Here is a 72,089-nt window from a genome sequence, read left to right as displayed (position 1 = left end):
TTTGGCTGTGGATACTTTCACGGCATCTTTAGATAATTCGCAAAATTCTGTCAGTTTGTTCAGAACCTCCTTCTGTGCGTTTGCAGAATTGGAGTTGTCAAAAGCATGCTCAAATGCCAGTGTTGTTCTCTTTTCAGTAGACACTAAAATTGAACATGAAATACTAAATTAGGAAATTATTTATATATCGTTTGAACGTTAATGTGATAAACAAAATTGTTATTAATTTGCGTAATATCTCTTATGGTCTTATCTTGATCGGGAACGTAAACACAACAGCCAAATTCATCTATTGTCAACTTTGCCATTAAGTAGTGAACAACAGGTCATATAAGCTCTAGTATTAAAATTTCTTTACAAGGAAACAAATGACGTGTGGACTTCGTCTATATTTGGAAGAGTTTTGTAGATAAAAAGTTCTAAATAGTATTTATTTGATTCGCGATGCATATATCAATTTTATTATACTGAATGTTCTGTTATTACTGTCGATTAATTTTAAAATTCAAAGTAATAAACTATGACAATTGTACATAAACATCCGTATTTAATAAAGCGCACACTTGATCAAACATCTCCGTGAAGGGTAATAGAGTATTTGCCATAGAATAGAGTCGTATTTAATAAAGCGCACACTTGATCAAGCGTCTCCATGAAGGGTAATAGAGTAAATTGACACCCTCGTATTAGCCAATCAAAATCTGGCATTTTGACATGAAGTATAATAATAGTTTCTGTTGATTCAATTTCACCTTTTGTAGATCTGCTTTGACTCTCTGTAATATATTTCAATGTCTGTTTCGTTTCTGTAACAGCTCCACTGGATTCTCTGGAGAATGGTCGGAGAACATGTTGTTCCTCACAACTGCTGCTCTGAAGGATACCAGTTTTACTGATTCCCTGTTGACATTCGTGAGTGCTTTTAACCAATGGCATTGACTGGATTTCCTACAACAATAATACAAAAATAATGAAAACCGTTTTAGTTAAACATAGTCATTGGTTTTTAATCTACTCTATTTGTTTAACATGATACAATATTGTTTTGAAAGTGAATCCAACTATAGAATATGTATAATTTGCGATACCCTTAATTTAAAAAAAATGGCATATAGAATAATAACTTACAGACGGTACTCTATATGGTGTTCCTTGCATGGCTGTTTTGTAACCATGACGATCTACACATCCTAATGTGTCTTTTGTTTTCTTGATTGTCATTGTGTACCACCCATTGGAAGCCAGAGAGTAATTTACATCACAACTTCCGGTTACATCCATCTGAAAAGTATTTCATTTTTTTTTTTATTTCATCACATACGGTAAATGTTAAAAATTGAAATAGTTAGTATAATAATAGATTTTATGATAACTTTCTTTTTTAATGTTAAGAATAACGACTTGGCCCCACTTACGGGAGGAGGTGACTTATTTGTTATAATCGAAAAATAGAAAAAAAAAAAAATAGAGCAAAACGAATAGCTACACAAAAACACGAATAGAGTTATTTTAAAACTGAATGATCAGTTTTCCATAGATTATTGTGCTACACAATTTTACCTCTTTGGTTTTCTGTTCTTGACTGAAATCATCCATAGAGTTCTGGAAAGCAGAGATGATTGCTCGTTTGATATTAAGAGCCCATGTTTGTTCGTCGTTAGAAGGACATAGTTCATCAACACGGCCATCTTGGAAGGAGAACATCAATGGGTTCTGTTCAAGACTTTTCTTGAATTCGCCTGTGACGTCAGCATTGCGTCTTGTGTTTGGTGATTTAGGGTCTGATTCAGTAAGTACTACATCAGAAACCTGAAAATGGAAAGATCATTTGGATTCTGAATACGAAAATGTATCGATATGAATTCAATCTATCGAGACTTATTATATTAATGACACAATGTTTACTTATAGTTTTAACAACAACAAAATTAATGACGATTAGTAATTGAATCTAAATTAACTTGTTTTCTTCTTTATTACCTTAAGCACAAGATCGCATTTTGACTGAACCTCGATGTGAACTTTTGCAGCCATGTCGATTTCCGCTTTATCTTCGGAAGCCCCTTGTATTGTCGTTGACACCTTTGATGTGTAGTCATAGTCGTATGTCTTTCCGGTTTCGTATCCAAACTTTTTCGATTCTGCAAAAATAAAAAAATGACCATGATAAATCCTCCTTTTCAAAAAAGACAATATATGCTGTTACACAGTGAACTTATATCAACGGAAGTTTACAATTTTTAAAATACAAGGATAAATATAGACTGTCCCTTTTCGAAGTAATAGGGAAAACCTTTTATTAATAGATCGTTTAAATTATTTCGGTTTTATGGAAAAGGTATTATTGTCATGACTGTAAAAAATACAACTGTTATAAAGAAATAAAAAAGTAAATAAAGAAATGCATCTTATCAAAAATGCATGTGTATTTCTATTTGTGGGCTTTAAAGCTCCATAATCTTAAGAATATATTGATGTTTATATTATAAAATAACGCTAGATTAGGCATTCCCGTCAAAATGTTACAAAACAGGGAAAGGATGCAAAACAAAGAAACTCAAACTAGGATGATCTGAGACGGATTATCCTTGGTAGAACAAAGGAGCTGGGATGAATATGAATCACGTGACTTACCTGTACATTGTCTTGAACATGTAGCAGTCTGTGATTTAGGTAGTTTAGCTGAAAACGAATATCATAGTTAATAATAAAAATAGGAAGATGTGGTATAACTGGCAATGAAATATCTTTCAACCAGACACGAGTATTTCATAGTACGAACTTGAATAATTATTAAGCCCAAAATAACAAATGCAAAACAATTCAAGCAAGAAAACGAACGATCTTATATAGTTTTACGAACAAAACAATAAACGAAAAAACAAGTATAATATGAAGTAAAAATGCGATAAACAGAATTGGTTTTTTTCACGATTTTTACAAAATTCATAATCAGTTTCTCATTATCATTCAATATTACAAAATACACATGTGTGTTTGGATAATAAATTATTCGTTTTTATTGTTACTTATTTGAATCAAAATTAGAAATATATAATTAGCCTATAACAAACCTGCTTGATTAAGTACCACAAGGGCACATAATATAAGTAACTTTAGCCCCATTATGGAGCTTGTGTAATGTCTCGTTTCTAATTGAGGTGTTCCAATTGGACTGTGTCTTTTATACTAAATATGTGATAACAAGTTGCTGACACAGATAGGGGTGCAGGGTAAATTCCTCGATAGTAGATCTATAATTAATAATTATCTGTACTTTGTTAGGTTCATCAAAAGTTATCAATTAAATCTGTCACTATCAGTGGTCAAATGTAACTAAAAGGTCAATTTAATATTTCACAATCATTTCAGATTTATTTAACATTTTATTTGTCGTGTACTTTCTGGAAAACTAAATAAAAGTCCGCGGTGGTGCACTTAAAACTAATTTATAACTATTGCATTTTGGTTGGGTTTTTGTTTAGAATCGTCCAGTGGCGGATCCAGAGAGGGGTCCGGAGGTTAGACCCCCTCTTTTTTGACGATCAATGCTTTTAATTGGGACATATGGTTGGAACCCACTCTTTATTCTGGGTTGGGACCCCACTTTTGAAAATGGCTGTATCCGCCCTTGAATATACTATTTATATTCATGAATATATGTAGAAGATATATAAAGACTTTTTAAAATCATTTAGTGCGTCCGATTTTTTTTGATCGGATTTATCTTCATCGGGTACGCCCAAACCTAAACAATTGAAAGCCAGAGATATGTTAAAACGTCAGAACTTTTATGATAAAAAAAAAAGATTCTTACAAACTAGTCCAATTTATATTAACTAAGGTCAAATTTGGCCGAGGGGGTTAGAACCATATTTTTCTTAATAATTTCCATGGGGGCATTCATTACGATTAAAACAAATGAAAACCGTTTATTTTTTTTATTTTGATAGTCTATTAAAACTATATTTTGAAATAATCGTTCGCTATCAACAAGTTTGGTTTAACTGGTAAAATGCGCCAATAATTATCACTGAAGAATCATTGGCTTGAACAGCAAAACAATTTGATGGCCTAAATTAAATGTCCCTTAACACAGTCAATGGAGGAGGCGATAATTCTCTTGTAAAATCGGGTTAATTTAGATTGTTATGACGAAAGGCCAGTGACCTTTTCATTAAACTTCTTTTTGGACAGGTTGTTTGATACCTCTATACTATATTTTTCATCATATCTTAAATATCCAAATAAAAAAAAAACACTGCCCCTCATAATTCTTAAAAAAAATGTAAAAGTTTGTTTTATATCTTCAGCATATTTGATTCTACTTACTACTCGTTTGTTGTTGTTTGTAATTTGGAAGCAACATACTTAAGGATGTTCGCGGCTCAGTTTCATAATAAATAACTTTCCATAAAACTAGTATATATTGATAGGGGATTCATTGAAGAAGCAAAAAAGTAACAAAAAAATAGGGGTCAATGCGCTTGTTTTTGAGATAGTAGCCATTGAAATTTTTGCGGGAAAATGGAATTTTGGGTCCTCAATGCTCCTCAACTTTGTATTTGTTTTGGCTTTTTAACTATTTTGATCTGAGCGTCACTGATGAGTCTTATGTAGACGAAACGCGCGTCTGGCGTATAAAATTATAATCATGGTACTTTTGATAACTATATTCTCTCTTGACTTTTCATAGCTTTATCATTGACCAGTTAAAGTTCTCAAAAACTATCAAAAAATAAATAAAAATTTATAAAACTTTTACAAATTGCTTATTTTATAATTATACATTGGAAAGATTTATAAAAAGAAATATGGGGGTTCATGGGCAAATTATGTTAAGGCATTGAAATGGATAAAACCAGAGGATTTCGAAAATCTGACAAAAACTTCAAAACATGACAAGCAAACATCCTTAAACGAAAGGATCACTCGGGTGTTCATAATGTCAGAACAGATATAATGAAAAACAACAATCAATTGTACAAGGCCTAAAATGAGGTGTAATTTCGTATTAAAGGAGGTGTTAAATAGATGCTTGGAAAATCAGTGTTTTTGTGTGAAATTTGTTGTCCGTCAGGAGAGTGACATTTTCATTAAAACGAAACACATTTTCCAAATGCTTCCTACTTTTTTTTATAGTAATGCAACTTTTAAAGACAGGAAAAACTTTTGTTTGTTATTATTGCCAGAACCAATTATAATAAAAGATCATGTATTTTGTTGTAAAATTTCTCTTTAGTAAAAATGTTGCAGACAGACATAAATGTCCGAAAACATTTCATCATGTAAACATTCAATTTGTATTACTTTTCTCCGGATTTTTCATTGTTTTTTTTCCCTAAAGCAACATTACCACTTCGATTTGTAACAAAATATTGTTTGGGGAAACATGTCATACTTCAGTAGTTTTAAAAGATCTTTATTATTTTGAACCTTTGTTTTTGTGCTTATAAACGATATTTAACTTTTAGGTACGGAAATATTGTTCGTTTTCAACTACCAATGGGTCGTTTAAGGCAGCAACCATTTGATTTTCTGGGGGGGGCTATGGGTTTTTTTTCTGGACAATTTTTTTTTCGCCTGCGGCGAAAAACAATCTATTTTTTTCACAAGACGAAAACATTTTTTTTCTTTCAATTTTAGCATTACATATAGTGGCAGCTGAGGTTGAAACAAACAATTTTTTTTTCTCAGAATCAAAAACAAATTATTTATTTCTCCAAAAACTGGAAACAAACTTTATTTTCCAAAAAAACCCATAGCCCCCCCCCCCCCCCCCCCCCCCCCAGAAAATCAAATGGTTGCTGCCTAAATGCTTGTGAATATTATTCTTACAGTTGTCAGTCCTTCCGTAGCATTTTTTCAGAACGTTGAACACTTGAGGTAATACTAAGGTTTTAACTCCACACCGGACAATATTGACCAACGACAGACTATTTGTAATGTGTTCACTTACAATTTTTGGCTTTTCACTCTTTTGTTTTCGAGCGCACCTGACGAAGAATATTCAAGAAAAAACGTAACTCGAGCGTACCCGATAAAGAGAATTCCAGAGAACACTAGTATTGAGCGTACCTGATAAAGAGTATTACAGAAAACATGTGTCTCAAAAGTATCTAACAAAGGGTATTCCAACACTTGTATTGAGAGCACCTGGCAAAGAGTATCATAAAGACGCATGTCTCGAGCGTACCCGATGAAGGGTACTAGTATTCCAGAAAACACGTATATCGAGCATACAGTACTAGAATTCCAGAAAACACGTGTATAAAGCATACTTGACGAAGGGTACTAGTATTCCAGAAAACACGTGATTCGAGTGCACTTGACGAAGGGTACTAATATTCCAGAAAACACGTGATTTGAGAGTACCTAATTGACGAAGGCCTGACTAGTATTCCAGAAAACACGTGACTCGAGAGTAATTGACGAAGGGTACTAGTATCCAAGAAAACACGTGACTCAAGAGTACTTGACGAAGGGTACTAGTATTCCAGAAAACACGTGTCTCGAGAGTACTTGGTACTAGCATTTCAGAAAACACGTGTCTTGAGAGTACTTGGTACTAGTATTTTAGAAAACACGTGACTCGAGAGTACTTGGTACTAGTATTTCAGAAAACACGTGTCTCGAAAGTACTTGGTACTAAAACACGTGTCTCGAGAGTACTTGGTACTAGTATTTCAGAAAACACGTGTCTCGGGAGAACTTGGTAGTATTTCAGAAAACACGTGTCTCGAAAGTACTTGGTACTAAAACACGTGTCTCGAGAGTACTTGGTACTAGTATTTCAGAAAACACGTGTCTCGAGAGTACTTGGTACTAGTATTTCAGAAAACACGTGTCTCGAGAGTACTTGGTACTAGTATTTCAGAAAACACGTGTCTCGAGAGTACTTGGTACTAGTATTTCAGAAAACACGTGTCTCGGGAGAACTTGGTACTAGTATTTCAGAAAACACGTGTCTCGAAAGTACTTGGTACTAAAACACGTGTCTCGAGAGTACTTGGTACTAGTATTTCAGAAAACACGTGTCTCGAGAGTACTTGGTACTAGTATTTCAGAAAACACGTGTCTCGAGAGTACTTGGTACTAGTATTTCAGAAAACACGTGTCTCGATAGTACTTGGTACTAGTATTTCAGAAAACACGTGTCTCGAAAGTACTTGACGAAAGGGATTCCAGAGAACACATATATCGAGCGTACTTGACGAAAAATATTTCTGAAAACACGTGCAAGTAATGAATTGTATATTAAAACATTTAAATAAATGTATTAGCGCTTTTATGAATTGGAGTAGAAAAATATTTGCATACTAGATTAGTTATTTATGAACTATAAAATAAAATTGACAAGGGAAATGGGGAATTTGCCAGAGACAACAACCCGACCATAGAGCAGACAAAAGACTATTTGACTACTAGTATTTTTTTCATTTCCTGGATGACTATAAGATACATTGTTTATAGTTATCTTTGGAATTTTTTTTATAAAATACTATTAGTACTTTACGCATTTGTAAATATGACATTTCTATTTAAAAATCATCGTTCTGATATGATCTTAGAAAACTTTTCAGTTTAACAATTTGTATGTGTCAAATGGGTCATGGGAGCACCTGATTTTGGTGGGGTTCGTCACGTGTTGCATAGTCTTCATTTTTCTATGTTGTGTCTTCTGTACTATTATTTGTCTTTTTATTTTAAGCCCTGGCGTTTTCAGATTATTTTCAATTTATGAGTTTGAATGTTCCTCTTGTAATTTTCGCCCCTCTTTTGAAACAACAAAGGTAGTTGAAATGTCAGCAACCTCTGTTATATGAACAGAGAAAAATATTTCATAACTAATGACATGCATATAATTATCAAACTACATTGATAGGACCATTGTATAATCGGCCGAAATTGTTGACCATTGTGATAAACAACTGCGTAGGAAAGTGGACCTTTATCTTGTTGTTGGTCAACAACTGTTTACAACTATAAAGGTTATCTGCAATTGGTTCTCTAGTGTCACATTTCTGGTACAAACACAATTTTAGAGAATAAATGTATGCATAGCAGGTTAATGAAAGGACGTGTGGGGTAAAGTTCAATGAGATAGCTAACCCTTTTAAAGTTATGTATTTATTTGGATGATACATTTTTATTAAGTGAGAGTATGTAATTTCTTTATGGAAATGTTGTTGAATGATTATATGTATGTATATTGTATAATCAAGAATTAGACACAGTATGTTTATTCCGTCTTCGATGTTTTAATTGTGTGGCGATGTCACTTTTTCGTATGCCTGTTTAAGTCTTTGGGGTTGACTTTTGATTGTTATTTTTAAAATGTACTTACTATCATGATGTTTATGCTTGATCTTAAAATTGATAAGTCGGTGGTAATGGCAGATCTCTTTTTTTTTGTGTTTAAAAATTCGGATGTTATGTCTGATTGATTGTGATTCGTCTGTTAATAAATTTGTGCTGATGTTTAAGTGACGAATGTCTTTACCGGTGGTGTCTGTTGGACTGTTAAGTGTTGATGTCCGATTACAGTGTTAAAGGAAGATTTGTAATTTTGGAAATTATGATTTTCAGCTATTGATAAATTCGTTTGTTAAAGAATTTTGTGTTGATCGACGGTTCCCTGTACCGGTGGTGTCTGTTAAAGATTTAAGTGCTGATTCTGAGCACATTGATCTTGCATTAATGGCCGATATGTGGTTTTTATATATTTTCATGTCAGATGTCAGATTACAATTCAAGTCAAAACTTTATTGCCATAAAACTACATATTTATAGTATTTGACACAACATAAAAAAATGAAAATATAAAATAACAACAAGATTATTAATGTACACAATAAAAGTAATTATTTTAAGAGTCCCCAGTCCTCAGTCCAATAGACTGTTTTAAAAAGGATCCTAGCTTATTTACCTGAATGTTTGAAATTGGGTTAAGTATATATGTTATTTTATCCATGTCATTTAAATTTACAAAGTGGGTATTCTCATTTATCAAAAAATCTAAATAAAAATTTGCTATTATTATGGTTTTTATTACGATATAAAAAGAAATGAATTTCATCTTCAATTTGTTTACAGTTTTTGCATAATCTTGCTTCTCTTGGTATTTTAAGGTATCTTCCCTTTTCTACTAATAAATTATGGTCACTTAAGCTAAATTTTGTTATCAGTTTTCTGAATTCAAGTTTTGAGCAAGTTAAATATTTTTCTTCTGTATTATTTGTTTTACATGTTTATAGATAGTGAGTTTGCTGGTATCCTTTATATCTGATAGTTTATCATTTACTAGTTTTTCATAAAAATGCTTCAATTTTAATTTTGTTTGTTCTCTTATATTTTTAGTCATTTGTGAGGAATATGTTTTGAAAGTGTACAAATCCATACCAGTTACTTCTAATAAAATTGAGAATGGAAATGGGGAATGTGCCAAAGAGACAACAACACGACCATAGGAGCAGACAACGGCAGAAGGTCACCAACAGGTCTTCAATGCAACGAGAAATTCCCGCACCCGGAGGCGTCCTTCAGCTGGCCCCTAAACAAATATATACTAGTTCAGTGATAATGAACACCACACTAAACTCCAAATTGTACACAAGAATATAAAAGTTAAAATAATGCAAGACTAACAAAGGCCAGAGGCTCCCTACTTGGAACAGGCGCAAAAATGCTGCGGGGTTTAACATGTTTGTCAGATCTTTATGTTTTACATATATTAACCAAGAATAAATAACAAATCATTCGTCTGTTTTATTAGGGAATATTAAGGGGTTGGTGTCAGTCTGTTTAGACTTTTTGTTTTGATATCGAAATGTAAGCTGTAAGCTGTTCAGGAATGTTTGTCTATGGGTGTCTGTTCAGGAATGTTTGTCTATGGTTGTCTGTTCAGGAATGTGTGTCTATGGTTGTCTGTTCAGGAATGTAAGTCTATGGTTGTCTGTTCAGGAATGTTTGTATATGGTTGTCTGCTCAGGAATGTTTGTCTATCGTGGTTTTCTGTTTAGGAATGTTTGTCTATGGTTGTCTGTTCAGGAATGTTTTTCTATGGTTGTCTGTTCAGGAATGTTTGTCTATGGTTGTCTGTTCAGGAATATTTGTCTATGGTTGTCTGTTCAGGAATGTTTGTCTATGGTTGTCTGTTCAGGAATGTTTGTCTGTGGTTGTCTGCTCAGGAATGTTTGTCTATCATGGTTGTCTGTTCAGGAATGTTTGTCTATGATTGTCTGTTCAGGAATGTTTGTCTATGGTTGTCTGTTCAGGAATGTTTGTCTATGGTTGTCTGTTCAGGAATATTTGTCTATGGTTGTCTGTTCAGGAATGTTTGTCTATGGTTGTCTGTTCAGAAATGTTTGTCTATGGTTGTCTGTTCGGGAATGTTTGTCTATGGTTGTCTGTTCAGGAATGTTTGTCTATGGTTGTCTGTTCAGGAATAGTTGTCTATGGTTGTCTGTTCAGAAATATTTGTCTATGGTTGTCTGTTCAGGAATGTTTGTCTATGGTTGTCTGTTCATGGATGTTTGTCTATGGTTGTCTGTTTATGGTTGTCTGTTCAGGAATGTTTGTCTATGGTTGTCTGTTCAGGAATTTTTGTCTATGGTTGTCTGTTCGGGAATGTTTGTCTATGGTTGTCTGTTCAGGAATGTTTGTCTATGGTTGTCTGTTCAGGAATGTTTGTCTATGGTTGTCTGTTCAATAATGTTTGTCTATGGTTGTCTGTTCAGGAATGTTTGTCTATGGTTGTCTGTTCAGGAATGTTTGTCTATAATGGTTGTCTGTTAAAGAATCAAATATGGATTTTAGCTGTCTGATTATAAATTTTGTGTTAAAAGTACTTAAGTATAATTTTTGGTGATAATGTCAGAGTTGGTTAACCGTTATGGAATATTGGTTTTATAGATGATTTCGGATATGTTGTGAAACGTCGCACGAAAATGGTGTCACCTAATGTTACACACTTGAAGACGTTAGACAAAATAAAAACGTTAGAATGCATGTTTTTCAGATGGCTTTCTAAAATAAATTAACGGATTTTATGAGCGAAATTTATGAACTTTCCATTCATGTTTTCTTAGATATAATACTAAGCTTTTTATAAACAAATTAAAAATAAAAGAATATAAATTGAATTGAAACTATTTGTTTAATAAACATTTTAATTACAAAAGCAATCGATTTTTTAATACACTACGCACTGCTAATGCACTCGTGTATACACTGCAGAATGTCGAGGCGAATGGATTACGGTATATCTAGCATGACAGTGTCGTTAAGTTTTGCACAAATATATATAAAGGAATCAGCGGGGACAATAGCTGTTTTCTTTTTTATGATGTTGTATTGTAGCGGACCGGCCTGTCGATCATTATAAATTTCGGAAAACACTTCAGTTCCGCTAGGAAATATTGCTCCCTCCCAGGAATCGATATAGAGCTTTTACATAAAAATTTGATCTTTTCTCAACAAGCAACAAAAATTACCGTATTCTGCAGTCTGCGAAAACCGCAATCATGACAATTTGACGTAACCTTTGTATATCAGGTTTGTTGCATAACGTTAAAATCGTACGTGGGGACATTGTATCGGACATTGTAGTTTTTTTCAATATCTCGCATTTTAGATTAAATTTATGAGAATTTATTATCAAAATAGAGATAACTTTTTGTACTTTTTTCCCTTATATTTTGTTTTATGTAGCGAATAGCAATGTATCAAATAAATATCATGAAAAAACAGAAAAAACTTACCATACGTCAATGGGGTTTGAAGGGGACAAAATGTCGGACATTGTTATTCGACACGAATAGAAAGAATTCGTTATTAAAATCCCTGATTATTACATGAGGCGAAAGTGTGAGATTTGTACAAAATACTAGTATAAACATTATTTACTTACGACATGGTGATTGCTCTGGTATTCCATTTATTGGAGACAATTTATAAAAATGACGGCGATTTTTCGTGCATGGGACACATAATTTATATTATCTTAATCCTTTTTTCTCGAAATTCCGTCTTTTCGAAGAAAAAACCGACATTACATCATCGACCTATTATGATGTGATTGTTCTAGGCAGACTTTTATATCGTTTGGTGGAGTTTTTTATATGCTTTTTAAAATATACCGAAAACCCCAAAACTTTTAAAGTGTAACGCGGGACAAGGAAATAATATTAAAAAATGAAGGTTTAATTGATTTTCACTTAATGAAAAAAGTCTGTTACATATACAAAATTGCAATATTCTGAATCTAAAATTTAAAAGCTTTAAAATGATATATAACACTTTAGAATATCACTTTTAATGTTTAATAATGAATGACTTGAATGTGTCCTTTCCGCGATTTCACTAAAATAACACCAGTATCGTGCGACGTTTCTGTACAAGCCCGTTCCCATTTCACGAATGTGAGCTACCGAATTATACTATTTACCTAAGTAACTGATATCCCCTAGTTTTTGGTTAGGTTCGTGTTACTTAGTCTTTAGTTTTCTATGATGTGTCTTGTGTACTATAATTTGTCTGTTCGTCTTTTTCTTTTATAGCCATGGCGTTGTCAGTTTGTTTTTTATCTTTAAGATTGAATGTTCCTCTTGTATCTTTCGCCTCTCTTTTATGGATCGTCGGTTATAAAATTTGATGTTGGTGGAAGATCAGTGATACTTCTGTATAGAAATAGTGATTATGTCATATTTCTCGATTGGTTTATCTGTAAGGAAATCTGGTGTATATATCTCATATCTGCAACTATTTGTACAGATGTGATATCATATATTAGTTAATCTGGATCAGAAAGATTTTTTGGTGGGGAAAGTTTGTGTTTATATCAGATTTCGATGTTATCACCTATTTATTCATAAGATTTTTATTGTGGAGTCATTATTTACTAGATAATGTTTGCTGTGATTTCAATGGTTATAGATTAACCTTATTTAAATCGTTCAAAGAGTTTGATGAGTGAACAGGAGTGCTCATTTTCTTAAATAACGCTCATATTTTTCCTTTCTTCAATTTTCTATCTTCGCCCACATTCTCATTGTTTACCCCCTGTATCTCATATCCCGCACTTGTTTTCTCATATAACCAACGTCCCGTCCCTACTTTTGTATCCCTCACATAACTGTTTTCGTCAGGTAGGAAATTCTGACGCGATAGCCAGTTTAGTGCTAGTCCAACTGGGATACTAATATGTTATTATCTTCTTCAAAACAATTTCAAAAAGAAGGAAGAGTATTTGTATGCCATACTGTATATATAATGCAAGATATGTTTGATCGTATCCATCATCCCTTGAAGTTAAGAGTTCGCAACTATCCGTCAGTCTATTTATCTGCAGTACTGGGAAAGATTTTTTGTATATATGTACTAGTAAATCGTTATCGTCCTAAACATGTATGGGACTTTTTTGGCACTGGGTTTGAGCAAATATGCAACACGTACTACTGTCATCTGCACGTATGAAATAATCGCTTAGCTTACACAAGATATGGTTCTATTAACAAAAGAGATTCGATCTTAATTGATAAGATAATTTGATTATAGTGAGAAATTATTAATTTGTTATTTAAATACATAATTTAAAAAATATAATGTATCAGGGGGAAAAGCTTGCCACCAGAGTATATAAAAGAAGTGAACAAACTGACAACTAATTAAGGAAAAGTGACTAAAGAAGATTGGACAAATAACAGGTCGAAAATATATTCATTGTTTCTCACATTCAGCACACACATGTCGAGAAATAATAATACAAAGGTGTTGTCAACAGACACTTGGGACATCAAAGGATTGCAAAAACAGGTGATAGGAAAGAAAACTGATAAAGTTTAACTAAACAAATGTCAGTTATTTTATATTTCTAACTATAACAAGATCTTCATTTGCACCTGTTTTATTAATTGACAAGTCCATGCAATCCTACTTTCCTGGTGCACGTTAAGTTCTCCTGTGATTATATTCAAACATTTTGAAAGCCAAATGTATTGCTTTCGCTTCTTTTGAACCACTTTAAATTAGTTATATTAAGTGATTGGTGTTTTTTTCGACAGTGGCAAATATTTCATACATACATTCTATCAACACAAGGTTTCAGATTTAACAGGTCCATTCCGACAGACGTGGTAGATTATTTATACCTCCTGTATCCTGTCCAGTCAAGTGGACGCCCTATAGGCTCTTAGTGGCCTCGATGTGAAAAAGCACACAAAAATTTAACACGAAGCGAGAAGGCATAAAAGTTCCCACATTTCTAAGAATACTAGTAAGTCAATTATATATGGAATCCATCTTATTCATGTTATTATTGCTGTTGTCCGACATCCATTGTACGTGACACCAGAGTTGCCTGTGGAATCGAAATCATTTTTTTGTCTTCTTTTGGTAAGCAATAAAACCCAAACCAACATCGGACTTCCGATTGGTTGTGTAGGGTGTAAATATACACAACCACGTCACATCAGACTTGGGACTAAAACCCGATCTTCGTGTAGAAACAGTGCCACATTTAATGCCCGTAAAGATCCCTTGCATAATTTTTAGGGGTCCGTAGGTGGTCGTTATACATAGCCAAACTTCTAACTCTATCCAATTTATCTTATTTTTCTGTGGTACTCCAAATTTGCCGCCCCTAATCTCAATCGACCCCCTATTGCAATGAACTTGTACTCGTATTGTACATGCATTAATTTTTTTGCCACTGAACTTAAAACAAAACAATCAACCAAGCCATATCCCATCAATTTGTAGAGTATAGAATTAAGACATATAAGATTGCCAATGAGACAATTGGTCCGAGTACACAGTTATAGTCCTTAATGTGGACAGTGTGTTACTTGCCAATTTTTGTTATACCCCTTCCAAATTTAATTCTCCATGTTTTATGCCTCATATAACAAGTTGGGGGGTGAAATGACACTGTTAAAAAATTTGGGTCATAAATATTTAGGTAAAGTAGTGATTAGGTCCAGCTGAAAAAAGGTAAAAAATTAGCACTTCGGAAGCTGTCAAAAGATTTCAAGATTTCCCTTAACACAAAATTGTCCATATTTTGAGTTAGAGCTGATGAAGTTTTCTATAATTTTGATATAATTTGTGCCAAAAGTAGTACAACACACTGTAAAAATGTTATTGAGAAAGCGCAGGTGGGATTTTTTTTATTTACATTTATTGTCTAAAAGATAAAAGAAATGCACTACGAAATAACTGTGTACTCGGACCAATTATTCCCTTCCCCAGAGCTCAAAGAGTTTGGATATTGTATTTCATTCGGGATCATTACAGTGAATATGGGCCCCTAATTAAACCGATATATATACAACAACGAATCAACCGATGATAGTCCGTCGGAAGGGGACGATAAATGGCTGACCCGTGTAAAGAGAGAGCCATATCTCTTGCACGTTAAAGACACCCTAAGGCTTGTAGATTTCGAAAAAAAAGTAGGATAATGCCGCTACAAGGCAGCACTCGCAACGTGGAAAGGGATTAATATAAGTTGCAAAACTTGTTTCCCATTCCACTATAAATAAATATGTTTAAACTAACAACGAATCACAATCTACGCTATTGATGATAAAACTAAGAATTTCAAACATCGTTACACAACGCGTTTATAAGCATGAAAATAAAACTAGACGAAGGCTAGAAAATTGAGCCATTGGAAAATGAAATAAAGTAATTGTACTTAAATATTTATAAAACACGAGTGATGCCACAGGTGAAGTATGAAATACTGACCCTTCTGTAGCACCTTTAGAAGATGAACATCGATTGTTGTTTTTGTTTGTTCTTTATTTGGGGGCGGAGTTTTTGGGGTCTTGTTGCTCAGTCTATTGTTATTTATGTTGTGTTTAATATACTATTAATAATATTGAGAATGGAAATGGGAAATGTGTCAAAGAGACAACAATTCGACCATAGAGCATACAACAGCCGAATGGCCAACATTGTGTCGTCAAAGCAGCGAGAATCTCCAGCACCCGGAGGAGTTCTTCAGCTCGCCTATTAACAAATATTTTTCTATTTTAGTGATAATGGACGCCAAACTAGACTTCGAACTTAAAATAAAAATTATACAAGGCTGACAAAGGCCAGAGGCTCCTGACTTGGGTGTTGTTTGTTTGTTTGTCTTTGTTGAGCTATTTCCTTCTTCTTTTTTTTCGCAATGGCTATGTTATTTTTATTTTGGCCTATGACTATGAATGTCCTTTTGTATCTTTTGTTTAGACCAATGACTATGGATGTCCCTTTGTTTCTTTTGTTTTGACCATTGCCTATGAATGTCCTTTTGTATTTTTTTTTTACCAATGACTATGAATGTCCCTTTGTTTCTTTTGTTTTGACCATTGCCTATGAATGTCCTTTTGTTTTTTTGTTTTGACCTATGACTATGAATGTCCTTTTGTATCTTTTGTTTCGACCAATGACTATGAATGTCCTTTTGTATCTTTTGTTTTGACTAATGACTATGAATGTCCTTTTGTGTCTTTTGTTTTGACTAATGACTATGAATGTCCTTTTGTATTTTTTTGTTTTGACTAATGACTATGAATGTCCTTTAGTATCTTTTGTTTCGACCAATGACTATGAATGTCCCTTTGTATCTTTTGTTTTGACCAATGCCTATGAATGTCCCGATGTTTCTTTTGTTTCGACAAATGACTATGAATGTCCCTTTGTTTCTTTCGCCTCGTTTTTGAGTTGACAAAACATTTAAAATAACGTGGTTATTTATTATAAAACGTTGCAATGAAATGTGACATAACTTTTTCAGAATCAGGTGAAAATAAAACAAATCTTTTTTGCAGGTTTTTACGAGTGATTTCGCATGATGATTCATTAAAATATCTTCAATTGAAATTACATGTAAAATATATAAATTTTATATGAACAACACAAGCACATAGAAATGATGATTGTCTATATGTACACATTTTTGTTTTCAAATCACAGTTCAAAATTTCGGACTGAACATTGACCGATGGCCCGACATTATCATATTATCATAGCTTGCTTCATTAGGGCTGTAATATATTTTAGAAAATCCGACCATGTGTCTTCAACATCCGGTGTCCATTGATCACCCAAAATAGGTTCCAAGGCATGAAGTAACTGCGGAATAATCAGCTAAAAACAGAAAACAAAACCTGTTTAATTAAATATGTACATATCATTGGTTAATGTGTTATTTGGTTTTAAACGGTGCTATCAGCGCTATTGCTATTTCGTTTCGGTCAGTTTTTACTGGTGAAGTCAATAGAGATTTGGATCGAACGCACCTGTAATTGTTGCCAGGCTAGTGATACAGAGCTTCAATATGCATGTGACTGGTGATTAAAAGTCATGCGACACCTTGTGATATAAAAACACTGTTGATAATATGCAATGTACATGCATCTCCGTTACGAACTTCAACAAAACTGAAATTAAGTATTTAAAATATTTTTCTAGCATTTCATTCTCTCGTAAGGTTTGATCTTTCATAACAATATAAAAGTTTTCAAAAATCTCATTTTGCAACAAGATCCTTCCACTTTCGTGATTCAATTGTTTGTGTGTACTGTACACTTGATTAAGTGTAAGATTAATGTGTTTACCGTATTGATGCCAAAGAATGCTACATTTCTTTTGCAATAACCAAACGAGATTTTCACCAAATAAGTACATGAGCGTAAACAATGCGAAGGATACCATACATGGCACATGATGTGCATACCCTTATGTATAGCACCTGGTATCTTTGTAGTTTTGGTGTGGTTTGTATTGGTCAGTCTATGCTATTCTACACATGTATACTTATTGCAAAATATGGACTGATGTTTGTTGGGTGTTTTTTTGTCGCATTTTTCTAATGTTATTGTCGTGGTCTTTTTCTCTCCAAATTTTGAGTGTCCGGCCTTCGGGTTCTCGAGCTCCTGCGTCTGTTTAAACTAGTTTCAAATCTGTTGTTATTGAAAAGTCATATAATCAATCTGAGACGTTTTTAAGTCAACTTTTGATTTTGTTATGAATATCTCCAACAGTTTAAGATTTTGCCGTTTAATACATTACGCATTCAAAATTGCGCATACTTAAAATTGAAAAACTTACATCAAAATATTGAATTTTAGTATCAAAGATTATATGTTTCTGTCCAAGATCTGACATTAGAGTTTCGAGTTTTTCTGGTTTATCTAGTCTGGCTATACATTTCTCAATCGTTCCCATCACTCTAAGGCCATGCTCACGTAATTTAATATTAGTTCTAAGTTCGTCTGAAGATAATCCTCGAAAAGGCACAAATAAATCCTGTACGTCTGGAAACTTGTCAAATAATCTACAAAAATAAGGACAATTACTTATTAACTATTGGTTGCTTAACGTCCAGTTGCAAATATTTCACACATATTCATGAAGAGACAAATATCTATTTTAAACGTTTAATAAAATAATGTTTACTTGTCATGATTTTTCATCCATGAAGTGATAATAGTTGAACCATTCCGTGATTTGACGACTTTTTAGTTTTCGGCTTTAAATTAGTGGTCTAGTATTCCTGGAAATATAACATCTCCGGGTAATTTTTTTAAAAAGTTGATATTTGCAGTATTTCCTCTGATTTCCCTAATTTGGATAAGCTTTTTATACTGTTTGAAGTTTCCAAAATTGCGAATACATATAACCAAAGGGAGACAATTCAAATAGTCATAAAGTAAAATGCTAAGGAAATAAACCCCCACCCTTAACGGAACGTAACATAATGTGCTTACTACGTATCGAAACGTATCAATGTGTGGTGGAAACGTGAGTCTACACGTACTAATACGTAGCAAAAGGTGATAAGAACGTAGCACAAACCTAGTAAAACCTAGCTTTCAAAATAACGGGACATTTTTATTCAAAACGTAGCCTGAAACGTAGCAATTTAAAACGGAGTAATGTTATGCTATTGTTTCAGAAAAAGGGAGAAGGTTTGGATCCATTAAAACGTTTAATCCCGCTGCAAATGTTTGCACCTGTCCTAAGTCAGGAATCTGATGTACAGTAGTTGTCGTTTGTTGAAGGCCGTACTTTAACCTGTAATGGTTTACTTTTTAAATTGTTACTTGGATGGAGAGTTGTCTCATTGGTACTCACACCACATCTTCCTATATCTATAAAACGTGACAGTGTGACTGGGGCTTATCCAGTTTCGGCAAGTACACTATTTCTAATTGTTTTAAAATTGCCAGATACTCTTAAGAGAGGGTATATACATCTGAACTCATTAGATCTTCTTGAGTCAAGTTAAAAACGGTGTCGCAGATGATCACGGTATATCTGTTATTTATAATAGAAACAAGCCGTCTTACTTTTAATACCCAATATGAACTATAGCCACCCGATTTTTATGGCAAAATTTATGAGAATTCTACGGATGTACTTGCTTAGAAGAAGTGGTTTTACTATTCCACAGCATTTACATAAATCCTTAATTAATCCTAAAAACAATCTCACAAAAGTATCAATACATCAATAAAATAAATATGCCATTCAGTGAGAAGCCATTTTTAACATCAAATCATTCTAAAACCAAATTGAAACAGCAAACCAAACAACGATGATCAACAATAACAAACAGAAATGTAGAGATGACCATAAAGCATAGATTGAGTGGTGTACTGCAATTTGGAGGTCTCTAAACTATTAATTCCAATGGGGGTTTCAAAACTCCTCTCTTTTACTTCTAAGGACGTCGGACGTGGGTCATTTGGATCATTTCATAGAATTTCGATGATTTCAAACGACATATGGTTAATGTAGGTCCATGTCTGGTTAAAATGTTTACCCGTGGGTTTCGATGATACATCGGATAACCTTGGTTACGGATAACCTGATCTAGTAGAACCGCCGGATATCAACCGTCGACGCATAACTATATAAGGAAACCAAAAACGCAATTTAACCATTCCGCATCTGAAGAAAGTCCATTGAAGAACTAAAACCGTTATATCAGGTTTTCTATTATCATCAGGAAAAAAATTGTAACGGCATATATTTTCCTATATGGTATAGAGATGAAGTTTACGTAGTCTAAAACGAAAGACATATGTCAAGCTCGAAATTGGCCAGAAGTGTTTGTTTGCTTTTTTTTTAATTTACCATGGACCACAGAAACTAACCAGAAATATTTTGTAAAAAAACACAAAACACTACTTTGGTCATATTTACAGTGATATCGTCCACTACCACATAACAGTCACGTGGTACAGTTAATAAATGACATTGATTACAACATACTCGGTATTTAAGCATTCTATCAAATGTCACAACACATATTCCTATCTTTTTGTTAACTGAATTATTGATCAATGCTATGTCAAGCACTTACAAATACTGGATAAATTGCTATTTCGTCTATTGACTGAGATAAAGTGTAATTAACGTCAAATATAGGCTTGCACAATAGCAAAAGGAAAAGTAATAGGTTTTATCTGATCAGTTTTTACTCGTCTATTCCATTCTAGATAACTCTGCTCTTTCGAGATATTTTATGGTCAATTTTATTATTTTAGATAAAAGTATAAGCTTCAATAGTTACTTAAAGGTCAAGTTGTTTGAACTGACTGAAAGGTAGGGTCAAGGTTATTAAAGCTACTGTGGAATGAGATTTGTCAGAAATATAGGCGACAACTGGACTAGCTCAAAACAGCATAATGTTGCACTGCACGGCAAACAACTACACTGAGTAAATTACAAAATGCACTTTTAATCGAAAAGAACTACTGCAAATTGACTAAACTGTCGGATACTCAATGAGCTTAAAACCTAAATTTAAGCAACCAACAATCAATCAATCAATCAAGCCTAAATTTTCAAATTTATACATCAAAGTTAAACAAAAAAATAATACAGCCGCTTATCATTGAGATCCAAGCAGTTCAAATATTTGCTATTTTAGTGATTTTTATGTATTTGGATATTTGATTAAAAATAATGGAGAAAATTATGTCGAAATTGTATGAAACCATAACACGAAAAGAAACTTTTTAAATCTGGGTTGAAAACCTTTCTTTGACATGAAAAAAATAAATAAATGACACCATAATAAACATGTGATCTTATTTTCAAGTTGATTTGAACTATTCATGGTAAAAGAGGAGCGAAAGATACCAGAGGGACAGTCATGGAAAACTACCCGTCAACCAATAAACGAATAAGCTGATAAAAGTAGACAAACAGATCGACAGACGAACTGACTAGAAAACAAAAAGCCCCTTCTATCGCAGACTAAGTCCATCAAATAAAATTTAGTCGTTTTTTCTTCTTCTTCGTATTTAAAGTTAAACATTTGCAATAGGTTTCTATAGTATAAATACGTTTGTAATAACATGAACAATAAAAAAAATATGTTGTACAAACTCCGAATGAATTCAAACACACAGAATTTTTGCAATTGTTTTTAACAGCGTTTGGTCCCTCCCCAAAATACGGCTAAAGCACACATGTGCACATACACTTTCAATAAGACAGACATAAAACAGTCAGTATAAGTTTTTAACTTATACCAAAAGCTACTTTATCGACTAAATTTTGAACGAAAATCGAAATAGAACCGAATGTATATTTGTATATATCTTTAAACATGATAGACGCGCAGTCTGGATTCTGAGACAGACGGAACAGAAAATGAAATTGATATATACATATCAGATTAAATTTGATATTAACAACCTACACAGCTTAATCACATCTCTTTGTATAGATAATCAATTTTAAAATATATTAAGATATGCAAATGTGCATAAAATTGAATTTTAAAAAGACATATTTTAAACCTAGTTAAATCAGCATTATGTTAAGCAGTAGCGGATCCATAATTTTTCATAAGTGGGGGCCCCATGACTGCCTAGGAAGGGCCCGCTCTGATCATGCTTCAATGATTCCCTATTGAGTAATTAATCATCAAACATTTTCCTAGAAAAGGGGTGGGGCCTGCGGCTCCCCCGAAAATCCGCATCTGCTACGGTATATAATTAACAACTAAACCAATATATATTTATACATTCAATGAATCAATTGACGGAGATTTTTTCATTTACACACGAGATTTCTAGTTTGCTTATTATTAGAGAATCGAGTTCAATGTTCGTTCTTATTTATCATTAGCCGCAAATCGGAAAATCTTGTAGTGACACACTTAATTTATACCGAAGTCATTCAATGACATCACTTTGTCACAATTTTTCTCTCGAATATAACAGCACTATAATTGTATGTGTCATTTTAACACAACATTATAACGATCTGTATACGATGTTGGCAATTTATCTTCAGAAATGCCAAGAATTAATGTCCTTACATCGCACTTTTTATTACCGTATAATCAAAGAGAGGCGAAGGATACCAAAAAGACATTCAAACTCACAAATCGCCAACGCCATGGCCAAAAAGAAAAGACAAACAGACAAAAAAAAAACCTGCACACAAAACAAAACAACATAGAAACCAAAGACTGAGCAACATGAAAAGAAAATTTTCTGATATTTCTACTGTTAATTTTTTCACGCTTAGAAACAAGCCCTTGGTCTGAATTTACTGAGTCCAACTTCCAAAAAGTATGGTTTTTAGAAACGATAAGAAAAAGTCAAACTGTCGTACGATGCCCGTGAAGTTTTTATATTGTTATCGGCTGTTGGCATTTTATTTGCGAACCAGTTGGTGCACGTTAAATGCTGTTTGGCAAACATATAGATAAAGTGTCGAAAGAGGCTCAAGTCTCGTCAAGTCTCGTTTCTTCTCCTGAATCTTACTCAAGGACATAGAGTAAACATAACCCTTCTTTTTTTTTTCTTTTCTTTTTTGGTATTACACGAAATTGTCATTTGCATGTGCTGAATGCTACCATTCGACATGGCTTCGCGGGATGTATAAACTTTGTTGATGAGAAGTGGAACATTAAGGTCAAAAGTTGATATCTTGGAAGGCATTTTATTAATTTTATATCCCTCGTTTGACCGTAATAGTTCAATGTCTTTTCCTTTCATCATTGTAAAACCTACTTTTTGTTCCTCTTAGATTAAATGTAATTTTTTTTCTCGTTTGAAAAGTCATGAAATATTTGCCACTGAACGTTCAGCAAAACCAATTAATCAAGCAATGTTTTTATCGCCATATCTTCTACAATGTTTTAATTTTTTCTCGAGTGCTCTTTCAATCATTATTGTATAAGTTGAGCTTTTGAAATTTTGCCGGAACCCTTACGTTTGAATGACGCCTCCGGGTGCGGGAATTTCTCGCTTCATTGAAGACCTGTTGGTGACCTTCTGCTGTTGTTTTTTTCTATGGCTGGGTTGTTGTCTCTTTGACATATTCCCCATTTCCATTCTCAATTTTATACACCAAAATTGCATTTTTGCATATCTGTTTATTCAGAAAGCTAGCATTTATTTCGATGTCTTTTATTGAAAGAATGTACTGTAATGTCCTTTAAACAAAGACATCAATTACAGACGATCTTAGCGTTGATTTTCTTGACGAAGTGACATACGATTACAGCAGTGACCTATTTTCTTTGATTCAATTATAAACCCAATTCTGGATAGTTGTCCAGGGAGATGACGTCTAATCGCTATAACAAAATACTTAAATTGATTTGTAAGTTTATATTGTTACTGTAATGTAAGCTTAGTTTTGTTTGATGTTTAATTAGAATGTTTACCAAGATTTTGAAATGAGATTGTTTATATTTCAGTCACATAATTATATTGACGTATCATGAATGTAATGGAATTTGGTTTGAGCTTTTTTATATTTTATTCTAAGATAAACTGAAAGTAAAAAAATTATATAAGAGTCTAAGAACGTGAATCGCTGATGGGTGTGTTAAACGACATAGGCTGGCTATAAAGCACTCGCACGGTCGGTCGTAATAAAATTAACGTAATTCATGAAGATAACACGCCTAAAATAGCATTTTTTTCTGATTAATTTGAAGGACTGAGTTATATATATATGTGTGTACAAGATACAAATTATAATTTGTACAGGGTTTTTGTACAAGTTATAAGTTTGTTGACATATACCTGTTTGAACCAGGTGATAAAAGATTATCTTTTAAAATGTATCAGTTTAATATTTTAAATTCAAATGTACATACTTCAACCTTAAATATAGTGCTATTCTATTTGTCCTCATACTGGAATTAAGAAAACCTACATGATTTAAATTCTAAATTTATTTTTCTCCTTATACCAAAATCATATCCTTAAAAGTCTGTTTGTGTTCTTCTTATGTATTTGTATCAATGCTCATCAGAAATAGACTGTAGCAAATAAGTCAAGCAAAATGCGAAACAAAAGACAATGTGCTCGATCATCCATTTCTGTTGAGTGGATCATATTTACAATGTTGAAAGCTGCACTAATGACAATAAAATGTCATTCTTTTCTTTTCTTTCGTTTTTTGCCGTCTTGTTGGGATTCCAATAACTTTGCCCTTTTTGCTTCGCATTTCAGTGCGCGGCTATTAGTTTCATTCGATATATAGATATGAGATGATGTGGTATGAGTGGCAATGAGGGTCTGGGCAATGAGACAACTCCTAACCAAGTCACAATTTGTAAAAAGTAAACCATTATAGGTCAAAGTACGGCCTTCAACATGGAGCATTGGCTCACACCGAGCAGCAAGCTATACACATAAACTAAGATTGTTACTCAAACAACTGGTTGTTTATTGGTTTAGCTTAAATTTTATTTTCTTGAATGAATAATAAAATGGGAACATGTCAGGAAGAGAGAAGATACCATATACGGATGGTCTGGCAGTCTTGTTTTTCGAGACCCCGTGCTTTATGATCACATATTACTGGATAAGTATTGATAGTTATTGATATATTTATTATTATGCATTTCCCTTGCTTTAATCTGTACAACACGTTTAGTTTTATTCACATTATTTATTTTGTTTGGTGTGTTTGGTGTTAATATCATATCATTAGTTATTACATTTAATATACGAAAATGAAAGCTCTGTTCATTGCTGTCTTTTCTCGATGCTTATAGACATGTAGTTATTAGATATTTATTTGCTTATATGTTGATTTGTTAAACTATTACAGTATGCAATTTAGAAAGTATGGGTCTAAATGGAACTTTGAAAGACAGGACAACAAAACAACCAACACACAGATATATAACGTCGGCCCTGTAGGCGATGTGTAGCCCTCGAAATATGGTTGGTTAATTTAAGGCATCAATTTAGGGGTAGCTCTTGCTGATTTTACGTCGAGAGTATTAACTTATAATACATGTGCCTATCAGAAATAATTCAATTCACACCAGGTAGTATAGATATTTAGTCAAAACTGACAGGATCGCGTGCAATTCCAATCCAGGAGATCCGAATATAATCTCCTTCGTCAAATGAATAATTTGTTAGTTTGATTATTAAGAAACTAAGGTTTCAACTACTTCAGGCCAAGTTGACCTTGGGGAGATTTGGTTATTAGTCTTTAGTCATACAGCTCTTTATTCGTTTTGGTTTCTCTGCATCCTTGGCTTTCATGTGTAAGTTGCTTTGAGCGTTCCTGGTCAAGGTTAATCCATCAAAGCGTCTCAAACGAAAGAAAAAGTGTTGGTTCCATTTGTTTTACTAAGTAATATCAAAAACAGGAAATCTTGAAACAGAGTTATTGAATTACAAATTAAATTAGTGGAATGTATCCTAGTCTTTACAAGCAACAACTGTAGATACAACAAAGGAACATCTTCAAATAGACGTATCAAGGTTAAAGAGTTCCAGACTTTAAAAACAAAAGACTGAATGAACAACACAAAGCTCACAAAACAAGATTTGTGCTGTGGGATAATATGTATTATCTGCTCCACTGTTGGCACTTTCAGTCGTATTGCAAATTTTAAACAAAATTCCGGATAGGGTAAAGTATTTCAAATACAGACCTTCTCTGATGACTAAAGAAACCATTAACATTCTTAATAGTTTAATTGATTCAACACTTTTTTTTACATTTGAAGTTTTGATATCAAGATTGCTGCAATATATTTCACTGCTTAAAGGGCACACCAAAACAGTACATTCCTTAAATAAAGGGTTGCCATTTTAATAAATCTTCATATCAAATTTTGGAGGCTATTATTGCAACTGTCCATTTTTCGTACTTACGACAAGGGAAAGGGAATCATGAAAGGAACGAAAACAAGAGTAGTCATACGTATTTCTAAACTTTGGTTTATAAAGAGTAATACTCCATTAAGAGAAATAAGATTAATTTTGAATTCATTCCTTTGTTTCGTGTGTATATCTAATAAATCTAATGTTGGTCACATTAAACTTGCTATGCGACATTCCATACTTAGCTAGTCTTTCTCCACATAATTGTCGTATTTACGAACAAATTACAAAATTGAATGTAAAACATTTAAAATTAACAACCAACTACGAGTAAAAACACACAACAATTTTAAATTTGTAGACATATCCGTACTGAGAGGTAATTCAATTAAATCAAAACTAAATTGGTTTTGCTAAATTTTTCCAATGACTGATTTACTTAAGATAGTTTTCTAAATGATAGTAATTATCGTTTGTCTGTCAAATGAGGTTTTTTTTATTAACTAAGAACATGAGAGACTCGTGTCATATCAGCATGACCATCAGTGGTGTAGTTACATTGAAATTACAGTTTCGTTTTTGTCTTCAATTATTTCCGCTTTGAACTATCAGTCCCTTCGGAACTTCTCTGGTCTCTACATGTGATTAGATAATTACGGAAACTAAGAATCTATAAGATTACAAAGATAATTGACTATTTTATAAACGAAGTCTGACATTAGATAACTAGACATAGGCCGTTTTCACATTGACCTAAATTAGGTGACTCAGTGGCGTAGCTGCCGTTAGGCACTTTAGGCACGTGCCTACACATAATTTTTCACAAATATTTTTTTTTCTTCCAAAAAAATAAAAAAATGATAAACAACGTTATCTGTAGATGAACGCCAGTGAAGTTGACAAAACTCTTTGATTATCGAATGTCATGTGCACACTAGTCTCTCGTTCTTAGTGAATGGAATGTTGGAAAGAAATGAATGTTATTATGTTTTTACCTTATATAGAATCTATAAACTAGAACTTAGTTGGTTCAGATCATTTCACTTCTATCAACAAAAACTTGAATGAACCTCAACTTAGACACATGCATGAGTGTTTTACTTTAATTAGTTGTTAGTTTTCAACTAGCTTTCCATGTTGCCCTCACCCGACTTGCCAATGTTGGTTGTCCGTTTGGCTGTGCAGGATGTATAAATACGCAGTCACGTTAGGTCAAAATGGGGACATTAAATCCGATGCCTAGTTGTAGAGAGAATGCCACTCTTTGGGGAGTTCGTAGTTGGTCTACTCAAAGGCAGAATTTCTGCTCTTTTCAAATAATACCTCATTTTCAAATTTCCAGACCTTCGTTCTGGACGATACCTATTACAGGACCTAGCTCCCTGTTGTATGTATTTATTGTAAAAAAAAATTGTCCAAATTCCAAACCCGGTAGGGATTTTACAGTAGAGGATACTAGTAAAGAAATATGCATTTCTTGAATTTTGTTACGATGGTATGAACAGAACAGAACTGTGTGTATGTGTTTGTGTGGCTAGGGTGTAGGTTTATAAGAATAAAAAAAAAAGATTAATGATTATTTTCCAGCCAAACGGATCGTTTTATTATATAGAAATATTAGTGTTTACGTGGATTCCTATTTTTTTTAATGAAGGATCGTCACAATATTTACTATTAATTAAGTGCACGAATCTGATCATGGGTCACATTATGTTACAGAGTATCTGAAAAATAAAAGTCATTCAATCACCAATATTATGGGCTATGTATTTAGCCCAATATCCAAAGTAATTGTTTCCAAATTTATAGAGCTGTAGAAAATCTGTATCTTACTTTTATTTAATGTGAAAAATATTTTTTATGTTCATAACCAGTGTCCTTATTTGTTCAAAATACCGATACCAGGTCAACTTTAGTAGAATAATTGGTGTGTATACTGTTTACAAGAACAACCTTAACACACTATTATCCACTTTGTATTTTTTTTGGCAAACAGTAATAAATAAAATACATAAAATGTTTGGACACCGTTATGAACAGAAATATTGTTCTCAAATCTATCATTATGTTCCCTGTGTGAATAAACAAACATTTCAATCGCTTTATAGGTTAATTTATTGTATAAAACAATACCAAATTATAGCTTAAGGACTAAACAAAAACTTACATTCTGTTAATAAAACCATGATTATAGACATTTTTAAAACGTTCATAACAATATTTCAAAACTGTGCTTCCGTCGTTATCATGGTTATGAACAAAAACATTTTCCCAAAATTCAAATGAAAGTCGCAAATTGCTAGCAATTTCAACAACTCCTCTTTTAAAGACAACATAAGATTTCTTGGAAAAACAACTAATTTATCATTTATTACTCAAAATCATATAAAAATAATCAAATAATAATCGTTCATAACAACAGACACAAAAATAATGTGTCTTCAAATTATTAACAATGCTGATATCGAAAATTTAATCTTCATGCCAAAAGTTATAAATGTGTAACGTGATAAAATAAAATCAGACAACAAATGTTTTCGAATATGTTTAAAAGAAGCACCAGTAATCCATTTTATTTATTAAAAAACAGATTTACAACATTTGTTCATAACTCCAATACTGTAAGCTAGTGTTAGAGTTATGAACGGCATACTTTACTCTATTTAAAGTTTATTATACATCCTAGATTTACAATTTTGACATTAAAATATTATTTAGACTTAAAGAGGATGTTGTATTTTCGGTTTCAATGTTGAACAAGTTTCATTTCAAGTTTAAATTTTAAAATATGTCTTGTTCAAAACTATGGAAACCATGACCCTTTCCGCCAAGTCGGTATAAAAAACTGAATTTTTCCAAACTGCAAAGACTATAACACTGTTAATTACATTACATTTATTTAATAGTTACTATACTTTTATAAAAAGTTCATTTGACACTGATACTGTTCACAAGAATCTTGAAAATTCATTAAAACTAGCTACTCTTTCTTTTCTTGCGTTCATAACTACGCATTCTATGGACGGACACCAACGTTGTGTAGGTGGTCACATCTCTGTGTGTAGTTACATCAATTTGATAACTATGTCATTACCTTGTGTGTACTGGCATGTTCCATTCCATAGTTTGGGGGAGAACATTGAATGGCTAACAACAGATTTATTACGTATTTTTACGTTCATAACAACTGGACACCTCGAAAACCTGATTGACAATGTGGTCAATGATAGTTGTTCTTTTTAGACTACGTGCTTAATTCAACTGCTTGCTCGATAATATTAGATTAACAATGATTTTTTTAGTTGTAGCTCTAATTAAGAATGTAAACATTAAGATAATTTTGACATTTTCTTCCAACGTTTTATTGGACACCGCTGTTATGAACATGATTAGTTTTTTTGACGATATATTCTGACTGAACTAAATGATAGAATATGACTGTAGTGCAAGAAATGGCAATTTATGTGTCAGTTTTATTCATTTTTATAAAGCACTGTTCATTATTCACAAACATGTTTAATACAGAGCCTTCTAAAAATCTAAGGTGGTGAAATGTAACATTTCCGGTTCGAAATTTAGACATTTTTTTGGAAAAAAATGTTCAAATAAAAAAACATGGAAGAATTATTTCTCCCATCTTTGGTATTATCAGATTCCTTGGTTTCTAATCTTTCAAGTTTGCCATATACAGTTATCCAGGTAACAACATATGGAACAAATAGAAATTGACAGATTTTTAGTCACATGTAGTGATGTACCCATGATCAGATTCGTGCACTTAAGTTTTACGTATATATCAATCAGAATGGAATAGATATGAAAATGCCAAACAGGGTGTACTGCTTCATTAAATGGATACGCTGATCTACGCTGGGCAGTGCATAATGTGAGTTTTTTATCCATATTTCCGATTGTACTGCGTTACCTAATTCACTAGTCAGATTACTCATAATTCTTCGAACTTTTCATCTTGTATATAATAATTATCATGAATAAATAACCAGTAAATTTAATATTTTTTAACATAAAATTATACAGCTAAAATAATTAAAACCGTTTTCCGTCGGGGGGCGAAGCCCCCCTGAACCCCCTACCAGGGCTCTGCCCTGGACCTACTGGGGGCCTTTAGCGGCCCCCAGACCCCCTGCCGATTGGTGCCTACAGTTGGCTGAATACCTAGCTACGCCCCTGGGTGTTGTGTTAGTGTAACTCACACGTAAACTAAACACAATTGCGTTCCCATTGATAAAACTCAATGTTTACATGTAGTTTAAATCATGTTTTATCTACACACAGTCGATAGTCAATGTAGGCCTTGTTTAGGTTAAGTGTACACAAAACTAGGCATTAAGGACATTAGTTGTATCGTGTATATATTTAAGGAGGAAACTATTTTTGAGTAAAATTGATATTTTTGATAATTATTAGTATAGTTCTTTACAGAAATTGTTGTCTTAATTTTACAGATATTTTTTTTGTTAAACTTTAACGTACTTTATTAACCCCTGATCAAGACTCTAAGCAGCATCATTGCCGAACCAATAATTGACTTTCTGGGGGGGGGGGGGGGGCTATTATAGTTGAAAACAAAACATAAAGGCAGGGGAGTGGGGTGGTGGTGGGCCGTGGATTTGTTTTAAAAAAAATGTTTCCAGTTTTTGGCCATGATTTTTTTTTGTTTCTTTCACCCTCAGTAGCCACTTTATACAATGCTAAATTTGATTTCGACATGTCATCAAATTTTTTCGTGAAAAGATCTATAGCCCACGCCCCCTACCCTTCGACCCCCCCCCCCCCGCTCCCCCTCCAAAAGAAATGAAATATGGAATATTTCCATCCCCCCTTTTGAAGTCAAATGATCGTTCTCTTACCGCTAGAAAAAATGTCCGAAAACTTTGAATTCAGTTCTCCTTATTTAACATTTAAATGACATATAGTTTACAAGTGTGAACAAATCTTATGTACAGGTAGCTAAACAAGGTGTATAGATGTGAACAAATGTAATGTAAAACCAGTGTATATTACGGTAAACTAATTGTAAACATGTTTACTGTACACGGCGTTTGGTGTGAACACGGCCTTAGTGACATCAAAGTTATTTTAGTCAACCTGAGTAAACATTTATTGTAACCCTTTAATTGACCAATTCACTGGTATTAAAGAGATAATAGTAACTGCAATTACGATTATCCCAATATGGCGACGGCAGATATAGGTAAAATCTTTACAGTCATTTAACTCAAATGTAGCATGTTTTTGTCACCGTTACGATTCAAATATGATGTAATGGTATAGAAAAACCTTGCAGCTGAGTAACTATTAACAAAAACATGCTACATTTAAGTAAATTGACTGTAAAGATTTTACCTATATCTGCCTTCGCCATATTGGGATAATCGTAATTGCAGTTACGATTATCTCTTTAATACCAGTGCAATTGAAGAACTATAATATTTCGTAAAAAAGTATTCTGCTGACACGTTTATAAAAAAGCCGCCACTATCGCTGTTATAATATTCACAAAAGAAATGTATTGTCAGTCAAGTTATAAACGTGATCTGCTAGAGAATATTAAACAATTGATTTATATAGATACATAAAACCACGTTCAATTCATTTGTAAATTCATACATGTATAACACAAGCAAAAGTCGATTAGATATAAAATGAAAAATTTCAATAAAAAAAAATGGGGAGCATATTTTTGACTATGCATGAACTGTTTTTCAAAATCGTTGATTAAAAAAATGATTAGAAAACTATATGTCTGAATTAAATGAAAATAATGATATGTGGCACGATGACCATGGGACAATTAAGCGTGGGAGATATAATGCCTTGGATGTTTAGCAACTATCGGCCATCGCACGGCTATGAGAAAAACCTATGAGTAAAACCTAAAAACTTATAAACAACTATCAAAAGCTCAAAAGCTTACCCGAAATGTACGAACAAAACAACTGTATTACCGGCTTATGACTAAGGATAGGCGCATAAAGCATGTAAGAAGGTTAAATGTGTGAGTTAGTGCAAAACAATTCCCTTACCTTGGACAGTGGTATAACAGAATAACATAAAAACAAACTGTAAATATTAGATGGAAAGAGTTTGATCTACTAGATAAGAAATAAAAAAAAGTCAAAAAGATACATATTTAATTAAATGATCTTCAAGCACTGAAATCTAGTTCAATGCTGAATACAACTAATTTACAAATCGTGTTTTCTCCGACTAAAATATTAGACAGAACATATTCAACAGATTAAGTGTAAAAGGTTAATTAATAGTATGAGAAAAGCAAACCATTGTGTAATGCTTAAACATTAGTTTTAACAGGATATAGGACCCTTATAAGTGTCCATAACATTTAGTTCAACCACATTAAATAACAGACAACAGTCGATTTGTTAAGCACTGTGTAAATGATAGGACATTTATGCCAGGATATCAGATAAATTTAACATGACCATTATTCGTTTATACGTAATTTCCAATCTGATACTTCTCAAAATATTCAGGGACTCCATTAAAATGATAATCTCAAAAAACAGTTGTCGTCCAGTATATTTACTTGCTAGATGAATTTTGGTTATCTAAAAGAAACACAGTGAAAAGACGACATGTGCCACCTGCGATGCATAACCTTCTTGTACTTCCGGAGCTCGTGCGATAAAATGCTCCTCCTTCCCGTGCACGTGAGATAAGGATGCGCACAACTTCCTTCTTTTGATTAAATATTGGCGATTTCATATGCAGTCGTCAATTTTATATTGTCATATCAAAACTGAAGTTTTTATAGCTGCCTTTCAGTTTCCTTTGCATTTATGAAATCTTTATTTTCATGTCACGTAGGATTTTTCTTATCAGGGTATATCCTCATTTGGCATGACAATATCGGCAAGATTATTATTAATAATTCATCTTTATGGTCTATAAAATGAACATTGATTCCCAGTGTTTTTATTCTTTTTCGTGATAATGTGTATCTGTATAATACTGTCATGGAAATAAAAGTCATATTATCCCTCCAGATCCAGCATCCCATTAGATGTGAAGATTAATATTATTATTCATTCGAACTGATATTTTCAAATACAATGTATTTAATTAACTTTTATTTTTTAAATATTCTTTTGTTGAACTAAATTTTAAAAAGATTGCTTTTTTGTTACAACCATGTGTTTGTTTATCAGTTTTTCATCATTAAACAAATGTGAAATGAATACAAAACTCAAATTTCCTTAGCCTCTGAGATTTTACTGAATCTCTACTATTTGACAAATTAATTGACACTCGTAAGACTTCTAAGAAGGTTTGCCTGAAGGATTTTATACTAAATATCCGTGAAACTCCTCATCAATGTCATCGTGAACTAAGCATGTATAAAGCATTAGTTACCGTATGATCGCAGTTCTATGTTTTCTGTATATTATGTAGGTTGTACTCCTGTAAATATAGACAATGCAATTTCCCGTAGGAAATACTTTTACGACTAAAACTTGTGACACTTTTACTACCAAGTTCTGTAATCCACATCCTAGGATGGAAAGTTCATATGCACTTTTATTTTGTGCAAAGGTCAAAACATATAGGGTTGTGTGGCATAGTTTCAACATGTATATATGCCTTGGACTCTTGAGAGCTAACCTTATTCTAGAATTATCTACTACCCCTCCCATTACTTTGAGTCTTCATGAGAATTCAATATGTCTACTGTACAACAGTATTTATACTGGTAAAGTGTTAGAGTGTGTCTCTATGATATTAAACATAGAGGTCATAATTATCTTGGAACCTTGAGGTAGACTAAACAATTAAGCATTGACTATGAAGGACGAGGGGTTTGTAAATCAGCTGTATTTACATAGAGCATTTTCATGACATTTACGAGTATCTGTGCATGATATCCGATGATGAGGAAACTTATGTTTTGCAACGAAGTTTTTAAAAAAACTTGAGTCTCCCCGTGTTTATTACTTCTCATTGTATTGTAGTGCTAGCCCGTGACAGGAAGGATGCAATGGGATCGTTTAATTCTGAAAAGAATCAATTGAGGATGTTCGCTGGTATTGTTTTTGATTTGTGTCAAATAATCGGAATCCTTTTTCTTTTTTAATAGTTTGTAAAAGAAAAAGTGCCAATTATTAATGTATGAAAAATCTAGAGAGATTCATTTCGCGCCAAATTTTCAATTGCTTATTTTTCAAAAACAGGGATACATGCCTTCCATTTTTTTCTGCTTTTTTATTCAGTTATTTTCGTGCTATTAATTTATAAATAATATTTCAAAAGCTTGAACAAAGAGCAAACGAAATACTATAAGGCAGATGTGGCGTTCCATAGAAAAGGATACTTTTCTTGATTTCTGTGCGATAACTGTAGGTTACAATAAACCATAAGATTTTATGGGGACCAAGCCATTTTATGAAGATAACATGGTATTCAGAATTAGAGTAAAGCTATTCCTAATTGGTTGGTAGGTGCGCCCATTATTTTTCATCATTCTGCATTACACCAAAGGCCACATAATTTATTTGCCTTAGCCCTTACGGAACTGAGGTGTCTTTTTAGCGCTAGAATAAGACACGTATTTTAAGTGCAAATTGTTAGGCATGGGAGATAAGTACAAATCACGCTAAGAAAAGCAACGCGAACCTATATTTTCAAGTTGGACCATAAAGTACTGTCCTAAGAACTTTTCTTTAATTCTAAAAAGGTTTATAAAAAATCAACTTCCTAAAGTCAGTATCTTGAAAAAGGCTACCATTGTTGCCTATGGGGAAATTGATTGTTTATTTCAATCTGCAATCATTTTCGAAGTTTAATGTGTTGCTTGTTTCTCATGACAAAATGGCTGAAGCAACTGCATTGACGTTCAAACATTGTCTCATTTGCACTCAGTACCATATTTTCTTATATGTATATATGCATATAAGTAAATGGTTGACAAGACTGCACAATTATCTATGTCATAACTTGTTCTAATCAGGTACCAATTTTTAGATTAAGATAAAATGGAAAATGGTAATGGGGAATGAGGAATGTGTAAAAGAAACAACAACCCGTATCTTTCAATCGTCTCTCTTTATAATCCGTGAACGGTACGTGTTCGTTACGGACTGGTTTCTTGCTTTTCAATCTATCTTAATATCCTGTCACCATTAGAGATGTCTTGTCAGAGAATATCGTAATTTGCAATGAAATATCAACAAAGAACGTATTAATTATTCATTTAATGGTCGTTATAATGAACATCGATTCAATGTTTCTATTTCATTTTCTAGAAACTATATATCTGATTTATTTTTTTAATAGTGACATTTTACGTTGTTATGTTGTCCCAGTAGAATTCTTACATTCCATCAAATCTACCGCGCTTTCTTTATTAATCCCTTAAACCAATATTTTTAAGTAACTTTTACGCATTTCAAAATATTTTATTATGTTTCATCTGCTCTTGGCCATTGAAACGAAGAAGACAGCTGTGTATATTTGAAGGAATAAAATTTAATTCCGAAGTTCCAAGAAAATTACAGGTTTAATCTAGTTTTCTACTAGATACTCCTTTTTAAGTTCAATTGACATTAGATAAACCATGAGCGAATTTTGTTTTAAATTCATTACAATTTATTTCGAATAACTTTACATAAACCTCAGTAGTTTAGGATCCGTATGGACAAAGCTACTATGAGTTAAGATTCGTTCCGAACGGACTCATTTGTTATCAGCCCTGGAGAGCATTCTTACGGTCCATGTTCATTCTCACTCGTATGTTTGAATTTAGAAATGAAAGCAGTTTCAATCCACAATGATTTTTTTTCTATTAAGATAATTAATAAAATATTAATTGGTTAATAAACATAGTGTTTAATAGTTTAATAGTTTATTAGAGAAAACTCAGCCGCAGAAGACTGCGTAACAGGAGCATATTTATATACACAATATTAATTACAACATAGTTCATCATACAAACATAATACATTTTTAAATTATACATCTTCAAAAATAAGTTTGTGTAATTTGACGTTTTCATCGTTTTGAAATAGTGCCATGCCAGAATTTTCACCAACCTTGCCTGCCAGAGTTTGAACATATGTATCGTGTAATACATTTTGAAAGCCGATTTCAATGTCAAAGTAAAAACTTACGAATAATAGACAGCACACAAAGCCTAAAGTATAAGCATATGAAACAGACATGGAGGTCAAAGGACATGACATTCGGTCTGTGATTCGCAACCATGATCACGGTGGGTATGGTTGTCCTGCGAGAGAACGTACTGTGCTGGTGATTTGGTCCTGACGGGTGCTGGTGGGTCCTGATTCTGTGCTGGTGGGTTTGTTTACATTGTATCAGAACGGCAATAAAACGACTGTTTTGTTGCTTAATTTTTCTCTGATGCGTCATAAGTACCATGCAAAGTATATTACAACAATATTATATTGCAAAAGTCGTGCAAATTCGTTAAACGGAATTGTCCTGACGCGGTGCTGGTGATAAGAAAAACGGTCCTGGTTCTGTGCTCCTATGTCCTGGTTCTGTGCCTTTATGTTTTAGTTAAAAGTGGCATATATTCAAGATCATTGATGCTGTACTGTTATTTACTAATTAACTGTTGCCTGGTTTCTTGAAATTGACATTGTTGTGAATCCGTGTACTGTTATTATGCAAGAAAAAATACCCCTATCTTTTTTTTTTTAAATTAACTCTTATCTTATTTATTGGCCTGTTAATGGAACCCTTCTTGCCCCCTTTTAAGATAAGAAAATGTGTTTACGATTTTCGGGATTACGATCATTTTGCAAGATCACCAAAATACGTTGTAATTTTTACAATACTTATATAAAGTAGATGATGTGGTATGTTTGTTGTCAATGAACAAATTTCCATAAGAAACCAAAGGAAGTATGTGTTAATAACCATACGTCATCGTAATAGCTTCAACAATTACCCATTAAATAAAAATGTAAAAGGTTTTACATACAAATGGAGAGCAAAAATATAGAACAAAGGACTTTCTGATCGTTTGAATCATATGTCTTTAGCAGCTTAAAACACATTTTTTGTGAACAATTGAGTGCTGACTATAAGAATGAAAATAGTATTGCGGGTTTGTTTGTTTGGGTTTTATTTGGGGGATGGGGATAAGTAAGAGCGAGGTTATAGTGAAAGTTTTAAGCTTGGAATAGTTTCCCATAAGATGAAAAAGTTTGTATTTTAAAAGAAAAATGTATCTTATAGCTGTTAAGAATCACTTGCTGTATCTGTAAGATTTTTTCAACATAACTTTTTTGTCTGAATGGTTATCAGTTTTTTTTCTTCAAAAGTTCGATAGAACACTAAAAAAATCACTATTTTATGAAAGGGCAGTTTTCAGGACAGTAACAATCAACGTAAACACGCCTGGAAAGTAAAATGCGTACTCGGCTGTCTGTAATCGACCATTTTTAGACACCCTCCTAAAAACAAACCGGGGTGGGGATTCAGAGATGCAAATTAAGTACTTAGATGATCAATATTTTATCTTTTCGGGTATGGTTTATGACCCCTTCTGTGGCATGTCAATTACGAAATGTGCAAACTGCAAAAGTATCAAAACAGCTGCAGACAATGAATAATAGAGACATAATTTTGTATATATGTCAAGGGGAAACTTCTTGCAAAGCATTATTATTTATTAAATATATAGGAAGATGTGGTGTGAGTGCCAATGAGACAACTCTCCATCCAAATAACAATTTAAAAAGTAAACCATTATAGGTTAAAGTACGGCCTTCAACACGGAGCCTTGGCTCACACCGAACAACAAGCTATAAAGGGCCCCATGCAAAAATTACTAGTGTAACTAGTAGAAAAAGAGAATTTGGTGAAAATAAAATCACTATTTTTGTAGAAAATTCATAGACCTTTGTACACAGATTTTTGTTATGTTCAGCATGGGATCAACGCAAGGGTACATTATCCTTAAAAGTCTATTTAGAAGTATTTGAAACTAACGTTTGCTTTGTTAATTGTGCATTTCAAAATTCCCCAAGGGTTACTGGGAAATAGAAATATAGTCACTTAGTCTTCTCCCGACCGGCAGTAAAACTCTTGCCGAAGTGGGGCGTCCGTTTGGCTGTGCGGGATTTATCAAGTTCGCAGTCGCGTCCGGTCAGAATGGGGACGTTAAATCCGATGTCTCGTGTAAAGAGAGTGCCACACTCTGTGCACGTTAAGAACCCTTGCACCAACTCTTTGAGAGAGCCGTGGTGTAGTGGTAGTGCATCGGACTACTAACACAAAGGTTCCTGGTTCGATTCCCGTGCGGGATGAAAATTTCATGAACTCGATTTTCGGCTCTCCCTTGACACCATTTGCGAGTATGGTCTTAAAGAAAGGATGATAGTCCGTCGGAAGTGGACGATAAATTGCTGACCTGTGTTAAGAGAGAGGGCCATATCTCTTGCACGTTAAAGACACCCTTGTAGATTTCGAAAAAGAGTAGGCTAATGCCGCTACAAGGCAGTGCTCGCACTCGCAAAGTGGAAAGGGATTAATATAAGTTGCAAAACTTGTTTCCCAATCCACTATAAATAAATATGTTTAAACTAAAATAAAACTCTTTGAGGGGTCCGTAGGTGGCCTGCTGCAAGGCAAACTTTCTGTTCCTATCCAATACATAAAATTGAGAATGGAAATAGGGAATGTGTCAAAGAGACAACAACCCGACCAAATAAAAAACAACAGCAGAAGGTCACCAACAGGTCTTCAATGTAGCGAGAAATTCCCGCACCCGGAGGCGTCCTTCAGCTGGCCCCTAAACAAATATATACTAGTCCAGTGATAATGAACGCCATACTAATTTCCAAATTGTACACAAGAAACTAAAATTAAAATAATACAAGACTAACAAAGGCCAGAGGCTCCTGACTTGGGACAGGCGCAAAATTGCGGCGGGGTTAAACATGTTTGTGAGATCTCAACCCTCCCCCATACCTCTAACCAATGTAGAAAAGTAAACGCATAACAATACGCACATTAAAATTCAGTTCAAGAGAAGTCCGAGTCTGATGTCAGAAGATGTAACCAAAGAAAATAAACAAAATGAAAATAATACATAAATAACAACAGACTACTAGCAGTTAAATGACATGCCAGCTCCAGACTTCAATTAAACTGACTGAAAACATCCTCATTTTCCAGTGGCAGTCCAAAATTCCACGACCATTGGCCTCTTGTATGACAAGACCTACCTATTGTATTTATTGTGAACTTGTTCTTGTCCTGAATATGCATGAAATATTTGCCACTGGACGTTAAGCAACCAACAATCAATCAATCAATAGCTTCATACTACCAATTGAGTTTAAAACAAGTATATAAGTTTAAAAAAGAAATTCTCAGATTTAACACCTACATTTAACTTTAAAAGGTCATAACAGTTTAAAACAATACAAATCTACACACACACACAAACTAGCTTAATTTCAAATTGTTATCAACCTGAAATGTTATCAGATCATATATAAGCTCACCTTTGTCGAGGGGTCGTGTGAGGTTCATGTATTGTCTTGGCGTCCGCAATTACAAAAAGATCTTTTCTGAAATTACTTGACCAAATGTTACCGAATGATTTTTCAAGAGTGAATCTAGGAAAAACAATATTCATCAACAAACATGACCACCGTCCGTTAAAATGTATTCGAGTTTTTAGTTACAGCCGATTCCATTAAGTATGTAGGCAAACATAATATCTTTGGTTAGCTTGCTTGTTAGCTAAACCGTACCCTCCTTTCGAAGTAATCTGGTCGTACAGACAGAAAGATGTGTCATTTGTCGGACTAGTGTATACTCTTAAAGTAGGGTAGTTTACATTACCTAACAAAGACTTTTCTGTTTATCAAGCAATATAACCAAAGATATTCCCTTTGAAATCGGCTTTAATACCAAAAGTTCAAGCAATTAGGGCAAAACTTTCCGAGTAAAAAAAATCAAAATGTCTATCTACCTTGCACATTTCAGAACATTCAGATCAGATAACGAAACTGGGTCCAGCAACATTTATAAGCAATTTAAGATTTTGACCCTCACAGTGACCATTCACTTTCCATTCATGATCATTAAATTGAACTGTAAAACATTTATTGGTACCTTCTTGATTCCTTTATAAGTCTTATGTAAACATAATTATGACAATAACTGTTGTGAGCACAAGATTCACTGCACACTTTTAAAGTTCTGGTTCATCAAACATTAAAATGTGAACTTAAGTTTTGAGACTTTTTTAATCGACACGATTGAGATTTTTGTATATGAGAACATGGTTTATCTATTAGTTGAAAATGCGGCTTTGAACTAGCTTTCAGTACCTGCGAGCATTCGTCGTTCAATAATGTGTGTCTTTGTGTTATTATTTAATGTGATACATTTGTGTGTTGGTACACCACTGTAACCGGCAATGAAGGAGGAAATGAGGAGGCTTGGTTAGGTGGAAGTGGGACGGGGTATGCGGAGCGCTGACAAACATGTCTATGCGGCATGGGCTTTGATCATTGTTGAAGCATCAATGTGAGGGGCATTTAATATCTTAATAAAACTATTCTTATTTTAGATACTACAGTATATATTGTTCTCTGATATTGGACGAAAAATGTTGCCCTTTTATGTAATTATGTTATACAAGTTACGATCATTTGAAAACACATATCAAACAGCTAAATGGATGCACAAGAGCTAAAATAGGAGTCATAGATCCTATTGACAACAATTATCTGCCTAATTTTATTGATTTTGTAACATTTGTTTCAAATATGACCAACCTCTTATCCAAAATCACCAGCACCGTATCAGACCCACCAGCACAATGACAGGACCCACCAGCACAGTATCAGGACATGAGTAAATTGAGAAAATGCTAAATTTTAATAAATTGCAATGTTTTTTTACTAAATACTTTTGTCGTGTGGATTGCGGTATAGAAAGCGGACTCTATGAGCATTTTTGTTTTATTTTTTCAGTTCGAGATTTTCTGAAAATGAGCATTTTTGTGTTACGCTTACTGAAACAGTTTAGAGCGTCAACTTTTCAATGGTTTATATATGAACCCATAAGAAACAAAATTGAAAAATCTCAACTGTTTTCTTCCATTTTTTATGAGTGAAAACCTCAAAAATCATCATTTTCGTCTTTGTTTACATTTTTTCATTGATCACCAGCACCCGTCAGGACCGAATCACCAGCACAGTACGTTCTCTCGCAGGACAACCATACCCACCGTGATGATAGCTCTGATAAAAAAAAAATGCAAAACTAAAAAAAGGACTCCAATTGTACGAATTACTGTCAGTGTTAACTCTGCCTTAAATCAGACACTGAACTCTCATTAGACAATATACGTATAGTGTCTTGAAATATGAAATTTATTTGTATGAGGCTTAGAAACGGGAAAATGCGAGGTTCTACCGAGCATTTTCCCGTTTCGTGCCGAATACAAATAAATTTCATATTTCAAGACACTATACGTATATTGTTTTTATACTGAAATCGAAAAAAAAAATGAAAAATGAAAAAAACATGTTACAAAAATTGTAAAAAAAAGTGTTTGGAATTTCCCTCTTGAGGTACCATTTTAGGGTATTTCCCTATGAGCGTAGTCAAGGTGGTAAGACATTGGCGTATAAAGGAATTAGAAAGGGAAATGAACTTAATTAATAACATTTGATAAACATGATATATAAATAACCAATTTGAAGACATAAAAGTTTAAATTGAAAAAAGTTTGACCATTGTTACTTTACGTTGTTATGGTCGTGACGTGATGTTGTTGATGAAATACAATAAGGAGGCGGGGCTTATAGGTCAGTTGGGGTCATTGACGTATAAAGCTAACGTTTATACGTATAGCTTTATCTGTACAGTAAACTACCTGATTGCAGTATAAATTGTATTTTTGGACTTGTAGTATCTTTTTTTACACCTGTTCTGTGTAACTAAATTCTCAAAAAATATTCTGTTGTGTAAATGTTGCCTGTTATCTCACAACGGTATTTTTAAATGGATAGGAGTAAAACGCAGTTTTTGGCTTATAACTCAAAAACCAAAGCATTTAGAGCAAATCTGACTCGGGTTAATTTGTTCATCAGGTCTAGACCTATCTGCCCTGAAATTTTCAGATGAATCAGAGAACCCGTTGTTGGGTTGCTGTCCCTGAATTTGTAATTTTAAGAAAATTTTGCTGTTTTTGGTTATTATCTTGAATATTATTATAGAGAGAGTTAAACTGTAAACAGCAAAAATGTTCAGCAAAGTAAGATTTACAAATAAGTCAACATGACCAAAATGATCAATTGACCCCCAAGGAGTTATTGTCCTTTATAGTCAATTTTTAACAATTTTCATAAAATTTGTAAATTTTAATGTCTTGGTCTTGCACCTAAATTCTCCTAATGTATATATGCTTGAAATATGACACAACACTGTATTATAAGTTCCAATTCTGCATATGCTACATGAAAATCTACAACACAAATATTGTAAACAGTTCTTTTCAAAATTTTCAGAACACAGATAAATTACCCATATATATTGTTGCGATATTTTAACGTAGGTACTTGCAGTTTAAAAGATACCATTAGAAATAAAGATAAAAAAAATAAAAGATACCATTAGCAAATACTATAGGATAAGCGCAAACAGGACATAGTAAAGCACCTATATGGCATACTTGAAGCTTTTAAACAAGACATTCTCAAACTGCACATTTCGTCTGGTAATTAAAGTGTTTAATCACAAATAATACTGTTGAATCTGTAAAATTTAACAATTACTGTCATGATACCGTCTCAGTAATTCGTGTCGCAATAGTCTGCTTGTCAAAAATATTGTAGTTATCTAAAAGTATAAGGATGAAGTTGATTTTAATCGCTTTTCTTTTGTCCATGTTTTTTTTTTAATTTTTGTGTATTGATTTTAGTGTACAAATAGCGATAGGATACAGAGAATAACATGTGCATACGCCAAGAATATATAAATTCTTTCCCGAACTAATCCATATATGTTATCAGGTGTAAATATGTTGACTGTATACTGTAAAATGAATTTTTTTCGCGAGCGATTTATTTTTGCGACTATCGCAAAAAGAAAAAGCAACAAGTACAAACATCTTTGCAAGTATGTCAAATTGCAATATTCTCTAACATAAATACACGAACAAAGTAAGAAAATCGCGAAAATGAAACTTCGCAAAATTGGTATAAATGGACAATTACGCGAAAAAGTTACCACGAAAAAAAGTTAGAGAACAATAATCAGAAGTGCATTGATCAAGTTTTGATATCTAATTTGTCAATGAGATCTTTCCAAAATTGACAACCACAAAGAGTGCACAGCCAAAGGTAAAATAGCATTTTAGGGTTTATAATTTTAATATTTGTCGCTTTTACGGGGCAATCATTGTTTTAGTACATCTACAATGTATCTGATAGAAGAAGGACCTTTCGAAGCCTTAAAAATGCCTGTTAAAGAGGCACATACCTCGCATATAGTCAAAACACTAATGCCAAAGAATCAATCGTATCAGTGTACAACAAAGGTAGTCCTTTGCTATATGTTGTTATTGTTGTTGTTGTTTTTGTTGTTGTTGTGCATTTACTAATATTGTGTCATGGACGTATACCACATATTCTTTGTTTTTGTTGTTGTTGTGCATTTACTAATACTGTGTCATGGTTGTTTACCACATATTCTTTGTTTTTCTATTAAAAAACTTTTATCAAATATTATCCATGAACTTTTCTCTGAAAAAACTTTATACATTAAAGTATATAATTATTTGTTTCAGATGGACAAGTGCTTATGCGCTGAAAAGGGTCGTTTATGGATATATTCATATGGCACTAGATAAAGTACAAATCAAGGCAAGTTTGCACGTCGCCCGAGCGACTTCCAATCTGACCTTTGCCTTTTTTAAAACACAATTATGGCAGTGACGTAGTTTTGATTTGATGAAATCTCGTGTTAAGATCGTGTCTCAAACGGTTATATAAAAAGTTGCATGTAATTTCAGCAGTTTTATTTTACACTGGGACTCTTTATTTTCTTTCAAATTTCAATTTTCCTTTTTGCGGTTAGTTCCATAAACAGTTTAACAAACAGTTTTCATTTTTATATATCTTATTATGAGAAATACCCAAGTGATAAATTTAGGCCATTACGCAGCAAAAAAGGCAAGATTTCAGTAAACGATATTTGTTTCGGCTTGAAATCTGGTGTTTACTCTTGGATCAGTGATTGCAAAAGGATAGCACAAATACAAACAAAACTAGTCTGAGAGTTTAATGGATGTTATGCAGTTGTGCTAATATTGGATTGGTTTTTTATCAGTACCCATCATTTTGACTTATCGTGGTGACTCAGCACTTTTATCAAGACAGTATTAATCTCGGTGCACGAATAAATGTTATTATTGTTGATACAAATCAAATATAAATAACAAAAGCTTTTAAAAATGTGCAATATTATCGAAATATTATCGATTTTCCTTGCTATCTTCAATTATATATGTTGTTTATAATTACTTAGGAAATAGATGGTCCTTATATTAGAGATAAATTTAACAATTAGTGGTTAAATTTAAATCGTCAAAAATAACGTCAGGAGCCTGTCTTGTGTTGATGTGGTTCCAATGTGTTTCTCGTTTCTTGACTTTTATTAAGATTAATTATACGGTTTATTTTCCTGTTTGAATTGTTTTACACTTGTCATTTTGGGCCCTTTATAGCTTGCTGTTAGATGTGAGCCAAGGCTCCGTGTTTCAGGCCGTACTTTGACTTATATAGTTGTTAACTTTTAATACATTGTGACTTAGATGTAGAGTTGTCTCATTGCCATCATACCCCTCTTGTTATTTATTTTAAAAAAAAATAAGCATTTTCCTCCATTTTACTCATTAGGTGTAAAGCTCAAAGGTAAAATATGACGAATGTAAAATTTTAGGCTAATTTGTCGCTAACAGAAGCGAAAATTGGGCATTTAACACTTCCAGACGAAGGACATTTCTATCCTCTAATCCAAAAAAAAATATAACACGTCAGATTAACAAACAGATAAAGGTCAAGTAGATGATCAGTCAGTAACCTCGATTTAGCTGGATATCTGTGTAGTGGAATAGACTGGTACAGTAAACTTGATTTAGCTGGATATCTATAGATGTCGTCGAAAAGACCGGTACTTATAATGAGAGGGTGTTCTTTTACTAGTTATTTAGTATAAAATTATCCCCTATTTCAAAGTTTTTTTAAAACATTTTTTTGGGGGGGAAGGGGGGGGGGGGGGGTCGTCCTTTTGTCCACATATATGTACGTTCGTTCTTCCTTCTGTTTCTGAACCGCTTGCCAGAAATTTTGGAAAACGTTACCAGAATCTCACTGACATATTTTCATCAGAGCTTTATTGAAGTTATCCTTTGGGACGAAATGGGCATGTAAGTTTCCACAAACCTTATGTGCACTATAGAACATTTTAGTATTCGCGCCTTTAGAGGAATAAATTATGATGTCGTGATAACTTCTTATCACTTTGCGCCAATGCATGCATACATTTCTACAAAAACTAGACGGGAATTAGGAAATAGCGACAAGAATTGAGAATAGAACCGAACCTTTTCATTTAGCATGTGTATAAAAGTTAGCAGGAACACAGTGGGGAAATACCAGACTGAATTACATGAAAGATTAAAATGCCGCAAAAAGTTTATCGTTTCTTAAGATCTGAAGAATTGTGGGTCATTTTATTGTTTCAACAAAGTGTTCGTTGTCAGGTCATTGGCGGGTCATCCATTTTTAACTAATCAGATTATTCGGACTACATGCATGCATACACTTTAAAAAGCTGCAAGTAAAGAACATTTACTAAGCAATGTTTACATTCTTTATTGACAAAGCAATAATTTGTCATACAGAGTTTGCTTTCGTAATGAATCATATTTAGCGAGTTGTCATTTCAAAGCCGTGCTTTCGTAATGAATTCTCTTTGGCGAGTTGTCATTTCAATGCCGAAGTGTCAGGGTTCAAGCATGGATGAAATATTTAATAACAATATTGGTATTCAATCTAAATATGTTCGAGAGGTGTATAAACATGCTATGTTGATCACACTTCCGTATACATATAATGGATTGTTACATGCTATATATCCAATCTCCCTTAACATGCTTAATGTAATCTAAAATTAATTTGAGGTTAAAAATAGATGATTCTGATTGAAGATATTGCAAGGTTAATTGTCTAAATCAAGATCAACATTTACCGGTATCGAGAAAAATACGAATTAGACCATCAATGATGAGTAAAAGCTGTCTTGTATATAATAGATCTAATTAATTTTGCTTAAGTTAGAGGTTCGTGATGGATATTTAAAGATAAACGTATAATAGCTAAAATCGCTTTCTGCATCTAAATGGTCCAAAGGTTGTTCGTTTCCTCGTGTTTTAACTCTCCTCAATATGCTGTTACCGCTCGATCTTTTCCCTAGGTAATACATTTACATCGTCGCTAGGCAAGGGCTACGATCAACTCCCGCGAGAGAGCGGGAGTGGATCGTAACCCTTGGATAGCGAAGACGATACATTTATAGCTACCCAATAACTTGATTTCTCAAAAACAAAATTTTGATTCTCCATCGCAAATACTAAAACACTGCTGGTAAAATACTTGCAAATTCTAAGTGATTGTTAGTGTATTTACATACAATTTAAAATTCAATTCTTCCTATGCATTTTTATTTTAGGAAAACGCAGGGATCTTAAAAAGACTATGTTAGAACAAATCAAAAATATGGTATCATATATATTTTTCAAATGTTTCGGGGGTTTTGTATTTCACAGCCGCCAATATCCCTTTATTTCATTTTTGATCATGTATAAAATGTTTGTAGTATTTGTTTGTTTTACAACTTTTAATTGGGTTTGCAGATACACCGATGTGTTTTAGACGACAATGCCAATGTCGGCGTGTAGTTTTCCTGACACATCATCGATTTATTAGAATGCTCCATTAGAGAACATAATAGTGTCATTACTAAAAGCTGCAATATCAATTATAGCAATAGCACTTTTTTTGCTAAAACCATTTAGTTCTGTTTAACACATTCAGCAAGGCGTACAAAGTTGAAGGTAAACAATCGTAAATAAAACAAATATGTTCGAAATCTGTACTTTTCACGTTACTAGCTATGTGCTATTGGTAAAGTCTATAGCAGGGCTACACAAAGTTTTAAAATTCGATTACATATTCATTAACTTATCTCGACTTAAAAAAGATGTTGAATATGGGGGGTGGTTCGACGCTGTTAATGATAAAAGTAATTAGAATGTGATAAAAAGCAAAGAAGCTAAGACCTATTGGTCATTGTACGATCTTCAACAATGAGCAGATAATGTACCTTATATATAGTTAGCTAACAAGAAAACCATTTATAATTATATTATTTACAAGTACACACCCGTGACTGATTTAAAGTATATAACTATGCCTAATTATATATATATATATATATATATATAAGCCTTATTTTAGTAATTGGTATTGTCATCTGATAAAGTTATTCGAGTTTTCTCTGCTTTCAAATCTTTCTGTTTGAAACCCGTCGACTTGGAACTTATCAATTATTGGTAATATTAATTATTATGAAAAGAAAAGGTCCTGGCTATCCAGAAATGGAGTATTTTTTAATCAACAGCATTGTCCTATATTAGTTATCTGTATCTGTATCTGTGTAAGGAATTCCCTCCTTCAAAGGAGCACTTCTTTTCAGAATCGGTTTAAAAGTTCACAATATATATATTTACAGGACTATATTTACAGGGGTCTTTGGTAAACAAAAAAGTAAAAATCTACGCCCGTGGGGTGAATGCTGGCTACATTCAATGGATCTTAGAAAATCTTGCTGATTGCTGAATAAAACTACAATAGGGAACAATTTGACAATGATTGAATTTAGTAGTGTCAGCCCTTTGATTATGACCCGTGTATGTAGCAAAATTCGAAATACACCGTTTGGTGGTGCGCCTGTCAAATGCGGAACGTACAGATAAGGTATTAGGTAACAGGTGCATGAATATACTATTGGTATCGGTATCGGATTCGACCCGGAACTTGTTAATTATTGGCAATATTAATTGCTTGGAAAACAAAAGGGTCTTGAGTGGTGTAATTTTTAATCTACACCATTGTCCTATATTAGTTATATATAAAGTCGAATTCTTTGATTTGTCGTTTTTACCCGATGACGGCTGACAAATTGGACCTCGTAATTTTAGTATTATAGATTATAAAGAACTAACGAAAAACAAATATTACAGACATGAACCAACGACACCAGTGCACTGTACTATGGAAAATACAAATAAAGAATGTAGCGGGTAGGAACTGTTTAAACTACAAAATCCAATTTTTAAGATAATTTATGATCTATGTACTTAGATTATTGTGCTGAATTTGCACAAATTGGCAGGTTCTGTGAAATTGTAGTTCAAGAAAATAACAGGTTTCATGAAAACATAAGCTCAGAAAAAAACAAGTCAATAAATCATACGAATATTAATCAAGAAATTTCAAGGACGAGCAAGTCAGGGAAACATCAAATTTATTAAGTGTAGCCTAATATATTATTGACTTAAGTAATTAGTCAATAACCTAAGGCATGATATCTCATTCATATTTTATAATCTAGGATTCGTTCTACTGTATAATAAGAAATAAAACGGAATACACTTCTTTGATCCGGATTTGATTTTTAATTGAAATGCCATTCAGAGATAGTTATCATATACAAACAACGCATCCAGATCTTACAATTGTTTAAGTCAATCGAATTTCCACTTGCCTTTATATTTTTTCATAGCGCGTTAAGTACATCATCATAAACACATCTGGGTTTCTAAATACAGAACTGCAGATTCTGTTAATTTCAAAAATTGCTGGAATATCAATGCTTCTCATATCTTAACCTATAACCCACACTTCAAAACTGTAGAAATTACAAGTGTATCTGAAAAAACATCTTTGTTGTCACATCACTATAGACACCGAATGTTAAATTTCGAATCTGATCTGACACCGACTGTTCGGAATCCAATTCCATTTTTAAATGATTGTGTACGCATGGCTATTGTTTCATCTTATCGCATTCAACTTTTATCATACCATTCGTCAGTATATGTCTTTGGGAAAATCGTAAGACATCAGTTTACTCTATGAACGAAACATTTTAGCTTTAAATGAAAACTGGTATACATAAACGATTATTGTCCATGCACGATGTAGACTTTATTCAAAATACCTAAACATGGTTCAAAACTGAGATTTCAGTAGGTTTCGGTGAATCTAAATTCATTATCGTAAAAAGTATATGTTGAAACGGTTCAAGATTCTCTGAAACGGTCTTTCAATCGTTCAAACCGGAAGTCGTTTCTATAATCGGAATCGGGTATGCTATCAAACATGTATACCCTATACCACGTGTATACATCATCATTTTTTTTTTAACGATTTCACTTTGCTTTAAATATGGATAACATGAGGTGTGTGTTAAATACTTATCAGGCAGCAACTCAACGACAGGAATATAAAAAAGACATCTACCGAGAGCAAATTTCTACATTCCAGCTAGTGTTTTCATATAGCAGATTAGAGATAATTTAAGAAAAACATCGGATAATGTAGGGGTGACATGATGATAAAAAAAATATATATGTTACAATGATACAGTAACCCTACAGAAATCAAATATTTCTGGGATTTGATTACAATACTGACTGACCATCATTATATGGGAGGGGCTAAAATAAAATGGTTGATTCTAATTGGCTTGGTAAAATGAAATTGCAAAATCTAGAGTTTGTTTCCATTGGAAAGATGGGGGGACACATAACGGGCGCACTACGTTTGCGCGCATTTGGGGATTAAAATATTTTACGTTTGCGCGCAGCTTTTGATTACATTTGCGCGCATTTATTTTACAGGTAATCTCAGGTAAATATATAAATAAAAATTATATTAAGTTATAAATATATTAACTATATTTTTTTTTGTATTTTCATATTAATCAATTATTGATTTAAAAAATAGTTTGTTTATCAGTAAAATTATATACTGTTCATATTGAATTCTAAAATCAAGTAAAAACTCCTTTATCTTTATAGCTTAAGGTCAAGTTACAATATATGAATGGGCTATGTCACGGATTTTCTTAAAATTTTGCATACACCTTTGCCTTATTGAATTGTGTCTGAAAATCGAAAAAATCTGCGGTTTTATCTCTTTTTTTCCTGCCTTATAAGACTTATGCTAGAGAGGGGGTACTGATACTTGTAAATAATTGAACAAATTAATAGATAAATAAGCATTATTACCTGTATTTTCCCTAAAACATTACTGATTCAATACTTTCAAAATATGTGCCTTATGATAACATAAAGAATGGAAATAGGGAATGTTTCTAAGAGACAACATACTAAGACTAACGAAAGGGGTACTTATAAATAATTGAACAAAGTAATAAATAAATAAGCATTATTACCTGTAATTTACCTGAGTTAACCTGAGTTTACCTGCCAAAAAAATGCGCGCAAATGTAATGGAAAGCTGCGCGCAAACGTAAAGATTTTTGCGCGCAAATGTAATGGTAATGCGCGCAAACGTAATGCACCGCACATAACATAAATTCGAAATTGGAGAATGTGTCAAAAAGACAACAACCCGTCCATAGACCACTGAAGAAATGACTAAATGACATTTACACAGCACAATGACAACACAAAAAATTAACGGTCGGCTCGGTGCCAATCCTATCTCGATCTTTATTATTGATACTATATCATATATCAACTGTTTAGTATTTATTGCGGCATGTTCGTGTTATCATCAAAAACAAATTTTTACATAAAAATAATGATATTTAAAGAAATATCGATATTTTATAATTCATAACCAATTTTGTATTATTTTGTTTCAAAACTATGGATGACATTTCAAGGTCATTGCCGAGGGCCAAACATGAAAAACAATACAAGGCTTTAGGGATTTAATTTAGAACGCAATTTTAGACTCCAATCGATTGTTTAAAACAGTAATGTAAATTAGCGTTTAGGTTTTTATGTTTGTTTCAAATAGTTGTCACATGAATGTACACGTCTACCAAAATTTTCTTTTATTCATTCATGTACCCAATGAATTCTGTTTAAGCTATTGAATACAAAAATGTTTTGCAATGGTAAAATTCTACCTGATGTAATAAATGGAATAATTTAAATCTAGCTTTTTATCTTTACTTTTCCTTGGCAAATCCATACTTTAGTTGATGAAACCAAATAGTTACGAGTATATAACCTTTGTTAATCCATTCATCACAATGTCTTTGATCTGCATATGTAAATGAGATGCGGTATGATTCCCAATAAGACAACTATCCACCAGGGACCAAAATGGCGAGGATGTTATCAACTATAGGCAACTGCACATCTTCCAACAACTAGCAAATCCCATACCTGATCGCAAAAGCTATAAACTGAGACTACTACAGAATTGACTAAATATAAAAAAAATCAATCGAAAATACAAACGGCCGTAGGTATGTGCGAAACCAAAACCAGAAGAATGATACAAAAGACCGCAAACAGCGACTCCCACTGAATAACACGCTACAATGAGTAAAAATTTTGCATTCTAAAATACCTTTTGTGTTTAACCTAAAATAGTTCAATCTAAGGCGAGCAATGCTCTTCGATTTCGTTATGTATATAGTCTTTCAACTTTTTTATTCGAGCGTCACTGGTGATGCTTTTGTAGACGAAATCCGCGTCTGGCGTACACAATTACAAGCCTGGTATCTTTGATATCCCGATATAAATTTTTCATTTCGTTTTTATTATTACTTATACACAGCACTGTATTAGCAGAGAAATTTACCGCCAATTGCACCTATAAAAACCTAATACAAATCCATCAAATACGCTGTTCTTCATCAAGATATGACCAAAAAATCCATTAACCTTTACCAGATTATGATGTAAATAGATTTATATACTGTCTTGCCAATGAGGCATGTATATTGTATAAAAAAAGCCTTCATCACAAACATAAAGCTTATCTCCGATATATACTAAATAAACTCTATAATGCACTGTCATAGCATGTTATTGTGCGGAACTGATCACGTAACTGTTTTCATTGAGAGAAAAGAGCGATGGTATATAAGTTTGCTGAGGCGGATTAGGGTTCCCCACCCCCACCCTTTGTGAGAAAGAATTGATGTTTGAATTACTCAATCACTGAAGAGTAATTGGAGCGGGTCCCATCTTATGTGCCCCCTTTTGAAATTTCGTGATCCGCGTTCATACAAGAAACAAATAAACAAAAAGATGAATCTTATTTTAAAAGAAGTGATAAATATTGAATTTAAATAACTGAAATTACAACAAAATTTGATATCATTAAAAATATCAATTTCATTATTGTTGTCCATTCATAAAATTTCAAAAAACTTTTACCTTCCCACAATTTGGGGAAACACGTCAGAGTAATAAAACATAACTTACCTCATAAAAGTGACCACGCCTACTTTTGCTATATCCTCCTTGACCACTGACCATGTTTCTCTAAGTAGCTGTTTTTGGTGGTCATTAATCGGAGGAGTTTGGACCTCCACGTTGAATGTCTGTACCGACATGTATGTCTCTCGCTTAGACTCGTGCACACATTGTGAAAATTCACTCCCCATCACATTATAATCAAACAATTAATGTAATTCTGTAGAATAAGAAAAAAAAATATATGGTAGATTGAATACAAATCGATTTCCTGACAATCTTATTATGAACTGGTAGATTTTAAAATTTATCATTCACAAATAAATCTCAACTTCAAACTGTACAACAGATCAATCATAATCCGTTTAATTCTTTAACAGTAGAATTTCCGTTACTTTGCCATCGTATTTACATCGGCTTTTAACAAGCGCTGCATCTATTTGCTTTGGTGCTATTACTAACTATAAGAGATAGATATAATATCGCTGTCTGTCACAGTGAGACTAGATGTGACGACAATCTGGTTTTAATTCCATAATTAAACACGTCAACTCGAGCGAATCTCACATACATAAGTTTACGACATTCGCACAATAATAACAATAATATGATTTAATAATAAATATTTTTGATAACCACATTTGTTGTTAAAATAAGCAGATTGTTTTAATTCCGTATTCCAACACGTCAACTCGAGTGAGTTTCACACAAAATTTTAGTGCATTTGCACAATCATAACAATGAGAATTATTGTATACTTTTTTAAAACCGCCTCTTATTTTATCTTTAAAATCACCGCAGATATAAGTTTATCATCTTGTAGAGAGTATAATGTACTTCTTTTTTTTTATCAGATTATCTGTATTCTCAAAAATCGATTTTTAAAAACAACTTTGACTTTTCAATACTTTTAAATTGTTCATCAAAATCGATGTTTTAAAACAATAATGATTTTTTTATATTGTTTAATTTTCATTAAAAAAGAGTCAGATATTGTAGTTATTGGTTTCACCATTGTGTTGTGAGTGGTTGTGTGTGTTTGTGTGTCCGCTTCTTTCGGACCGAGAAAAGAAAACCAAAAAGAGCGACGCCCCCGAACACGAAATTAGATGTGTCAGACCTACTATAAAATGACCCATTTGCTAGGATTAAGACATCATGTCTTACATGTAGGATGGTCTTACAAAGTAGTTGTCGTTTGTTTATGTAATTTATACGTGTTTCTCGTTTCTCGTTTTTCTATATAAATTAGACCGTTGGTTTTCCCCGTTTGAATGGTTTTACACTAGTAATTTTGGGGCCCTATATAGCTTGTTGTTCGGTGTGAGCCAAGACTCCGTGTTGAAGGCCGTACATTGACCTATACTTGTTTACTTTTTTTTATAAATTGTTATTTGGATGGAGAGTTGTCTCATTGGCACTCACACCACATCTTCCTATATCTACTTACTTAAGAAATCTCTTAAAGTTGGTCATAAAATGAGAACTACGTGATCAGAGATGTGTATTATGGCATTTTGGACTGGTTTTAATATTGTGAAAAGAGAATTAATAGTTTATGCGCAAAGGAGTAGGGTAAGGACCGATTTTGACCTCTAATTTCAGGTTCATCTGACGAAAGATTTCGACCACTTTTTAAACACTTAAGTGTCTATTTCATGTGATTGTGTTAAAGATATTAACTAATTTAGTCATTAAAAAAGATCCGATTCAAGCTCAAATATGAAAAATCTACCAAACATGACGATAAATGTCACTTTTCAGATGGTTTTTGTAAAAAATGAAAGTGGCCGCATCCATGTTCATCCTCAACCTTTATATATGTTATGTATTATCATCAATATTAAGGATGAACACGAATGTGGCCACTTTCGTTTTACACGGTAACCGTTTAAAATTTAACTAAAATGCTACAATTGTGAAGATTTCAGTAATTAAGCATGACTAAATGGTGCTTATATCTGATATATGTTCATTGTATTGTCAAAAACTGGCCATATTTATGTAGCAGAAGCATTCCACTTTCCAATAAATAACTAAAAGTTAACATTTTAACAATATTGTAAAACTGCTATATTTTGGGGCCAAAAAAGGATCCTTTTGAATATTGACACAACATGGATAGAGGATTTCGAATATCTTAGATTTTATCGATAAAGCAAGGGTAGTGAACATCATTGAATAGATAATTATATATCTAGCCGAAATGATGTCAATGTCAATGACACATGTTGTCACTGACGTCATTTCTGCTAATTTGCCAATCAAACGAACATAGATAGAACTCGTACCTTTCATTTTACTCGACAAAATCTTGAAAATTTTAGAGCAATCTTTAGAATTGCGAAAATTAGGTTCATTCCCATCAAAGGTTACATTGCCATTTATAACTATGTTTTTTATGTTTATATCTGCGGTTCTTCAATATCTGTATTTTATATGTTTGTATTTATGTTTGCCTGACCTATATAAGTATATTTTGCAAATAAAAAAAACATATAATAATAAGACCTTTTAAAACTATCTTTTGACTACGGGGAGCCGAATGGGACTCTTGAACTCGAAATTCAATTTTGTACCTAATTAGAAAATTAGGCGGCGAAAGTCAATTTCTATCCAAATTAGTTTAGTTTGGATTCTGTGAACTAATTTGCATACAAAACTGAGATTTTGTCTAATTTGAAAATTAGGCGACGAAAGTCAATTTGTATCCAAATTAGTTTAGTTTGGATTCTGTGAACTAATTTGCATACAAAACTGAGATTTTGTCACGGCAAATTCAATTTTGTGTTTATTTTTGTGTAGACAAAATTGAGTTTTGTTAAACAGAAGTGAAAATGAACACAAAAAGTCAATTTTGTGTCACATAAGTCATTTTTGTCACAAAAGCCATTTGTGTCACAAAAGTCTTTTTTGTTACAAAAGTCATTTTTGTCACAAAAGTCATTTGTGTTACAAAAGTCAATTTTGTCTACACAAAAATAATCACAAAATTCATTTTTGTCATGACAAAGGAGTCCTGATTTTGGCCCAAGAAAATAAAATGTTTGATAACTATTTCAAATAAGCATATAATGTTTAGAAATCCAAAGGGTGAAGAAATATAAATGAAAAACATAAATATTTTTATCTGATGACGTCGGAGGCTCGCGGGTATAAGATTTTCAGAAAAAAATGAAACATTTAATTTTCATTACAAATTTTATAAATTACCTTAAGTAGTTGATACTCTATCATATGGCACAAAAATCATTCCAAAAAATCAATTCATGTTGGCTCCAGCTGACTTTTTAAATGTAGATATCACTCGAAATTATCTCCCTTTGATGCAAAAACGCATTTTTTGGCATTAAAATTGAAATATCTTTTTTTACTCATCGGTGACCTAAATTTTTTATTGTTCTTTTCAAATAAGCTATACATAAACTAAATAATTGAAAATTTAAGCGATTTCTGTAATAAGGTTTTTTTTTTATTTCGATATTACTTCTTTTTCTCCTATTAGTTCAACAGAAAAAAAGGACATTTACAAAAATGTATGTTTCTTTAGAAGGCAGATTGTGAGCGTAAATGATCGGTGACCCCTCTTTTTTTATTTCATTTTTCTATTAGGTATAAGATAAAGTTCATTTATAGAAAAAAATAGAGAAATCTTATATTAAATAAAAAAAAATTGATTTAGACCCGCGAGCCCCTTTAGCTTTATTATAACTATTTACATAATTTCACAAAATATAAAGTTGTTTCTTGGGTGAGCACATACTTGTTCAATCTAAAATGTACCAAAAAATTTGATGAAAAACAGGTAAAATCACGAAATTTTACAAACTATGCAAATTAATAAAATTGAGAATGGAAATGGGGAATGTGTCAAAGAGACAACAACCCGACCAAAATAAAAAAAACACAACAGCAGAAGGTCACCAACAGGTCTTCAATGTAGCGAGAAATTCCCGCACCCGGAGGCGTCCTTCAGCTGGCCCCTAAACAAATATATACTAGTTCAGTGATAATGAACGCCATACTAATTTCCAAATTGTACACAAGAAACTAAAATTTAAATAATACAAGACTAACAAAGGCCAGAGGCTCCTGACTTGGGACAGGCGCAAAAATGCGGCGGGGTTAAACATGTTTGTGAGATCTCAACCCTCCCCCTATACCTCTAACCAGTGTAGAAAAGTAAAATTAAGTCATGATTTGTTGCCATGGTAAAAACTTGTTAAAGGTCATATTTGTTTTGTTTTTCTGAATACCTTAGTAAAGTTGTAAGTAATTTAAGAATATGTATGATAACTTTTAAATTTACAGTAATTTTTGGGCCAAATAAGGGCCTTATTGCCCCTACTCCTTTCAATTTTGTGTTTTCTTTTGTGTAGTCAAAATTGAGTTTTGTTAAACAGAAATGAAAAAACACAAAATTCAATTTTGTATGCAAATAATAGATATAGGAAGATGTGGTGTGAGTGCCAATGAGACAACTCTCCATCCAAATAACAATTTAAAAAGTAAACCATTATAGGTTAAAGTACGGCCTTCAACACGGAGCCTTGGCTCACACCGAACAACAAGCTATAAAGGGCCCCGAAATTACTAGTGTAAAACCATTCAAACGGGAAAACCAACGGTCTAATCTATATAAACAAAACGAAAAACGAGAAACACGTATATATTACATAAACAAACGACAACTACTGTACATCAGATCCCTGACCTAGGACAGGTGCAAACATTTGCAGCAGTTTATATTTGCATACCTATGAGAAAAATGAATTTTGTCTACAGAAATGAATTATGTTTACAGAAATTAATTTTGTCTACAAAAATGAATTTTGTGTACAGAAATGAATTTTGTCTACAAAAATGTAATGACAGAATTGAGTTTTGTACAAAACCACAAGGGTCCCATTCGGTGCCCCGTATTGATAGCATGCATCGTATATTTCTCGATCAAATCAGTGTACATAGGACAGCTTTTCGTAGAACACTTGTTTATTTTCTCTTAAACATTATCTGGTAGCTTTCCCAAAAATGAAAACTAGAGCAGAATATTAACTTTAAAATTTAAAAATAAGCTTTGCATTCCTTTTATAAATATATCAAATTTGGCGGGGGAATACAAATGTATCAAACTTTAACGACACCGTTATTTCTAATAAATGCTTACTATATTGATAATCTGAATTTGAAAAAAAAAAATACTATCAGCGATGATACAAGTTGATAGCGCAATATTCTGTTTTTGTCTCTTAGGTAACGACATTTCACTTTGAGTTGGCTCCTCAATCCTCAATCTTATGGCCTTATGGCACAACTCTTCTCATTGGTGCATATTACGCCCTATGTGTATCTTCCTCCATGTATTTTCCTCCATGTACTTTAATTTTGTTATTGCTGTTACGATTGAGGTTGCGGATGTTCGGGTAAGTCGAAACATCCTGTTTTTGAGATAAAGGCCGAAATGATTTCTAACTTCCGTTTATATTCTTCTGTGTTTTCGTGGTCTAGTCTTCCTAGCAGGGTGCATGTGTTGATCTTGCGTATTCCAATTTCCTTTGTAATTTGGTGGTACATTTCTTCTCTATAACTCTCGTAGTTGGGGCACTCTGTGAGGTAGTGCTGTTGTGTTTCCTTAATTCCACAGCTGCATAAGTCGGTGGTGTCTTGCCCTGTGCGTTTTTTATAATAATTAAGGGTTGTGTAGCCAGTTCTAAGTTGTATAAGGATGCTGAAGATTTTTTTGGAAGGAAAGTCAAAGATTGGGATGTTTTTAACGTTTGGTGTTATATCAAAGAGGTCTCTTCCTGTGTCGCTTAGTTCCCATCGTCTTTGCCACTTCAGCATGACACTCTTGTGTGCACCTTGTTTTATGTCTTGAAGGGTAATAATATTGTTTTTTGGCAAGAGTTGTGTTGCTTCTTCTGCTGCTTGCTTTGCCAATAAGTCCGCTTCATCGTTCCCTTGAATATTTGCATGTCCTGGTGTCCATAGGATGCAAATTTCCATCCCTTTAGTTCTTAGGTCTTCGATGTGTTCTTTGACGTCTCGAATCACATCAATATAGGATTTGGGTGCCCAATTTAGTGTGAGGAGTCCTACTGCACTTTGACTGTCAGAGAAGATCTTAAGTGTGGTGATGGTGTTGTGTAGTCTTTCCAGTATACAAAATTCCAGTACCTTTACAATTGCTACAAGCTCTGCTAGTAAGATGGATCCTCTTTGAGCGACAGGTCTGTGTAGTCGTATGGCTGGTCTTGAGTCTTCTGTGTATATGATTGCACCAGCTCCACATGGTCCAGGGTTTCCCATGCATGATCCATCAGTGTATGCAGTTGCTTGGTCATTTTCTGTGTTACCTATTAATTCTGTCATGACTGTTATGCATAATTTCTTTTGTTCTGATGTTCTTGATTTCGAGCTGCCGAGTCTGTTCCAGTATGATGGTGTTGTTTTTGTCCTTGATGTTTCTCCAAGTCTATAGGTAAATTCCGGCTCTATTAAATTGATGTTAATGCCAGTTTCTTTTTCCATTTCAAATGATTGACATAGCGCTTTGCCCATTGGTGTTATATAGATGTCATGGCCTATTTCTTCTTGGTAATTTATTAATTGTTGTTTAATAGGTTCTTTTATGGACTTTGATTAAATTTTTGCAATTTCTCTTATAGCAATCTCTTCGATTCTCAGGTCTATTGGTAAATCCCCAGCCTCAATTTCTAAAGCTGCTCTGCCTGATGTTGATGGCATATCTAGGCACAGAGTGAGCGCTTTCCTCTGTAGCTTATCCAGTTTTTGGAGGTCTTTTTGTTCAGCAACCTGCCAAGCTGGGCAGCTATATTCCACCACAGATCTTATGAGACAAAAGTACAATTGTAATAGTTTTTTGGTATTCATCTTACTGATTTGTCTTACTTCTCGTAATATGGTCAGATTTCTGCTTGCTCTTTTTCCAGGGTTTCTAGGTGTTTCCCAAACGTCATCTTCTCGTCCAATATTACTCCGAGTAACTTTGGGTTTGGGTTATAATTTAGCTCTTTTCCATTTAATTGGATTGTTTTATCCTCTTTACTGATTTTCTTTTTGGTGAACATGCATACTTCTGTCTTTTCAATGCTGATGTTAACTCTCCATTTTCTGGTCCATTCTATTGCTTTTCCGATGTCTTGTGCCATTTCCTCTTTCAGTTCATCTATTTCCTCTGGCTTTCTGGATTGCCACATTGTACCGTCATCTGCAAATTTTGTGTTCTCACCTTTGATTTCATTCAGAAAATCGTTTATATAGATGTTGAACAGAGTAGGAGCTAGCACAGAGCCCTGTGGTAGTCCTATATTTGTTTCAAATTCAGTTCCTATGAACCCATCAAATATACATTTTGCCATTCTGTTGTTCAGAAAGTTTTTAATCCATTTCCATGTTTTTCCTTGGATTCCTAGTTTATGTAGCTTTACCATTAGTCCTTCTCTCCAGATTGAGTCATATGCTTTTTCCAGGTCAATTAGACATGCCAAAGTAATTTCACCCTCGTTGTATTTCTCTATGACGTTTTGGATAAATCGCAGTAGACAGTTGGAGGTAGAGTGTTTTTTTCCTAAAGCCTTCTTGATTTATATCATTAATTTGCATTCCCTCTATAAAAGCTGCAAGTCGGTTTAGGATTATCCTCTCTGTTATTTAACACATGACACTAGTGAGGCTGATTGGTCTATAAGATGACGGGGAATAGTAGTTGGTCTTTCCTTGTTTGCGAAGGAATTTGACATTGGCAGTTTTCCATTCTGTAGGGAGTTTCCCATTGTTCCATGACAGGTTGGTCATAACTCTCATTGCTTCTATGAAATTTGGTCCCGCAAATTTATATAATTTTGGGAAGTGGTCGTCTGCTCCAGGTGATTTGCTTATTTCAAGTGCAAAGATGGCATCTTCTACTTCATCAGATGTAATTTCATAGTCCAACTTGTGTTTTGTTGTTTTTATTTTATCTTCCATATTGCATATGTTTTCATACTCTTCCATTGTTTCTTTATAGAATGTATCGTCATATTCATCTGTCCTCAGGTGTCCGCCTTTAAAGAAAGTGTCTTGTAAAATAGTACATTTTTCCTCCTCAGAAAAGGCTGGTGCGTTACCTTCAGCAATCAGTGGGAGTATTGTGTTGCAGTCCTTCTTTTTGGTCATCTTTTTATAAATTGTCCATATTTCTCTTGAATTTCTTGAAGAGTTGAATCTTTCAATGAGCTTAGAGTTCCACTCCTCCATTGCCTTTTCTTTCTGGAGCTCGAATCTATCTTCTGCATTTTCAAGAGCTATCTTATGTTGAGTGATGTTACTTTTTTTGTACTGCTTTTGTCTATAGTTTGGATCCTTTTTTGCCTGACTGACTTCTATGTTCCACCATGGAGGCTTTGTATTTGCTTTTTTCTTAACCTCCCTCTTTTTAATAACCTCTGTCATTGTTCTGTCGATTGTTTCTTTAAGGGATTGATAAACTTCATCTACATCATTGCTGGATGAACTGTTGGTAAGCCATTCAGACATGTTTTTTTCGGATTGCTCTTTCCAGTTGTTCCAATCAACCTTGTTCAACTGCCATACCTGCTTTTTTTCCTTTGTTGTTGTTTGTGTTTTACAGACATCTAATTCTAGGAGGACACATATATGGTCTGATCTGACAACTTCATGTGCTAGTGTTGTACATTCCTTTACTTTGTTGTTTATACCAGGAGTTATCAATACCAAATCTATAACGCTTTTTGTATTTCTTCTTGTTGGTTGTCCATCATTTCTACATAACATACCAGTTTTTGTCATACAGTTTTCAATAATCTCTCCTGCTTTGTTGGATTTATCGTTGTTCCATTCTAGGCTTTTGGCATTTAAGTCTCCCATTACAACTAAATTTGGTTTTCTTGCTGAGGTATAATTTTCTATGTTCTTACTCAGTTTTTCCATTTGTTCAGTTTCCTCAGGTGGGATATATGGTGTGACTATGTTGAAATTATGATTGCTGTCAGTTTGTATGTTGATTCCAACACTTTCGTAGTCTTTGTCATCCAGAACTGGGGTCCTGGTAGCTATGAAATTACTTTTGTGCGTGTTTATACATATGGCTACTCCTCCTCCTTTTCTCCCTACTCTAGGTACATCATGCACCTGCCAGTCTTAAAATTTTAATTTTGTATTCTCACTCTGGTGTGTTTCATTTAAACAAACAATATCTACATCATAATTATTTACAATATTTACAAGTTGTTGATAGGCTGTGCTGATCGCTTGTGCATTTAGCAGGAGGATCTTCATTTTCTGGTTTTAAGATGTTATTAAGTCTCCTCCTGTTGTTGAAATCTAAGTATTTCTTACACTTCCCTGATGTTGACGGGTGAATTCCACCGCAGTTGATACAGCAGGGTGTGGCTTTACAGTTGCTGTGTGCGCAGTTTTCTTTCCCACAGTTTGCACAAGTGTGTTGGTTTAGGCACCACTTACTGATGTGTCCAAATTTGTTGCAGTTATAGCACCTCACTATTTTAAATTTTCTATCTGGTTGAAAGGTTGAGTATGTGTTTGTTCCCGGGTGACAGAAACCTTTGGAGGCAAGTGCTATTTTGGCCTGGTTTTGGTTTTTGAAAACTACTCTCACTACTGGCATTGGTTTACCTGTGTCCCTGTATCTTTTTCTATTTACCGCCACTATGTCATATAGGTGTTTTAATTCCTGTTGGATGGATTCCTCTGTCATATATGTTGGGATATTGTGCAGGTACACTATATTTATACCATCAGCCACAGATTTGGGTTTGTGTGCAGCAGAATTTTCTCCAAATGATGTTTTGTGCTTTTGCCAGTTCTGTATGATCTTGTCTCTGGTACTCTTGTCCTTGAGGTGGATAGCCACTCCCCCTTTAGGTAGGCTATAAGCTTCCTCTATGTTACCTGAGAGGTCTTGTATTTTAGCAAGCTCTTTCCTAATTGAAGTGCTGTCTCTTGCAATGCTTGATTTTTCAATGTTGTCTATAATGATTATTGTGTCTGGGTCTGTTTGGTCTGCTTTGTAGTTGTTTTTCTTTACCCCTGAGATCTTTTCTGTGTTGCTATATTCTGGGACACTCTCACCAAGGTTCTTTGTGATTTCTTAGAGTTTATCTATTTTTAGGTCTCTTGTTGTTTTATCTGTCAAAGCTGTTTTTGGCGGGTCTTCCTGAGCACAACCAGCACATATGACTTTTTCTTGTTTTAAATTTTCTGATGTTTCTTTTTTACCAGTTTTCTTAGTTTGTTTGTTTTCTTTGGACGGTTTACTGGTCTCGTCTTGGCTGTCCTTTATACTGTTATTTCTGCTGTTAATTCTGATGCTTCTCCTGGTATGTGGCATGAGTGTAGGTTAATAAGCAAGCAAAGCAAGTAAGCAATTAGTTATATGAATAAATGTTTCAACTTACATATGCTGTCTTTAAATAATCAGCACTGTTCTGTGGTGAGTTAAGAAGAATCTTGATGTTTCCAATTGAATCTGTAGGATGAATCTGTAAGTAGATTAGAGAATATAAGTTTCAATAATTATGTCTTGGTTACTTTGACAAAGGCTGATAAGATAACCTCACCTAAACCCTTTGTCGCAGTGTATACGGTAAGTATTGAATAATTCTCTAAATGTTTACAAGGATCCTACTTACACTGGTGTTCAGTGTTGATATTAGAAAAAGTTAAGAAGCTCCTCCTCCTCCACATGCAACTGGATGATGTCTGACTGTTGTCTAATATGATAGCACTCCAAGTATGTATCTATGAGGAAGTATTTTGTTATGACAAGACTAAACAATGCGCCTGGGTGTACCCCGTCTTTTTTATTTATTGTGATCCGCACTGATTTTCTCACTCCACCTCTTTTGACCTTTCTTCCTCTAAAGAAGTACTGGCTTATTTTTATAGTGTTTTTGACTTGTTCAGTTCTAATATCTTAGAGTTCAGTAACTTTACTTGTCTTGTTACTTGAAAGTCCTTAGATTTGTATTTGGCAGGGTTTTGGTGGTTTCTACTTTTGTTCCACTTTACTATAGAGAGAATTGGACAGTCTATGAATTTGATCTCTGCCCCTTTTTATTTCCTCACTAATTTTAGGGCCCTATTGTACTGCTCTATTATGTTATTCACTGATTTATTGCTATGGTGTCTCAGGTTTATAAATTTACCCCTTTTCTCTGTAAGGTCGCAAGTTCCTGCCCATAGGTATATGATTATATATTGATGTCTTTTAAGGGCCTTTTCTATCCTGCTTTCAATGAGATTTACAAGTACCTCTGTTTTTGCGCCGGCGAAACACCAGGATTCGAGGGGGAATTCGTATATATTGCATGCGTCTCTCAACGTAAACCCCTTGCTGTCAGATACCAAAATTGGTGTTTTGTACCTGAATCCTTCTGGTTCCTGAGGTTGCTGCTCTATATATCTCTTTAATTTACTGCTCATTTCATCTTTATAAACGGAAGTTAGAAAATGGAAGTAGTTTTGTTGTCAATGAAACAATGAAATTGATATCTTTTCCCGCTAAACTATCAATTTTTATCAAGGACGATATTTTGTGTTATGGTTGTTTTTTTGGGTTTTTTAATCCTTTTTTTTTGTTGTTATTATACCAATTCAATTAAAAAAATAAATAATAAAAGGCGTCTTAAACATACTCTGCAAAATTTTAGCGAATCCGCTCATTATGTGGACATTAATCGGGGGTAAATGCCTTATAAAACCAATTTACGTATCTCACGTGACGTGGACAAATTGTGGTTGGAAAAGACAAAATCAACAGGAACTGACACGGACAAGTGTTATAGTTGTGAAAATTAATTAAATACATGTCATCGCTAATGTCCACCTCTGTCTATTTTATATATGTCAATACAACAGGTTTAACATATTACAGCCAAACAAATCAAATATTGACAACTATCAATAATATATACATATTTGGATCAAGATTTAATTTGTGTAAATATTACGTCATACATGATCTTTAATTTGCCGGAACATAATTAAAAAAAGGCAATAGGTGTTCAGAAAAGAATTTAATAAAACACATTTTGGTATGGTTAAAGACCTGTTAATGTTGCAGCAGAACTGATAATAGATTTTGGCCCATCAGGTTGCTACCCTTAGTTTACGCAAGCTTCAAATATTTTAAAAGAGGTAACAAACAGAACAAATATCCGATCATTGTTGTTCAGGTTTATCAAATTTTAATGCGCTAGTGTGTCTCATGTTTGGATTGATGAACCAGGCAAAACAAGCACAATAACATTAACGGTACCAATTTTCCTGCACCAGATGCGCATTTCGACAATACATGTCTCTTCAGTGATGCTCGAGGCCAAAATATTTGAAATCCAAAGCTTATATAAAAGATGAAGGACAAACGTCATGTGCCAAAAATTATACATAAGCTTTACTTTAAAGAAAAAAAAAGATAAAAGAGTAAATTGTTAACAAAAACGTGCAGCAAAATTTAGAAATGGAAACCTAGTTACTAAGATAATAACTAATTTGAATAAAGGTGCAATATTACAAAATTAATTATTAGTAATCAATATTTTGAAAAGGAAGTTGACTGTAGGATCTCGACTGCGTCGCAACTAGTCTTTAACAATATCATTTGGTTGTGTTTTTTGTTTGAGCATTTTTAAAACCATCCTTACACGTATGTGCAAATAATAAATAGTTATCAAAACCTGTGTACATAACTGACGTAGAAAGGTAACACATGGCCAGCGAAAGCTCTTTTTTTTGGAGAGCCCAGGTGGTCGTGTGGTCTAGCGGGACGGCTGCAGTGCAGGCGATTTGGTGTCACGATATCACAGTAGCCTGGGTTCGTATCCCGGCGAGGGAAGAACCAAAAATTTGCGAAAGCAAATTTACAGATCTAACATTGTTGGGTTGATGTTTAGACGAGTTGTATATACATTATGTGCACAGTCATGTATCACCATCATTGATGACGATTCGATGGCTACATCTGTTGTAGGGTTGTCACTGACTCAGACGTACTTATGAATATAATTATTTTCTGTGACTGTATCTTACATTAATTTGTAGGATCCTTTACTATAGATAATTTAGCTGATCTGTAACAATAACATCTTCATGCCTTATATATCATGTACTGTAGTACGCCGCTAGATTAAAACTGACGTGGAAAGGTAACACATGGCCAGCGAAAGCTCTTTTTTCGAGAGCCCAGGTGGTCGTGTGGTCTAGCGGGACGGCTGCAGTGCAGGCGATTTGGTGTCACGATATCACAGTAGCATGGGTTCGAATCCCGGCGAGGGAAGAACCAAAAATTTGCGAAAGCAAATTTACTGATCTAACATTGTTGGGTTGATGTTTAGACGAGTTGTATATACATTGTTGGGTTGATGTTTAGACGAGTTGTATATATACAACTCGTCTAAACATCAACCCAACAATGTTAGATCTGTAAATTTGTGGTCGTGTGGTCTAGCGGGACGGCTGCATTGCAGGCGATTTGGTGTCACGATATCACAGTAGCATGGGTTCGAATCCCGGCGAGGGAAGAACCAAAAATTTGCGAAAGCAAATTTACAGATCTAACATTGTTGGGTTGATGTTTAGACGAGTTGTATATACATTATGTATACAGCCATGTATCACCATCATTGATGGCGATCCGATGGATACATCTATTGTAGAGTTGTCACTTACTCAGACGTACTTATAAATATAATTATTTTCTGTGACTGTATCTTACATTAATTTGTAGGATCCTTTAGCTGATCTGTAACAATAACATCTTCATGCCTTATATATTATGTTCTGTAGTACGCCGCTAGATTAAAACTGACGTGGAAAGGTAACACATGGCCAGCGAAAGCTCTATTGTTGTAGAGCCCAGGTGGTCGTGTGGTCTAGCGGGACGGCTGCAGTGCAGGCGATTTGGTGTCACGATATCACAGTAGCATGGGTTCGAATCCCGGCGAGGGAAGAACCAAATATTTGCGAAAGCGAAAGCAAATTTACAGATCTTACATTGTTGGGTTGATGTTTAGACGAGTTGTATATATATATTTATATATATATGTGTGTAAATGTCTGAACCGTCCGAAACGTATTTCATATAATTCAGACACTATTTGGTTTCAAATAAAGGCAACAGTAGTATACCGCCGTTCAAAGGTCATTAATCGATGTAGAAAAAAATCCAGGTTATAATACAAACTAAAATCGAGGTAAACACATAAACTAAAAGAGGAAAACAAACAAACAACAGGAACACTGAAGTGAACAAAAATAACAACTAACATACATAGAAACGAATTACTAGTATTTGATAACAACTGTCACATTCCAGACTTTGTACAGGACATTGTTAAGAAAAAATGCTGAGTTAAACCTAGTTTAATGGTTATCAATAACTCCCGCTTTGTGTCAACCATTTAATATCTAGTATCCAGATTAAAGTTTAAATATTTTCTTATTTACAGTCCTTCTATGAAATATTTATCAACTTTCATTGCCGTACAGAATGACTATATTTGTGTTTGCATGTGTATGTACTATATATACTGCTTAACATAAAATACACTAATAATTCATCTAAAACCATTTTCTGAAATACTATATGAAGCTTTGTTGCACGAGAATAGGTTAATTCAACAAATTACGAGGAACGTGAATGGGCATGATATATGTTAGAAGTTTATTTCTCTAATGTTTGTGCTATTTTCACATTTTCTTGAGCGGTGTGAGAAAAATATTTCTCCTCACTAGTGAAATATTTGTTCTCGGCAAGTGATTAGTCGAAATTTCATGATTTCTTCTGCATTTTCCTATTGTGATGTCATGGAAAAGGGCGATCATAAAGATCACAACTTTCTGAAAATCTTAGAAAAATTAGGAAAAAATCATTAGGAAAACAGATTTTGACACTCGGAAGCCTTGCGCTTTAAAAAATTAAATTTAACTGTATCGAGTGGGGAAATATCGTAAAACACTTGTTGCAGTGTAGGAATCTATTATAATTTATCAATGTGTAAGTGCTATTAAAAATGTGTCAACGAATCAAATTTAAGGTTAGAAAAGGAATTAGAGATAACACCTTTCACTGAAAGAAGTGGACAAATTAAAAACTTTGAATTGAATGTTAGAAATTAAACAAGAGGCTTCAAGGAGCCTGTGGCGCTCACATGAAAGAATGTTATGAGGCTGACTTCAAGCAGGAACTTCTTAGGAAGAAAGATAAGAAGTTAGCAATATCCTTTAACTCTACTTTCCGCTATATAGATGATGTTCTTTCACTAAACAATTCAAAATTTGGTGACTATGTGGAACGAATCTATCCCATCGAACTAGAGATAAAGGATACTACAGATACAGTTAAGTCGGCTTCATATCTTGACTTACATCTAGAAATTGACAATGAGGGTCGGTTGAAAACAAAAGTTTACGACAAAAGAGATGATTTCAGCTTTCCAATTGTGAACTTTCCATTTCTAAGTAGCAACATTCCAGCAGCACCTGCATACGGGGTATATATCTCCCAATTGATACGATATTCCCGTGCTTGCATTTCCTATCATGATTTTCTTGATAGAGGGTTGCTGCTTACAAGGAAGCTATTAAACCAAGAGTTCCAAATGGTGAAGTTGAAATCATCCCTTCGTAAATTTTACGGACGCCATCACGAGTTGGTTGACCGTTATGGAATAAACATTTCACAAATGATATCGGATATGTTCCTTACATCGTAACTACAATCTCCTTCCCTTTCATGAATGTGACCTACCGAATTAGACTATTTACCGGATTTGTAATCACATAAGCAACACGACGGGTGCCACATGTGGAGCAGGATCTGCTTACCCTTCCGGAGCACCTGAGATCACCCCTAGTTTTTGGAGGGGTTCGTGTTGTTTATTCTTTAGTTTTCTATGTTGTGTCATGTGTACTATTGTTTTTCTGTTTGTCTTTTTTCATTTTTAGCCATGGCGTTGTCAGTTAGTTTTAGATTTATGAGTTTGACTATCCCTTTGGTATTTTCCGTCCCTCTTTTAAAGACTTAAAAGAGCAATAATCGGCCATTTTGGTCATGTTGAATTATTTGTAGATCTTACTTTGTTTAACATTATTGCTGTTTACCAATGATTTCTAACTTTAATACAAGTCAAAATAATAACCAAAAACAAAAAAAATTGATGATTTTTGTAAGATTACAAAAATTTACAAAAAAATGTTAGAATTTACTATAAAGGACAATAACTCCTTAAACCATTTGGTCATGTTGACAACTTATTTGAGGTGACTGTTCTTACTTTGCTGAACATTATTGCTGTTTACAGTTTATCTCTATCTATAATAATATTCCAGATAATAAGCAAAATTTGCAAATCTTCCTCAAAATTATCAATTCAGGGGCAGCAACCCAACAACTGCTTTTCCAATTTGTCTGAAAATTTTAGAACAGATATATCTTGGCCGGGTCATCGGACACATTCTTAAAACAAACTATATACCCCAACGATGATTGCGGCCAAGTTTGGTTTAATTTGGCCCATTAGTTTCATGATGAGGTTATGTAGACGAAACGAGCGTAAATATAAAGTTGTAATCCTGGTATCTATGATGAGTTTATTTGCAACCGCCACTGCTGGTGAATATTTGTTTCCCCGAGGGTATCACCAGCCCAGTAGTCAGCATTTCTGTGTTGACTTGAGTTATCATCGATATGTTCATAATTATAAATTAACTGTTAACAAAACTTTGAATTTTTGAAAAACTAAGGCTTTTCTACCTCAGGAATAGATTACCTGAGCTGTATTTGGTAAAACTTTTAGGAATTTTTGGTCCTCAATGCTCTTTAACTTCGTACTTTATTTGACCTTTTCAACATTTTTTGATTCGAGCGTCACTGATGAGGCTTATGTAGACGAAATGCGCGTCTGGCGTAAATATAATTTTTTTTATCCTGGTAATTATGCTGAGGTTATTTGCAACCAATGGGTCGATGCCACTGCTGGTGGAGATGTGTTCCATTATTTCGCTTTTCTTTATTTCTGAGCACCCAATTATGCTCTTTTTTTTTTCAAATATTTTTCTTGATTTTTTATAATTTAGGTTTTTATTCTACACTTTTTGACCACTATTATATATTCTGTAAATCTCTCCCAGATTCTTACTTATGTATCGTCTTCGTAAATAATAAGGGGAAGCTCTTTTTTCATATTTTGTAATGGCGCATATCCCAAGTTTTGTAAATATGGAAAATGCTGCTTGGTATTTTAACGTGCCGTGAAATGTCTCACAGCGCGCTTACCCTTTTAATTGTAAAATACATGTATATGTTAAATCTTTTCCAGTGACAAAAGTCTGTTAACCTTTTAATTGTAAAATACATGTATATATCAAATCTTTTCCAGTGACATGCTGTTCATTAAAAAAAAAAGTGTCACCATTGCCTATGACAATGAAGTAATTATCCACTAGAGAACAAAAGACGTGTATGAAAGCAACTATAGGTCATCGTACGACCTTCAACGCATGTTATGCACGGCTACAATATTGTATAAAGTTAAAAGACATTTGAACTTTTCAACCTTAAAAATTTGACAAGGACATTCTGTGAAATTAATGCCGAACTTTTTCATAACGAAACAGTATTCTAAAAACAAACATCTGATATGATTACACGAGACACCTATCCACAAAAATCAAAAGACAAGGTCTAAGAGCAGTAAATTCAAAAGGTCACTATCATTTTTATATAACACAAAAATGTCTGATTATATATATATAAACGATTCTAAATTGAAAACTACGTTCAAACCTATGGTTGCATAAAAACCGCAATTTTTATACGTGTGAATGTAAAACAAATTTCGTTGTAGAAGGGTCTAAAAACAGCACAAACAACATTTTCCAAAAGACCAAAAAAGTGAAAAAGTATATTTAAACAAAACGCATTTGACTAACAGGTCGAACAACTGATGTTCTTCAACCCTGCTGACTCCCATTGGCGATTATATATATTATATAAACTTTTACTATTGTACGCTGTGCTCTTTCAATAATATTACACCTTTATATGAAAATCCAAATGCATGTACGACTCTTATGAGCAACTCTATGACTGTTGTTCCATAGCATGTCAAAATCACAGTGAAGCCTCGAAAAACAAACCTCACATCTTAAAGTCACTTTTAAATTGTAATTAGGTTTATCACATCTACGATTTTGTCCGGAACATTCATGAAGTACTTGCCACTGAACGTTTTAGCTAGTATCAATTATTTTACAAATCTACAGTTCGACTGGTAACGTGATTTCATTGCCAATAATCTTTTTGTTGACCAATTTTGAATTGAAATTCAGTTTTTGCATTAATACTCGCAGATGTTATTTTAAAATTTATAGACATAACAATTAAAACAAACACATATAATTATTTATATGTATAAATTTCAACTTTAATTGAATTTTTAGGAAATATTTGTTCACAGGATAAAACAAATTTAATTCATAGGTACATTCATCGGTTCTTCTTTATTATCACATCAAAGTGATTTGTAGTTAATGAATAATAAAATTCCTCCATTCAATTCTAAACAATAAGTGAGAAACTGAAAATTGAATTTATAGATGTAAAGGGAAATGATTTGTTTGTAACTCAATTGAACTGATACCTTCGGATAGAGCTTTACCATTAAATCTAAGAGAACTCGGCACCAGTGTTGATGGAATTGTTTTGTATGTTTCTGTACATCTGTGCATCGAAGACCGTACTTTGACCTTTAATGGAATATTTTTTACAAATTATGACTTTGATGGAGATTTGTCTCATTGGCACTCATATCACATTTTCTTACATCTATTGAAAACCAAAGATGCAACGCCGTACCAACAAACTGCAATCTTCAACGGACAAACGGAAGTAATAAAACTACAAGATCGTTAAATACAGATAAATTCTTTAAAAAGGCGAAAGTACCATGGATAAATATACATGTACATGTGGTTTATTTCTAAAATGATGAGACTTATTGAACTAAAAGAAAATAACAGAAAAATCCTGGTAAATGGTAAAAGTATTCGACCGTCGAAGTATCATTTTGAATCCACGGAAATTGTAAAACTTCTCGACCGTGGAAAAAAAAAACAATGCACGAAAATGTTTGAAACAATTGTAAATCACCTACATATACGTTCATTACATGTGTTTGGTAATTTATTTCACATATTTAATCCGTTTTGCAGCGATCTTCAGCACACATTTTATTCGTCTTGACAAACATAATAACTTAAATATTACTATTTCCTTAAATATATTCTTACAAATTTTTGGTAGCAAAAAACATTCTTACCTTTTTTGACTTGGCAGGTTTTGTGAATTGCGGTTGTTCTTCTTTCCTTTTTTTCCC

The 72,089-nt window shown here is 33.5% G+C and overlaps 3 protein-coding genes across 7 annotated transcripts in view; all 3 read right to left on the bottom strand.

Annotated features, from left to right (window-relative positions):
* LOC134710452 (vitellogenin-like) overlaps positions 1 to 3,170 on the bottom strand; it is a 4,559-nt gene extending 1,389 nt beyond the window's left edge. The window contains exons 1-7 of the mRNA XM_063570811.1: positions 3,075 to 3,170; positions 2,635 to 2,682; positions 1,981 to 2,141; positions 1,561 to 1,809; positions 1,129 to 1,281; positions 753 to 948; positions 1 to 143 (exon numbers count right to left, since the gene is read on the bottom strand). The exon at positions 1 to 143 is cut by the window's left edge and continues 110 nt beyond it. Coding sequence (XP_063426881.1) covers positions 1 to 143; positions 753 to 948; positions 1,129 to 1,281; positions 1,561 to 1,809; positions 1,981 to 2,141; positions 2,635 to 2,682; positions 3,075 to 3,126 — 1,002 coding nt within the window. The 5' untranslated portion in view covers positions 3,127 to 3,170. The remainder of the gene's footprint in view (positions 144 to 752; positions 949 to 1,128; positions 1,282 to 1,560; positions 1,810 to 1,980; positions 2,142 to 2,634; positions 2,683 to 3,074) is intronic.
* A 13,711-nt stretch (positions 3,171 to 16,881) lies between these two features.
* LOC134709260 (cytoglobin-2-like) lies at positions 16,882 to 63,196 on the bottom strand. 5 transcript variants are annotated; one of them, XM_063569427.1, is made up of 4 exons: positions 63,111 to 63,196; positions 52,681 to 52,891; positions 18,103 to 18,328; positions 16,882 to 17,139 (listed from the first exon to the last, which is right to left on the bottom strand). In XM_063569427.1, exons 2-4 carry the CDS (start codon positions 52,860 to 52,862, stop codon positions 17,008 to 17,010), a joined length of 540 nt encoding a protein of 179 aa, XP_063425497.1. In that variant the 5' UTR covers positions 52,863 to 52,891; positions 63,111 to 63,196; the 3' UTR covers positions 16,882 to 17,007. The 5 variants fall into 5 exon arrangements, with proteins under 5 accessions (XP_063425497.1, XP_063425499.1, XP_063425498.1 ...); XM_063569429.1 differs by lacking the exon at positions 63,111 to 63,196 and adding an exon at positions 53,134 to 53,238; XM_063569428.1 differs by lacking the exon at positions 63,111 to 63,196 and adding an exon at positions 53,067 to 53,152.
* On the bottom strand, positions 58,069 to 59,202 carry LOC134710451 (uncharacterized). The gene has a single exon (XM_063570810.1). The coding sequence runs from the start codon at positions 59,200 to 59,202 to the stop codon at positions 58,069 to 58,071; it is 1,134 nt and encodes a 377-aa protein (XP_063426880.1).
* Positions 63,197 to 72,089: the final 8,893 nt, after the last annotated feature.

The sequence above is a fragment of the Mytilus trossulus genome, chromosome 3 (assembly GCF_036588685.1).
Source record: "Mytilus trossulus isolate FHL-02 chromosome 3, PNRI_Mtr1.1.1.hap1, whole genome shotgun sequence".
Classification (NCBI taxonomy): domain Eukaryota; kingdom Metazoa; phylum Mollusca; class Bivalvia; order Mytilida; family Mytilidae; genus Mytilus; species Mytilus trossulus.
The sequence above is the reverse complement of the archived record's forward strand: the minus strand, read 5'-3'. Positions and strand labels throughout refer to the sequence as shown.

What these genes read in the sequence shown, in the direction of transcription:
- LOC134710451 (XM_063570810.1), bottom strand. Translation starts at nt 59,202, where the DNA reads ATGGAAAAAGAAACTGGCATTAACATCAATTTAATAGAGCCGGAATTT.
- LOC134709260 (XM_063569427.1), bottom strand. Translation starts at nt 52,862, where the DNA reads ATGGGGAGTGAATTTTCACAATGTGTGCACGAGTCTAAGCGAGAGACA. An exon ending in GGCGTGGTCACTTTTATGAG is followed by an intron (nt 18,329 to 52,680) that starts GTAAGTTATGTT and finishes TTATTTTTGTAG; the next exon opens with ATTATTTGACAAGTTTCCAG. An exon ending in CTAAAATTCAATATTTTGAT is followed by an intron (nt 17,140 to 18,102) that starts GTAAGTTTTTCA and finishes TTCTGTTTTTAG; the next exon opens with CTGATTATTCCGCAGTTACT.